At 41.1% G+C, this 72,089-nt stretch overlaps 3 protein-coding genes across 3 annotated transcripts; all 3 read right to left on the minus strand.

Annotated features, from left to right (window-relative positions):
* Positions 1-31,878: 31,878 nt before the first annotated feature.
* Positions 31,879-32,593, minus strand: LOC111911555 (uncharacterized). Its single transcript, XM_023907312.3, has one exon. The coding sequence runs from the start codon at positions 32,534-32,536 to the stop codon at positions 32,072-32,074; it is 465 nt and encodes a 154-aa protein (XP_023763080.1). The 5' UTR covers positions 32,537-32,593; the 3' UTR covers positions 31,879-32,071.
* A 3,454-nt stretch (positions 32,594-36,047) lies between these two features.
* LOC111911557 (uncharacterized) lies at positions 36,048-36,835 on the minus strand. Its single transcript, XM_023907314.3, has one exon. The coding sequence runs from the start codon at positions 36,802-36,804 to the stop codon at positions 36,235-36,237; it is 570 nt and encodes a 189-aa protein (XP_023763082.1). The 5' UTR covers positions 36,805-36,835; the 3' UTR covers positions 36,048-36,234.
* Positions 36,048-40,993, minus strand: LOC111911556 (exocyst complex component SEC15B). Its single transcript, XM_023907313.3, has 2 exons — positions 38,382-40,993; positions 36,048-38,192 (listed from the first exon to the last, which is right to left on the minus strand). Exon 1 carries the CDS (start codon positions 40,837-40,839, stop codon positions 38,419-38,421), a length of 2,421 nt encoding a protein of 806 aa, XP_023763081.1. The 5' UTR covers positions 40,840-40,993; the 3' UTR covers positions 36,048-38,192; positions 38,382-38,418.
* Positions 40,994-72,089: the final 31,096 nt, after the last annotated feature.

Below are 72,089 nucleotides of genomic sequence, written 5' to 3' on the forward strand. Positions count from 1 at the left end.
CACTGGTGACTCCGCCATTGGAGCGGATTCGGGAGGCCCAACAGGAGGCCATGAAGGAGGAAAATTGGAAGAGTGAGCGCATAGTGGGTCAGGTTTCCTCCTTCGATTATGATAGCCGAGGATTATTAACACTACACCGTAGGGTGTGGGTGCCGTATCTCGGAGGTGTGCGCCAGGTCTTGATGGAGGAGTCGTACAAATCCCGATTCTCCATTCATCCCGGGGCAACGAAGATGTATAAGGATCTTTGTCTAGACTATTGGTGGCCCTGCATGAAACAGGATGTGGCTTGGTATGTTGAGTGGTGTTTGACCTGCAGGAAGGTCAAGGCCGAGCATCATAGACCACACGGAAAGATGCAGCCGTTGGATATTCCGTTGTGGAAATGGGAAGATATTACGATGGATTTTATCACGAAGCTTCCCAGGACCGCGCGAGGGGTGGATTCGATATGGGTCATCATGGATCGATTGACCAAAAGCGCCCATTTTATTCCGATTCAGGAGAGCATCTCGGCCAAAAAGTTGGCCGACATCTATATCAGGGAGATAGTGGCGCGACACGGGGTTCCAGTATCAGTGATTTCAGACAGGGATGTGTGTTTTATTTCCAAGTTTTGGAAGAAGTTTCACAATGAGTTGGGCACTCGTCTGCATTTTAGCACCGCCTTTCACCCGCAGACAGATGGTTAGAGTGAGCGGACCATCCAGACTCTTAAGGATATGTTGCGGGCATGCGTGCTAGGCTTCGGTGGTAGTTGGGATACCTATCTTCCTCTAGCTGAGTTTTCATACAACAACAGCTACGACGCGAGTATTGACCGTCCTCCCTTTGAGATGTTGTACGGGCGGAGGTACAGGACTCCGATATGTTGGGGTGAAGTTGGCCAGAGGGTCATGGGGAGCACCGAAGTGGTGCTCAAGACGACCGAGAAGATTCAGCAGGCTCGGAGCAGGCTTCAGACTGGACAGAGTCGGCAGAAAAGTTATGCCGATAAGCGTCGTTCAGACTTGGAATTCCAAGTCGGGGATATGGTTCTTCTGAAGGTGTCGCCATGGAAAGGCGTCATCCGATTCAGAAAGCGAGGCTAGTTGGGCCCAAGGTACATCGGGCCATTCAGGGTTGTAGCCCGGGTAGGCAAGGTAGCGTATAGGTTGGATCTGCCAGCCGAACTCAGCCAGATCCATAGCACTTTCCATCTCTCTTAGTTACGGAAGTGTCTGGTGGACGACTCGGCCATGGTGCCTTTGGAGGATATTCAGGTCGACGACAACTTGAATTACATTGAGAGGCCAGTAGCAGTCCTCGACCGAAAGTCGAAGGATTTGAGGAACAAGAGAGTGGAACTCATGAAGGTGCAATGGCGGCACCGGAAGGGATCGAGTGGACTTGGGAGCCGATGGAAGAGATGATGGAGCACTACCCTGAGCTATTTCAGGGACGAGCAGCAGACTTCGAGGACGAAGTCTAAAATAAGTGGGGCAGACTTGTAGCACCTGGTTCCTGGTACGTACTCCTTGTGATTAATATTTTTAAGATAATGCATTTTGCCTTGGACTCGGCGAGTTAAAGGACCAACTCGTTGAGTAGGAGCGGGATAAGATGCGGGGTCTGAGCTTTGGACTCGGCGAGTCGATTCCCGGACTCGGCGAGTAGACCCTGTTTGGGCAAAAACCCTAACCCCGGGTGTTTGCACCCTATTTAAACGCTCTAACTTGGCCTCCTTTGTCCCTAACACTTCCAGAGAGCTGTAGAGTGAAACCCTAGACCCCATATTATTCTTGTGAGTGATTTTGGCTTTGTGAAGGAGGTTTGGAGCTTACAAGAAGAAGGAGGAGGTCGAAGAGTGCAAGGAGGGGAGGTAGATCCGGAATCTACACTATGAGAAGCTTTCTTTCAGGTAGAAAAGTTCTTACCTTGATCACTAATTCATTAGATCCCCTTTTTGTCCCAAATTGGTGGTTTTCAAGCCCTAAAACCTCAAACTCCATGTGTTTATGCTCTATGTTCTGAAAGGACTTCAGATCTTGACCTTATGGGCATCTTAGAAGTATAAAGTCTCTGTGGTTGAAGTGATTGAGGTCCCGATTGAGTGTATGACCTCATAAAGAGCTTGGATTTGCCTTTTGGAGCTTATAGGGCCATGCATGCACGTAAATTTTGCAACTTTACATGATTAGCATGCCCTAGGAGCATAGATCTATGGTTTGGAAGCGTTGCATGTCTCAAATTTGGTCTGTATGGGAAATGGGTCGAAGGGACTCGATGAGTCCCAAAGTGGAACTCGGCGAGTTCTATGAAGATGGTGTTAGACTCGGCGAGTTGGATGAACAACTCGGCGAGTCCTATGAAGATTGCCTGGAACTCGACGAGTTGTTCTTAAAACTCGGCGAGTCATATGAACTGTTACTGAGTAAGAGGGGTTTAAGTGTTGAAGGTCCAACCCTTCGTATCTGCACGTGGAATTAGCAATTTAACGTGTAGCAATAGTCCCAGAAACCCAAATCCTCATAAAGGATGCTCTGGTGAGGATTTGGAAGCGAGTAGGAGATCTGCTTGTGGGGACTCGACGAGTTGTTCTTGGACTCGGCGAGTCGGATCGCGAGTCGGTTCAATCGTCCCAAGTAGCGAGTTAAGGGTGACTCAGTGAGTGGGAAGAGGGACTTATCGAGTAGGACCGGGTTAGTAGGAGAAGGACTCGGCGAGTCTGTGCCATGATTCGGCGAGTCCAGTCAACTGGAAGTTGACTTTGACCTAGGAGTTGACCTTGGACTAGGGGTGGGTCAGTCATTTGACCTAAGGGTATTTATGAGTGGCTAATCTATGTTTATGGATTTATAGCCAGAGGATTACCGGTGCAGCAGTCAGACGTCTAGCAGTCAGACTTTCGGTAGCTACTTTTCGAGGTGAGTTTCCTTCTTGTAGGAACGGGTCTAAGGCACCAAGGCCGGCCCATATAGACGATATGTTAGTGTCGGGGTGTGGGCAGAGCCCGTATCTGTCACCATCAGGAATTTTTGTGCCTTGTAACTACAATACTTAAGTCAAATTATGAATTCAAAAACAATAGAGCATGTGTGATGCTTATTCTATGACAACAAAATTGCAATCAAATACACCATACAAGCATTACAAATAGTCAACAAACAATTGGAAACCCTAGAAGTTCTTGTTTAGGTCCATTTTGGACTAGGACTTCCTTATTGGGCCCAATGGACCAATAAGCTTCCAATTTGACCATCTTGGGCTTAGAACTCATAAATGGGCTCTAATTGGACCCACTTCCATTTATTTCAACATTTTGGGCCATATTGGGCCTAGAATGAAATAAATTAATTATATGAACCATTTTGGGCCATATTTAATCTAATGTAGCACTAATAGGTCATAAGAATCATATTTATGGTTATTTGGACCAAACACCACTTAACATAATCATGAAAAAGGCTTAAGCATACAAGGCCCAAATTCTTTTCTCTTCCTCCCTAATTCTCGGCCCAAGCCCATGTAAAAAGGGAGAGTTGACTTCTCATGGCCACCTCATTTTTACATTATGGTTTTCCATGCAACTTATCTCATGTTTCCATGCACATATCACTTCAAGATATATCTCTTTCCCTCTCTCTTGCATTTGGCCGACTCCAAACAAACACACACACACAATTCTCCCACAAATCACTCAAGAAAACTCCCTCCACTCTTCATCAAGGTCTCGAATTTTAGAAGGTTTTTCAAGAAGATATTTCCACAAATTCTTCATCTAAGGTAAGATTATGCTTGGATCTATGATCTAGATTCCTTGTTTTATCAAAAATCTCTTTCTAATCCATGCAAAAATCATGATCACTCTCTTAGAAACTCCCTAAGTTCGAAATCAACAAGGGAAGACTTGTTAGAGCCGAAAACAACATCAAACTTCTTCCAATCTTCTCCAAAACCGAAACCCAACTCAAGGTGAGCTTCATACCCCCTATTTTTTGGTTTTTATAAGTTTTGTGGGGGGAGAATACAAGCAAATGTGTATATCTATGAGTATATGTATGCTTTGTGTGATTTCTATGCTTATATATATGTTCTTATGTGATTGTGGTGTTGGATCTAGTCAAAAAGAGTTTAGAAACCGAGATCTATAATATGTTGAATGAAATAAGTACAACTTATATTATTTCATAAAATCAATTCTAGAAAAATAACCAAGTTGGTTAATATGAACGTCTTTGGGCTTAAAACCCATTTTTAGGCTCAAAATGACAAAATACGGATTCTGAGGGTTGAGATGAGTCAAAACAGTTTCAAAATTGTATTTTCTGAAAATTTACTCTTTTGAAGGATTAAAATGTGAAATTTTAAACATAATGGGCCAAAAATGAACTTTTCGGCCCAATAAATCCCAAATTGCGAGATTTTTAAATTAGAGGGACTGAAATTGCACTTTTCTGTAAAACAGGGGACTACTAGTGTACCAAGTCCATTTCAAGGGTTAAAAATACTTTTCAAATTTAAAAGGGACCAAAGATGCAAAAATTTTCCATTTTGGGTCAAAATTGTAAAAACTGCGAAAATAGAGGTTTCAACCGAGAAAACTTCATTTTGAGGGACTAAAACTATTTTTCAAGTAAATTTGAGCTGAAAAATACCTTTTCAACAAGTTTTGATACTAAAGTGTCAAGAAAGATGGTTTAAGGACTAAAATGGAAATTCTTTTATATAAAGGGTTAAAAGTGTAAATTTATCCAAGAAAGGGCTTCAAAAAGAAAAATTCTAATGTTTTAAACAATAAATCCTTTATGATAAAATACTAGTACCACGACTACCGGCGAAATATAATACACCTTCAACACCAAAATCGTTATCAAACGAATTGATTCGGTCTCGAATCAATAACGAATCAAAAATCAATACACGACGATACTTCAATACACACGCGGAAATTACGGGAAGTCAATACACACGTGGGAATTCACCAGATGTCGATACACCATCTTTGGGCCCGAAAGTTTCAAATCGTGCTTGTTGGGCCTAGCTAGCCCAATGACATGATCTTTAGGCCCGAAGGAAACGCGCTTACATGTTATTGGGTCTTATACGACCTAATACCGTGTAAAAGGACTTTCAATAGCTTTTGTGTTGTTGGGCCCCAAGGGTCCTTTGGCACTGCTAGTAACGTCGAGTAGTCAAATGCGAGTCGAGCCAAGTGCCTTTAGCATTCACGATAGCCTTGAACGACTCATGGAATTAACGGGGGCTTCGCACCCTCTATTCTTCCTAGGTGGTGGGGCTATGGAAAGTCAAGGTGGTTGGATTAGGTGAGTAGCACAGACGACGCTTAAGGGTTCGTTTGTACAGTTGTAAGCTAGTCATTTCATTAATGCGTGATTATAACAACTCACCACCCATACTTAATCCAATGTCACCTGGAATCATCGAATACACACGTCGCAACGGTATAACAAAATATAAAACGCGTAATTAAAAGTATTAGGAAAACATCGGGTTTTCCTAGGGATTTCAACACATACACCTACGAGATGCATACCAAGTCTAACAATTTTTCACATTTATAGAAACAAACAAGCATACTTACGGATCTTCACACTTTTTCGTACTTACAATAATCTTTTCAGAAAATATCGGATTTTCTGGTGGTGTTTCAAAATAATACAAAACATTATGTTTCAAACATTACTTATGAACTCACCAACATTTCATATGTTGACGTTTTTCAAAATACTTGTATTCTCAGGTAACAGGTAAATCGAAGGGAAAAATGTACTCAGTGATGTCTTGTAGTTTGTTTAACTAGTATCAAACAATCTACTTTTTGGGAATGTAATGTTTTGAAATAATGTACTAAATGTAAACACTACCAGTTGTAATATTTCAATGCATGGTGATGAATGATGTTATGTTTCATGTATATTCACTGTGATGGTATTCAATTGAGTCACAACAGCCCTCGGACGTTTCCGCCGTCTGGTTCGGGGGTGTGACAGTATCTCATAGTTGAGTTTGATTATGATATATGTGAGTATGATGTAAATTTTTATACTCGTTGTCTGTTGATACTTGTATGTTATGGGTGAGTAGCTGAGTGTGGGCGAGGCCCGTATCTCTCTGATAGTGGAGTGTGGGTGAGGCCCGTATCTCCCTGATAGCGGAGTGTGGGCGAGGCTCGTATCTCTCAGATAGCGGAGTGTGGGTGAGGCCCGTATCTCCCAGCTAGCGGAGTGTGGGCGAGGCCCGTATCTCCATGAGTGTGGGCGAGGCCCGTATCTCCTAGTTGTTCATTGTATGATTGCATGGTATGGGGTATTATGAGGGAACTCACTAAGCTTCGTGTTTATAGTTTATAGTTTTGGTTTCAGGTACCTCTTCAGCGAAGGGGAAGGAGCTGGCACGGTAGCGGCACATCATACACACATCTCGTTTTCCGCACTACGAGATTATTCTGGGATTTGTACTCTAACACTATGGTTGATTTCATGTTTTGGTTTTTAGACACGTAATATGTTTTAAGAAATGATATGATCGAATGTTGTTTATTTTCAAACGTTTCGCAAAGTGTTTAATTAAAAAATGAAAATTTTGGACTTGAAAATTGGGTCGTTACAATATATATATATATATATATATATATATATATATATATATATATATATATATATATATATATATATATATATATATATGTATATGTATCAGTGTTGTAGAAAACGCTAGACGTTGGCTAGGCGGTTGACTAGGGTCTAGGGATTAATCGGGGACCATTAATTATTAAAAAAATAATTTATAAATTTATAAATCTAACTTTAATACTAATAATATAAGTAAATAAGTATAAAAGTTTAATAATAACTTAATAAGTTTAACAATCGCAACCTTTTATCATCCAAAATATGCATAAAGTTTAATAATAAGTTTAACAATCACACAAAATCATCATCCAACAAGTCCATAAAAGTTAAAAATAAGTTTAACAAGCATAATAATTTTCTTCTAATCTTCTCCACATACTTCCATTATTTGAACCCCATCCGACTCATATTTGTCTTCTTCTAACACTTGCTCCTCACTCTCGGACTCAAAATCTTCATCGAAAAGTTCCCTTGTTTTTGGACTTTCTCGGGGTGCTTGACTAACATCGGTTGCAAGAGCTTCATCAACCGTTTTGGGGTCTACTTCATCTACATCACAATCATCGCAATAAACAATCCATTCTTGAGCGGAGAGAGAATGATTTGATAATAGCACTTCCATGTTTCTATTTTTTCTCTTTTTGTTTTTCTCCATTAAATTAGCATTGAATTGAACATAAACAAGATTGTTCAATTTTCTTGTCTCCAATCTATTTGGTTTCTTTGTATGTACTTACAGATTTTAACATAACAAAGAGTTTAAACACGATTAATATTTTTATTTTATAAAATATAAATTTAATGCTTTATATTACTAACCCCTTCAAACGTGCTCCAATTCCTTTCACAAACCGATGAACTACTAGTTAAAGAAAGAATCCTCATTGCAATCTTTGTCAAATGAGGAGTTGTGCCACCAAATAGTCTCCACCAACTAGCTATGATTTTGAAACAAAAACACATTATTAATCGATAAATATCAAAATTTTATAAAATAGATAAATAGATAACTTAAAGGAAAACGAATTATCCGGATCAAAGTTAGCATCATTCACCTTACAATGTTTAATTGCAAGATCGGAACCAAATCTATCAACTTTTTTCTTGTACTTTGGCAAGTCAATAGTTACGACTTGCCTTTGCTTCTCTAAATCTCCAAGAAATAATGTATCAAAAAAAATCAAGAACCACATCCATTACATCGGGATCAAATTGGAGTTGTGCATCATTATAATGGTAATACGGATTCAAAAGATAAGATGTTAAATGTAAAATTGAATCTAGTCGACCTTTCATCTTTGTGTTTATGATATCTATAATAGGCTTGTAGTGTTTCTCGTTACCACCCAAACATTTGATAATTTCTTCTATTGCACCTTTAATCTCCCCGTAAACAAAACCCATTGAGGGCTTCCAATCCGCATCAACCATTCGAAGGAATTTCACCAAAGGAGAGAACACTTTTAAACATTGTGTCACACCGGACCAAAATTGGACACTTGTCACCGTTTTATACGAGGCAATCCTTTAGGCTTGCCGGAAAATTTACATTCCTCGCATTCGTTGCTAGAGAAAATATGTCTTAGTTGCTCCTTTTTTTCGGACAAACTTTGTAATGTTAGAAAGGCGGAAGCAAATCTCGTGACTCCTGGTCGGATAATTTTCCTTTTGTTGGTGTAACTTCTCATCATCGCCAAGGTTTTGTGGTGAGCGTAAATGAATATGGTTAGTTTCTTTGCTTTATCTAGGATTTTATTAAATCTTGGGAGTGCTCTGATACCTTGAAAAATAAACACGATTAAATAACAAATTATAGTATATAATTAATCATTTTTAAACTACATAAAGTACTAAACAAATAAAATAATAAATACAATAAATAAATAAAATAATGTAAATACCTTCAAGCATAAGGTTAATGGTATGTGTTGCATATGATGTCGAAAAAATAGATGGTCTTTTCTCTTTTAGCAACTTCACCGCCCCCATGTTATTCGTGGCATTATTGGTCACAACTTGAACAACGTTTTCGGGACCAACTTGTTGAATGCAAGATTCCACATACTCATATATGTGTTGGCTTGTATGTGCTTCACCGGAACATTCTTTTGAAGATATAAAAACCGTACCCATCTTCGAATTAACACATAAATTCATAATGTTTCTCCTATTTCGATCGAACCAAGCATCCATCATAATCAAGCATCCACCCTCTTTCCATTCTTTTTCGTTTTTTTTCAACAAATTCTTTGTTCTTTCAACTTCAAGCTTTAGAAGTGGGTCACTCAAAGCATATCTAGTAGGACATGGAAGCCCAGTTCCAAATTGGCCAATAACCTCCAACATCATTTTGAAGCTATCCCTTTCAAAGACATGAAAATGAATCGCACTCTCATATGCCCACCTACTAATAAATTTATGGACCGCTAATATTCTTTCTTTCCGGACAATATTGTTAAGATCAACATTTTTGCCCTTTCCCGCCTTCACAACTTCTTCGGGGTTTATTATGTTTGCGAAGTTATCCATGGGGCCTATAACATTTGGTGCCTTCGACCCCAAAGAATTTTCTACTTCATCCACGATATCATGCAATTCTTGTCTTGCCTCTACCCTTAAGTCTTCAATATGTACTTTTTTAGCTTTCTTTTTCAACTTCCCTTCGTTAAGATAATTTAGATTTCAATTGATCATCTTTTGTAGACTTTGGACATGAAGATACATTCCCTGTCACATGAGCAATATGTTGTTTCATCCTAAAAATCCCCCCACCAAAAACTTTTCCACACAAGGTACATTTCAATCTATCCATGTTGTTTTTATTCGGGATGACACGATATTCCCAACCAACATCATCTGAATTACGTTTATGTGCACCAGTCGCGGTTGATCCAATAGATGTAGTCGATGCATTAGATCCATTGATTGTCAACTGTTATAAAAAAAAATACATTAACACATTAAAAATGCTCACTAAATCAACAAACTTTGTATCATATCCGTTTATCATCACTCCATCTAATATTGATTATTGAGTATATCATGATTATCATCACATTAACACATTAAAAATAGTTTAATACTCACATATCTTTAAAAAAATCACATTAACAATAACACCGTATTCATACTAGAGGCTCTGTAAACAAGTTCTGTAAACTGACTAAACTCAATCACATTTCCAAACTCGCTGCTAATGAATTTTTAGCAAAAATAACATGTTTTGTAAACTCAATCTCAGCTCTATATGAAGCAATGGTACTGGAAATAAGTAAACTCAATCACATTAACAGGTACGAATGTTACCCAACTTTCATATTCAACAGGTAATAAAGATCAAAGAATCGGGCCAAAATACTGGAAACAAGTTATAAAGATTAATGATTAGTTGATTACAGACTTCAGTTTAACAGTTTAACAAAATCGATTTGTGAATAGACTTGTGTCTTCCATGTTTAACAAAAAAATTGAGCATATACTTCATCATTAGTCCATCAGAAATCAGTTGATTAACACCTTAAACCGAGGACAATAGATAAAATCGAAATTTGATAGCAAAAATCGAGTTTGATAAACTAACTTGTGTCGATTATGAAGACTGATGCCGAACACCGAAGACAAATGTGGCCCTAACAGCGGCTCTAACAGCAAAGATGGCGGATTTCACAGATTGCGATTGTAACAGGCGATGGCGAGGGCGAGATTATCTTCTTCGATTTCAGCTTTTAGTTGAGAGAGAAACCACAAAAAACTTTTTCACAGCGACGGGACTGAGCGAAGTGGGAACGAGCCCTAGAAAAAGTTTTCAGTTTTTACGATTTTCCCCCTAATCTTCTTTGAAAATCCGTTGACCGATGTTGACCAATTAAACACCTAGATCTGATTAGCTCCGATTATATCCGATTAGCTCCGAGTTTGAGCGACTTTGACCAGCCCCGATTACCTTGAGCGATTACACATAAACGTGGTCGGTTGCAGTCTGCCTAGCGCCTAGGCGCCGATTAATCGGCCGCCTAGGCCGATTTTTACAACACTGATATATATATATATATATATATATATATATATATATATATATATATATATATATATATATATATATATATATAAACTGAATTCATTACATATTTATTTCTTAATTACAACTTTTTTTTCATGTCTCATATATATATATATATATATATATATATATATATATATATATATATATATATATGAGACATGAAAAAAAAAGTTGTAATTAAGAAATAAATATGTAATGAATTCAGTTTATATATATATATATATATATATATATATATATATATATATATATATATATATATATAAAGATACAAATTTTTTATTTTGTGGCGAGCCGGATCAAATTTGTTTTGAATTTTTTTTTTAAGGATGATTATATTATATTTTTATCTTTTTCAAGTTTTTTTATTTAATTAAATAGTTTTTTGATTAAAAGAACAAAAAAATGACAATTACAGAAATGGTCCATGTGGTTTGTTGATTTATTTTGATAAGGTCAAAAAAATGTTTATTAGAAAAAAAAAAGTCTTTATTTGGTTTTTTAGTTGTGGTTTTAGTCTCATATGCTGATAATTGTTATTATTGGTATATTTATTATGGTGAGATGACCACTTTGCCATTTGCTTTATATTGTCAGTTGATTTTATTTTTTTATATATTTATATTTATATTATATAATGGACCCCATTTTTACAAAAAAAAACACCTTTAATGATCACCATTTTCTATAGAAACATTCGGGTAGCCTCCGCATTCTTCTCCGGGCATCCCCTTAACTCTTCTTCGGTGAAACCACTATTTTTTAAGAATTATTGTATAATTCGTACAAACCATATGCAATTTTGTTGGATGCCAATGATAACAATTAGTGGCGGAGTCAGGGTCAAACTTAAGGGGTATCCAAAAAAAATTGTGTAATATACAATAAGGAAAAAAAATAAAAACCTACAATTTCATTAGATATAAAGTTCAACTTCCATAACAAAATTACATTTTAAAGTTCACATCTTCGATCTTTCATTTTACGAAAGGGAGTAATTACATTTTCAGTCTTAACATTCTCTAGTGCTTCCTTTTCTACACTACAAATCAAAGCACCATTCATAAAATCGTCACCTATTCTATTACGCAAATCGGTCTTCAAGAACTTCATTGCAGAAAAACACCGTTCAACGGTTGCGGTTGCGACGGGCAAAACCAAAGCTAGTTTTAATAATCGTCACCTATTTTATTAACGTCCAAGGAGGCCTTATTCCAAAAGGTTCTTAAGCTGCTTAGGGCCTAAGTCATCCAATTAGGGTTTTCACTGAAACCCTAGCATCACAGCTATTTAAGGGACCCCAGGGCTTCAGTTTCAGCTACACCAAGAAACTCTAGAGTTACTATAGCCGAAATTGTGATTCTCCTCCTCTCTTCTAGATCATCTTCTTGCTTGTGGTGTTTGTGAGCCATTAGAGGTGTTACACTTGTGACACTAAGCTTCTTGAAGATCAAAGAGTCTTGCAACTATTGAAAGGTATCATCTAAACTAGTTTTATTGTAGATCTCGTTTTAATAATATGCTAAATTAGGGTTTCAAGCTTTGGATAAATTTGCATGTACAATAGAGAAACCTAGATCCAAAGCTTTAGGGTTTTGCATGTTCGCATAGGATGTTCTTTTGCTCAAAACCCATCAGGATCCGTCCTTCTTCTGGACGAACAAGACCGGAGCTCCCCAGGGTGAGCAACTCGGCCTGATGAATCCTTTATCTAAGAGTTCTCTCAATTGGCTAGATAAGTCCTGCATTTCGGCGGGAGATAACCTTTAGGGTGATTTGGCAATTGATGTTGCTCCCGACATAATTTTTCTTGTGCAGGAATTTGTGTGCCTTGATGCACGAGATAAGATGGAGATTGGCGCCAGGCTTATCACCGTAGATTATTAGGGTTTCGTGGTTGGGGAGGTGAAGGCGAACGACCTTCTCATGGCACATAATGTCGACGTGATGGGGGCTTAACCAATCCATGCCTATAATCACATCAAAAGTTCTAATATCTACTGGCATCAAATTTATTTGAAACGAGTGATTATTTAGCGTTAGAGTGCACCTTATGAATATATCTGTAACATCTCGGAATTTCAAAAGGCAAAAGTGCAAGTTCAAAGGAGGGACTCGATGAGTAGGCACACTTACTCGCTGAGTCGGAGCGAGATTTTGTCACGAATTAAGTGACCAACTCGCCGAGTTGGAAGCTTGGACTCGACGAGTTGGTGCTGAAGGGAGAAAACCCTAATCACAGGGGTTGTGCCCTATATAGAGTGTGTTATGTCCCTTCCTCTGCCTCCATATCATCCTTGAGAGCCTGCAAACCCTAGAAATCGAGTGGAACTCCATTGATAGAGAAATTGGAACTTTGGAGGGGAAATCTTGAAAAGGGAACTTGAAGACCAAGGGGATTACAACAGGGGAGTGGTATAGATCCGAGATCTATTTCAGTGGGAGCTTTCATTTGAGGTAATAATCTGTTGATTGGGATATTGTGCTTCTAGATTTATTGTTATTGGAGATTTAGGACATTTTTGGGGATGAATAAGACCTATTTCGAGTTTGGAGTTAGATCTGAGGTTGCTACCTCAGATCTAGGCATGTAATGGTCCAGAATATCATAAAGTTTGCAACTTTACATGTGAGGCATGCTCTAGGAAAGTGGACCTACAGTTTGGAGCCCTTGCATGGCTCGAAAAGCCTATGAATGGATTGAGAACTGGAGATACTCGGCGAGTCACATGGTTGTACTCGACGAGTTGTATGAATATGTGCATGGACTCGGCGAGTTGGAAGAACAACTCGGCGAGTCTGTTGAAGATTGCCTTGGACTCGGCGAGTCTGGTCGCAGAACCCCAACCTCTTTTGGGTTAAGCCTTGAATCAGTGAGTCGGGAGGTGACTCTGCGAGTTGAGATGGATGGGACCCAGAGACCGTTGGACTCGACGAGTTTCGGGGTGACTCGGCAAGTTGAGTCGTGTTCTAAAAGTTTTCAAGGCATAAGGACTCGATGATTCGACGGGTCGACTCGGCGAGTAAAGTCAATCAGGTAGTTGACTTTAGCCTGGACTTTGACTTTGACTTTGAGGGTGTTATGCTAATTGGTTATTGATGTCAATGGTCCATGGATGGCGATAGGTGTTGGAGTTTGGAGCAGTTCTTCGGGTGCATGTTTCCGTGGTTTGGTTCTTCATTCAGGTGAGTTATCCTCACTGTACCAAGGGTCTAAGGCACCAAGGTCGGCCCTTTGATTTGTTGTTTAGAGTTGTTTATGTTAATGTGATGAAATGCTTGCTAGTATCCTGGTAGATAGGATAGTGATATTCGGATATGCTTGTTAGCTTATCCCTAGAGAAAGGTACAGTTAAGTGATGGTTAGTTCTGTTGGATCAGCATTCTGGTAGTTGAGTAGTGGTTATGAGTATAAACCGGTATTTTGGTCTTGTCTTATGTGCGCTAGTCGGAGGTTACCGCCTGGTTATGTATGTTAAGAAATAGCAGAGGGTATTCCATCCCGGCAGGATGATAGGGCCCTAGTATGTTGGTTCTGTAGAATGTTATGTGGTTTCCTGTTATGTGTATATGTTTGCTAGAGTAATTGGCATTCCAACCCGATGGTTGTGGGCCATGAGTATTCCATCCCGGTAGGATGATTTGACTCATAATAGGTTGACATTCCAACCCAATGGTTGAGGGGCCTGGGGTATTCCATCTTGTGAGATGATTGGACCCATAGTAGTTATTGTTATGTGTATAGGAGGGTAGGCATTCCAACCTGAGGGTTGTGGGCCAGGATTATTCCATCCCGGTAGGATGATTGAACTCGTAGTATGTTGGCATTCCAACCCGATGGTTGAGGGGCCTGGGGTATTCCATCTTGCGAGATGATTGGACCCATAGTATTTATTGTTGTGTGTATAGGAGGGTAGGCATTCCAACCTGATGGTTTTGGGCCGAGAGTATTCCATCCCAGTAGGATGATTGGACTCGTAGTATGTTGGCATTCCAACCCGATGGTTGAGGGGCCTAGGGTATTCCATCCCGAGGGATGATTGGACCCATAGTATGTTGTTCTTTGTTGTATACGTATGTTTATGTGTGTATGGGTACCTTGGGGGAACTCACTAAGCTTTCGGGCTTACAGTTGTGGTTTATTGTTTCAGGTACTTCAGGAGATCGTGGCAAGGCGAAGGCGTGATTGTACCGCTCCTAATGTTTTATGTTTTATGATATGGTTCTGGGAAATACTTTGATGTTTACACTATTTTGAAAACAAGTTGTATTAATGGTGTTTGAATGAAATGAAATGTTTTAAATTGGCTCAAATTTTATGTTCGTTACATATCCTTGGTTGTTTCAGTTTTCCCATTAGCCATCTCCACTATGAAGGTTTTGCTTAGCTTATGGGGTTGTTGGTTTAGTGGGTGTTTGAAGTTATTACTCATAAAACTCCGTTCAGCCCCACTATCAAATAAAATGCATGTGTAAGTGTTGTTGAGGGGAAACGTACTGGTGACAACGGTCGAGTCTTGAATTCCCTCTCCTTGTCCCCAAGTTAGGATCCATCCTGATCCTCCTGCATCCTGAGTGTTGGCTTTGGGGCAGTTTCGCCTAAAATGGCCAGTTCCTCCACATCCATAACAAGTATGACTGGCCCCGGCATTGTTGTTGTTGTTGTTGTTGGTCTGTTGATTTTGTTGGGGTTAAGATATGCAGTACCGGGCGATGTGTGTAATGACCCAATTTTACAAAGAAAATTTTCACTTTTGAGTTAATCAAAACCAATCTCATAAACCATAGATTCCCAAACATATGTTTTCAAATTAACATTCATTACATCTTTGTTTTCCTTTTAAAAACATCAGAGGGTCCCAAATACATTAAAAAGAGAGATAGAGTGTGCCACGTCATCACTCCGGGCCCTTTCCCTTGGGCTCAGAAATACCTGAAACAAATCAATAACCCGTCAGCGAAATGCTTAGTGATTTTCCCAGAGCATACCACACACATTCACATACACAAATCCTGTTAGCTAATTAAAGCTATAAACATGCCATACAAACCATGCAATACGATCCATCAAGAATGTCATGGGCTACCCCACATGGTCTTTACCTAGGACTGCCATGGGCTACCCCATATGGCCCTACATCCAATCTCATGGGCTACCCCACATGGTCTTTACCTAGGAGTTGCTTAACTCACTTCATGGAGTTGCTTAACTCACCATAAGAGGTCCAAAACCAACCAAAAGGGGGGGGGGGGGGGGGTAAACTAGAAAACCCTAGCTAGATCTAAGAATTTAGATGGAAAGGTTCAAGCTTTTTACCTCTAGAAGTCTTGCAAGATGACCACAATACAAATTCTTTAAGCACCAAATTGATCCAAGCTTGACTAGCAACTCCCCTTCTTGAAAGAACTCCAAAATGATCACCAAAACCCTCTTCTTAAGCTCAAACTCTCACTCACACTCTATCTTAGCTGAAAGTAGACGAAATGGGGCTAAGGAGGCTGATAGGGTTTTGTAATGCCCATGTTTCTAGGCTAGGCATTAATATTGACGTTATAGTCTAGGTTAACCTTTGTAACTCATTTTGAAGAAATGAAAAGGAATTATGTGAATATTATGTGAATTATGTGTTTTATGCTTAATTATTAGGGTTTAATTAATTATGAATAAAAATAAGCATCAAAATTAAAGTGTGAGATAAAGCTGATATCTTTACATAAAGTTGTAGTGGTCGAAACAAGGATTATAGGGATATAAAGAATACCAAAATCCGAGTTATAACGACGAAGTTATGACTTGTCGAAGTTTCGCGACAAAACTGGCACGGTGCCGAATGTCGTAAAAAGTGAGTTATTGATAAACTACTTTTTAGCCTTAGTGATCTAAACGAAATTCGTAATGTTCCTTAAACCGAGAATATGTATAAAAAGAACGCCCAAATCTGACTTCGTATGAGGAAGTTATGATTTTTCGAAGTTTCAGCATAGCAGTAGACAGCTAAAAACTCGAATTTTAGATCGAGTGATTTTAGCCGACACGACCTAAACGAGAATTGAAGGTCTCGTAAATAGTAGCACAACGGTAAAAAGTCTGACGAAAACGGACGTCGGATGAAGAAGTTATGAATTTTTAACGAATTTCTTGTCCCGGTCTGTTAAAAATAATAATATAAAAATTAATGTCAAAATTAGCCGACGAAGTCTAAAATAAAGTTGTAGAGCGTAATTTTACCTACGCGTGCATATAAAGAACGTCAAAAACGGAGCTCGTATGCGAAAGTTATGGATTTTAGAAGTTTTGGCGCGAAAATCGAGAAAATTCGCATAGTCACGTTTTGGCCACGTCACCTTCGCTGAAAGAGTGCCACGTGTCCGAAATTGGTGAGTAATGCGAAGCCACGTTTCATCTTCCCTCGCATGAATAGTAGCTGCATGCCGGATTCTGATTCGACCGAAGGGAGGCCCAATCTGAAGCTCGCAGCTGGACCGAGCCTCGCACCGCCTAGCCTCCGAGCCTCGCAGATGGACCAGTAGACCTCGGTCCAATCAGCAACTTCCACTGAGGCCTTCGCACGTGCATCCACCTGCGGACCCTCGCCTGCGGACTCCACCACCAAGCCGACTTCGGACCCCTATAAATACAAGGGGTATGCGAGCCTTCCCGGTTAGATTTGGAATTTTGCCATATTTAGCCCCTTTCTTCATATTTTCTTCATCTTAGCATCCCCTAAAGCCCCGGTATCGATTATAAGCCCCATAATACTCCACGAAGTTCCCGAGAAGCCGGAAAATTTATCTTTTCGGTTTCGAAGCCCAACCTTTGCAGAGCCCGGTTTCTCAATAAAACTCCCGTTTTATTAGAAACGATCATTTTAGGAAACGAATGGATGTCCGATTATCATCAAATCAAGTGAGTGTATAGTCACCTTCATCTTACACCTAGATATGAAGTATTTTATATGAAATACGTGCTACGTGTAATTATATTAATTGTTTAACCAAGGTGACTGTTGAATTGATGTTTTATACAAGTTTTAAACTGTATATGTATTTTTATCTACAAATATGTTGGGTAAAACATGGGTAGATAGTGATGTGTGATAAAATAAAAGTGATGAGAGGCCTCGATGTGATTTGAGATCCAGTCATCTGGCGGATTTTGGATGACGACCACGGACTTTCTAGATAGTCCAGTGGAACACGGGCATGCCCGCAACCTGTAGGTGTAATGAACTAAGAGTGTTCATTCGATGTACTCCATCCCCCTCATGGTTGCCTTTAGGACATGTATGGCTGAGGAAACCCCTTAGCAGTAGTGTCCATCCCGATGATATTCTTTAGGCTAGGTCCCTTGTGATAAGTGTTTAGGGACGTAAAGTGAGGATAACGGGAACGGGTAATCAGGGTTATTGTTGATTGGTGAACTTAATAAGTTTATTATTATTGTGGGTTGAAAACCCTATATGCTCACCAGGCTCCTAAGCCTGACCCACTCAGCTTTTTATGTTACAGGTAGTGGACCCCGAGCATAGTCGGTGGACGATGAGAGATTTTTGGATTATAGGCCAGTAGTTGTAAATAACTGTTGAAAGGCTTATAATGTCTTGTTTATGCTTTTGATTTGTATCGGAACATGACATCCCGAGGTTTTGATATAAAATGAAACTATACATTTCTTAAATAAGGTTTTGATAAACTTTTATCATGTTTTGTTTTGGGGACCAATTCCACAACATCTTTTAAAAAGATTTCTCTGATTTTATTTTAAAAAGCATAAATTAAATCAGTCTTTTCTGGCCGAGAAATTAGGGGATGTCATAGGTTTGGTCCAAGAGGCCAAAAGATGTTTAAATAGGGATTCAAGTCCAGATTTAGGGTTTTGGCCTTCTCTTGTGTACGCCCGGCGTACCCTTACATACCCCCCGCGTGCGCAAAATTCCCCCGCAGTCATTCATGCAGAGTATGCTTAGCGTACTCATAGGTACGCCCAGCGTACTCCAAGGGACCATTTATGACATAATTGGAATTCTTCGAGGGTTTGCAAGCCATACTTGATTTAGGGCATTACAGTGTGACCCTTGCGGTTGCAGTTGGTACACTGTATTTCTCTGCACTCGCCATTGTGGTGGTAGTTGCATTTGTTACATTTTGGTAAGGTTCCTGCGTAAGGCTTGGTAGTAGTTTGCGAGGATGAGGTTGGAGCAGCTGGGGCTGGTGCAACTTCAGCGGTAGCAGCGTGGACTGCTACGGTTTGCTGCTTTTTAGAGGATCCCTGGTTCTTTCGCCCCTTTTGTTTATTGTCCCCATTCTTCTTGTTATTCCCTTCCTTCTTGGCCTCAGTCTCAGCAGTTTTGGTACTTTTCTTGTTGTCGTGATCATAAAGGTTCTAAGCTAGCCGTTTTGCACTGTCAAAAGTCTCAGGGTTTGCTGCAATTACGTTTCCTTGAATTGGAGGCGTTAACCCCCCAAATGAATCGTTCGATCTTCTTCCCCTCTGAAGTGATCATACCCAGGCACAACAGTGCTAACTCACGGAATCTAGAAATATAAGCCTCGATATCTGAGTTTTGCACTGTGAGGTTTCATAACTCTGGTTCTAGTTTCTCTACTTCCCCACAGGGACAGTACTCTGCCATTAACATCTCTTTAAGTTCTCCCCAAGGCATAGCGTTTGCGACCGGAAAAATCATGGCCTTCACATGACCATTCCACCAGCATAGGGCTTGGTCAAAAATGTGTAGGCTGCGAACTTCACCTTGCTTTCTTCCGGACATTCGCAAATTTCAAAGACAGATTCGGTCTTTTCAATCCAATGCTTCAAGGCTATCACGCCACCAGTTTCGTTGAATGTTCGAGGTTTGGCATTTGAGAAATCTTTGTAGGTGCAGACTTTTGTAGGCCCTTGGTTCATTCCTTAGTTTGAGCTTCTAGTTCCTTGACCATTTCTGCCGCCATTTTTTCCATATGAATATGAGCCAATGCTGCGGTGACCGCAACCGATACTGCTACCTGGAATGCAGCAGAGTTTACCTCCGGTGGAGGCGGTGGTGGTGGTGCAGTGTTGTTGTTTCTACATATCGATCTTTGAGGCATCTTTTGTCATGAAACAGAAAGATGGTGAGTACATAACAGTTTGTGGTTTCGAGTTCCTTTGGCATATAGCGGTCGGTGGTTCGGTTGTGCATATGAGTGAATTCATACAATATCATGAAATAAGGGAAATATAACACATAGTAGATGACAACATCACAAATAAAACATGGAATCATTTCATTAATGATAAAATTTGTAGTACAATGCATGAAAATTTTCCTTTGTAAGGCGTACAATACATAGAGAAAATAAAATCAGTCAGCATAACGGCTCTATGAGTAATGTAGTCACTTAATCATAGAGTCTATCCTACATAAAATAGTACATGAAAAGAAAGAGGGTCCTATCGATAGGGATGGTGATACTCAGATGCCGAAGTGACGCACTTGAAGCTTGGCCAAATCACTCATCTCACGAGTGATCTCATCCTACTTTTGCTCTGCCCGAACTGCCCAAGCTTCAGCCGCAAAGAGTCGTTGCTTCAGGTTGGCTACTTCTTCCTCTAGAGAGTGTATATGGTCAGTAGTGCTCCCCTGTACTGCATGTTGGTTTGGTATGATTCCCGAAGGGTAGAGTTCACTAGGGGGTTTCCTTAATGTCTTCTCCTTTCTCTGACTCCTCGTCAGATTCATTATCCTCATAGTCCAACTCCATATACTCTTCGGGTCTCACTTCTGGATTTTCTTCTTGAACCATTTCTGGTTCTCCTTCAACCCATCCATTGGCCACTAAGGCCTGGTAGTAGAGGTCGCCTTATGGAAGTTCAGCCATGGTGCCTGTACTAACATAGAGGCGTGAGAAGCGTGTAGAAAGTGTATGTGCGACGGTTATATGATATCCCAAAATGCTCCTATAGTATTTTAATTGTTTACGTTTGAGTTCCTTAAAACTTTTTGGATACGAGGTTGGTAAGTTTCTAGATTCATTGCCCACCATGATCACTCCCAAACACATGTTGGTCTTATTTTGAATAAGTATAGTTAATCAGGCTATATTTACCCCCAATACGACTACATAATTGTCCGCGTTTAACCACGATGTTCAATTCCTCCAAAGACTTTTACTGTTTCTTATCGTGACAGTACCCTAAAATGCACACATAGGTATGTATTTTATTTTTGTTCAGAGTATTTTAGTCACAATGTATTTATAGTTGCATATCTTGTATGATTATATATGTCAGTTCACTATAACATTGTTCTGATACCAATCTGTCACACCCCCGAACTAGACAGTGGAAACGTCTGGGGGCGGGTGACTTCATCTTGTAATATCATCACAGTGTATATAATTGAACCAAAGACAACATCATCATCACACATGGAATATAACAATCATCATAGTTTAAATAAGTGTGTTGGTTTACGAATTACACTCCAAATGTTAAATGTATGATGATAACAAAATACAACAAAAATCCACGTGTTCTTTATGACCAACCTGCTTAACGAGTCCCTGAGAATACAAATTATTTTGAAAACGTCAACATATATAATGTTGGTGAGTTCATAAGCATGTTTGTATAAAAAGTTTTGTATCATTTGTAAACACCAGAAAATCCGATATTTTCCGTAAAAAAATGGTTTGAGAGTTTTGTTTCAAATCTTGTATTTAGCATGTGTGTTCATATTTTTGAAAATGTATAAAGAGAGAGTTCCAGAAAATCCTATATTTTATGTTGTAAGTAAAATGTAATGTATAATGTTTTGTTTCCCAGAAAATCCGATATTTTCTGTCTGTAGAAGAGTTGTAGTCTTTAAACCGTAAGACCCGGGTGTTATAGAAATGAATAGCTCGTAAGTGTATCAAAAGTATAGTATATGTATTTATGTCACACCCCCAAACCAAAATGGCGGAAACATTCGGGGGTGGAGGATGTCATGTATAGTTTCACAACAATTGCATCATAGTAATCAAAGTAAACACAACCATTACATTGAGTATATATAAGGTATTTACATCAGTTTGATACATAATTTGTATACATCAAAAGTATAAAAGAATATAAAATATGTGACCCTATACACTCCGTTTTCTCAAGAATGTGAAGCTTGAAGTGATCTTCTTGAGCTAACACACACACATACACACACAAACTCACAAAATTTGATGGAATGAATGGAGGAGTTTTCTTGTGCTAGAGAGGGAGAGTGTTTGATGGAGTTTGAAGTGAAGATGGTGGTGGGGAGCTGACTTCGGCCGATCTTAAAAGAAGAGAGAAGAGAGAGAGTAATGTGGTTCGTGCTTAGTGGTTAATCTTCTAATTATCTAGATGTTTGTTGGGAAAAATGTATGGATTACCACCATGCAAAACTTAGGTTTCATCAATTTTAAATTAAATCAAATTTTTTTTTTATCTAAAATCGAGAATAGAATGGGGATGAAAGAAAAGAGTATTGGGCTTGGCTTAAGATGCAACCAAAAACACATTGGCCCAATAGAGGTTTTTCGGTCCATTGGGCCCACGCACAAGTCTACGACCCAAAATGGTAAAAGAAATGGGTTTTCGGCCCATGTAATTAAAGAAGATGGTTTTCGGCCTAATAAGGTCCATGATGAGTCTTATGGCCCAAAATGCTATTGCTTATTGAATGTGGGTCCAACTAGGGCGCAAATGAGGTTTCTTAGCCCAAAAGAATCAAGTTAAGGGTTTATTGGTCCATTAGCCCAATAAGAGGATCTTATTCCAACAATAGGTTTGAATCGGGAAGTTAGGGTTTCAAGCCCAAAGTTGAGTGAATGTAGTGCATTGAGTTAGGTTTAGAGCTTCACAAGTAAGTTTTGATTCGAATAGTTGTTTTTTAATGAATAACATGTATAACATCATACTTAGGGTTACAAGATATATCGAAAGGTAGTTACACATGAACATAATTTCTTAGCCCTAAAATGCTAGTTATGACAGATCGAAGCTACTTTGAGCGAATTCCTAATTGTTGTGCTTGGGATCATGTCCAATAGTGTTGTACCACAAGTTCATCGCAACATCCTCATTTCAGCTACCTCCACCTTCCTTTCGTGCTCCTTCTTAATCGACCAACATTTCAAATCCATACAACAAAGCAAGTTTTATAGTCATCCTATAAAATTTTCTCTTTAGTTTCAATGAGACCTTGTGAGTTGTCACATAAAACTCATGTGGTCACTCTCTATTTTTAACCATCGATTCTTTAAACATGTACTTATAAATGAAATTTTATTTAATTTAAGTTTTTTTACAAAAAAATGGTTTTATAAATAAATATAATATCACCTAAAATGTAACACCGTAAATTTCAAAACAATTTTTCGCATTTTATAAAAACATAATTCATTTAATATTCATAAAAACATCATTGTTTGAAACTCAATCCATGCCATATAAAAATCCCAAGATCTCATAATATAAAAATCATGTGTGTGTACTGATCAAGCCGACGCCTTCCCACGGTCATCACTAGTACCTGAAACAATAACACCAAACACTGTAAGCACAAAGCTTAGTGAGTTCCCCAAAATACCACACATAGCACATATTAGCCACTCGAGGCTATAGCTCTGTGGGTCCGTGGACCCCACTCTGTGAACCCTCTGGTTCTAACTCTGTGAACCTTCCGGTCCCAACTCTATAAGCATGCACATCATAAATCACATAGAAATAATGCAGTACAACACATAACATACATATAGCATACAAGTACTCTGTCACATAACTCTGATTACCTACTCAAGGTAAAGTATAGTGAGAAGACTCACCTCGCGTATCTCGATAACTCGCAAATCCCTGAAATCACTCGTGCTCGATCCCCCGAGCTATAATCCTCCTATAATACAATATATCTCTAATTAACACTTTCACAACTAAGGTTGACTAACCCTATCAAGTCAACACTTGTCAACGGTCAACGGTCAACTTTGACCGGACTCGGCGAGTGCACCAGAGCGACTCGGCGAGTCTATACGTGTTCACTGACTCCCTCGGATCCTCTCTTGACACGTCGAGTACTTCCCTAACTCGACGAGTTCCACCTGGCATGAATCGCGGAGCCACCACGACTCAACTCGTCGAGTCTCAAGAACAACTCGGTGAGTTCCGGCTTGACTCCCCCCCCCCTTTGACTCTCCCTAACTCACTGGGTCATCCCCCAACCCGGTGAGTCTACTAGCTGAACAATTTACGTGAAACCCAAATCCCACTCGCCGAGTCTCAAGAACAACTCGGCGAGTTCGTGCCATGCACAAACTCTATTGACCTCCTGAGGTCAGATCTATTTCCCCAAACCATAGATTTGGCCTTCCCAAGCATGAATGTCACGTAAAGTTCGAAACTTGATGCTTGTACAACCACAACAAGGCATCAAAAGGAGATTTGGTCCCAAAAATGACAACCTAAGTCCAATAGCCCCATACTAACCCATAAAGCTCCAAGGGGTAAGGTCTCTGGACCTCTTTGAGTCCAGATCCAAGGCACAAACTCGAAGAGGGACCATTTGCTTCTCATAATCACTCTCCAAAGGGGTTAGAAAACCATAACTCTAAAGATCAACCCTAAAACTGAAGGAGATTCGAACTATTACCTCAAAATGAAACCTCTGGACTCTGGATCGACTTGAATCTCACCTTCTCCTTGCTCTTGTCACCCTCTTCTTGCTAAACAACGGATATAAAGATCCAAAAGTGACTTCTTCTCTCTCAAAGCGATTTAGCTCTCTTAGGGTTCTCTCAAGGGACTGGTAGCCGCAATGGGAGGCTATAAGTGCCCTTAAATAGGCTCCAAACCCGGGGAATTAGGGTTTCATTAAACAGCATGGACTCGCGGAGTCCACTTTTTGGACTCGCCGAGTCCAGACGCGAACCCGCGTCCAAAACCGCGATCCTACTCGGCGAGTTTGGGCTCCAACTCGCCGAGTCTCCTCACAAATTACCAAAAATACAAGAATAAATAATACCTGTGAATCCGGGGTGTTACAATTCTCCCCCACTAGAACTAGACTTCGCCCTCGAAGTCTGGCTCTGCAAATAACTTCGGATGCTGCTCACGCATCTCACGCTCTGGCTCCCAAGTCATCTCGGACCCCTTCCGATGCTGCCACTGAACCAAAACCAAGGGTACCTCCTTGTTCTTCAAAACCTTGATTTTCCGATCTCTGATTGCCACCGATCTCTCAGCATAATTCAGGCTCGCATCCACCTGAATATCATCTAATGGTAGAACTGCCGACTCATCGACTATACACTTCCGCAATTGCGACACATGGAAAGTGTCATGAATCTGCCCCAACTCTGCTGGCAACTCCAAACGATAGGCTACCCTACCTACCCTCGCGACCACCCCGAATGGACCAATATATCGGGGCCCCAACTTGCCCCTCTTCCTAAATCGTATCACTCCTTTCCAAGGAGAGACTTTCAGGAGGACAAAGTCGCCGACCTGAAACTCAAGCTCGGACCGGCATCTATCCGCATAACTCTTCTGATGACTCTGAGCGGTCAACAACCTCTGTCTGACCTGCTGGATTTGCTCTGTCGTCTGAAACACGATCTCAGTACTGCCCATAACACACTGTCCGACCTCTCCCCAGCAAATGGGGGTTCGACACCTCCTCCCATACAACAGCTCAAAGGGTGGCATAACAATGCTCGAATGATGGTTGTTGTTGTAGCAAAACTCTGCCAAGGGAAAATACGTATCCCAACTCCCTCCGAAATCCAACACAAATGCCCGAAGCATGTCCTCGAGCGTCTGAATCGTCTGCTCACTCTATCCGTCTGTCTGGGGGTGATATGCGGTACTAAAATGCAGCCTAGTACCCAACTCCTCGTGAAACTTCTTCCAGAATCTGAAAGTGAAACGTACATCCCGATCTGAAACAATCGAGATCGGCACCCCATGCCGAGATACTACTTCCCTCACGTACATCTCTGCTAACTTCTCTACGGAGGAGCTCTCACTGATAGCAAGGAAGTGGGCGCTCTTTGTCAATCTATCCACAATCTCCCAAATTGCATCGACTCCCCTAGCAGTCCTTGGCAATTTGGTGATAAAATCCATGGTAATCTGTTCCCACTTCCATTCGGGAACCTCCAACGGCTGCAACTTACCATGCGGTCTCTGGTGCTCGGCCTTAACTCTACGGCGGGTTAAGCACCTCTCAACAAACCACGCAACATCCCTCTTCATACAGGGTCACCAATACTCTTTCCGCAGGTCCAAATACATCTTAGTGGCCCCAGGATGGATCGAGAATTTCGATCGATGAGCCTCTTCCATCAAAATGGTACGCGTCCCTCCCACAAACGGTACCCATATACGCCCCTGAAATGTCATAAGCCCCCGACCATCGGTAACGAACTCCGATACCAACCCAACAACTCGCTCTCTCTTCAGGTTCTCCGATCTCACTGCCTCAGCCTATGCTCCACGAATGGTGTCCAACACCGGAGCCATCACGGTCAATCGCAAACATACATCTCGCAATGGGGCGCTCTCCACCCTGTGACTCAGGGCGTCGGCTACCACATTAGCCTTGCCCGGATGGTACAGGATCTCATAATCATAATCCTTAACCACATCCAACCATCTCCTCTGCCGCATATTTAGGTTGGGCTGATCCATCAAATACTTCAGGCTCTTATGGTTCGTGTATATCGTACACCGAACCCCATACAGATAGTGACGCCAAATTTTGAGGGCGAACACCACTGCCCCCAACTCTAGATTATGGGTGGGATACCTCGTCTCATGAGGCTTCAGCTGCCTCAATGCGTATGCTATCACATGCCCTCTCTACATCAGCACCGCTCCCAACCCCAAGATCGATGCATCACAGTATACCACAAAGTCCTCCATCCCCTCTGGGAGGGCTAACACCGTGGCTTCGCATAACCTTTGGCGAAGCATCTCAAAGGAGGCCTGCTGCTCGGGGCCCCATGAAAAAGCGACACCCTTCCGGGTCAATCTGGTGAGTAGCACTACAATCTTAGAGAAATCCTTGATAAATCTACGATAATAACCTGCCAACTCTAAGAAACTCCTGATCTCGGAGGGTGACCTTGGCACCTCCCAACTCATCACCGCCTCAACTTAGGCCGGGTCGACCAATATCCCTTTCTGGTTAACGAGATGCCCTAGGAACTGGACCTCTCGCAACCAGAAATCACACTTGGAGAATTTAGCATAAAGCCTCTCCGATCTCAGAACTCCGATGATCTCCCTCAAATGCTCCTCATGCTGCTCTCTAGATCTCGAATATACCAAAATGTCGTCGATGAATACAATCACCGACCGATCCAACATCAGACTGCACACTCGGTTCATGAGATCCATGAACACTGTTGGGGCATTGGTGAGCCCGAAAGGCATCACCACAAACTCGTAATGCCCATAACGCGTCCTGAACGTTGTCTTCTGGATGTCCTCATCTTGCACCCTCACCTGATGATATCCAGACCTCAAATCGATCTTGGAGAACCAAGATGCTCCCTGTAACTGATCGAACAAATCGTCGATCCTCGGCAACGGGTAACGGTTCTTGACCGTCAGCTTGTTCAACTCCCGGTAATCAATGCACATCCGGTGTGAACCATACTTCTTCTTGACAAAAAGGATAGGCGCTCCCCACGGCGAGCTGCTTGGCTGAATAAATCCCTTTCCCAGCAGCTCTTGAAGCTGCGAGGATAACTCTTGCATCTCTGGAGGTGCAAGGCGATAAGGCACCTTGGCAATAGGCGCGGCCCCCGGAACCAAATCGATGCTGAACTCCACTTGCCTCACGGGAGGCACACCCGGCAACTCCTCTGGAAATACATCCGGAAACTCACGCACTATCGGAACCTCCTCAACTGATCTTGGCCTCTCTGAATCAACCCGCGTATCCATCACATACGCCACAAAACCCTTACAGCCCTACTGTAGACACTGCCTCACCCTAGCGGCCGAACAAAACGCTGACCCAGAACGTGTACCCTCGCCGTACACCGTAAGAACTCCCCCACTAGGGTCTCGTATGATCACCAGTTGTCGTTCGCAGTCGATAACCGCACCGAATCTGCTCAACCAGTCCATGCCCACAATGACACAGACATCACCCATCGCAATAGGAACCAAATCAATCGGAAACTCAACACCAAAATCTCGAATACGCACCCACAGATCACCTCCGTGGCATAAATCACCCTCTCATCAGCTATGGAAACTCTCAGAGGCCGACTCAACGCCTCACGACTAGCACTAATATGCTGACTAAAAGCTAAGGATACAAAAGACCGACTCGCACCCGAGTCAAATAACACCAAGGCAGGTACAGAATTCACAAGAAAAGTACCTACGCATAACATAATATAAGCATAATATCTCAACATCAAAATAAATACACGAAAGAATACATACCAGCCACGACATCGGGCGTTGCGCGGACCTCCTCCGCGGTCAACTGAAAGGCTCTCCCGCGTACCCTCGGCGTCTCGGCCTTCACTGGCCGACTCTCGGTAGCTCTTATGGCGGCAGGGACAAATCCCTGAGGTGCTCCCTGAGCTGATCCCCGCAACTGCGGACACTCTGCCTTCCGGTGTCCGGTCTGGTTGCAGTAAAAACACACTGCAAACCCCTTGGGGCAGTCCTTGGCCATATGCCCCTCCTTGCCACACTTGTAGCAAGATCCAGCTCTGCAAAATCCATCATGACCCTTGCCACACTTTCCACAAGTGCGGCCCTTCTGGCTCCCTGATTTGGGATCAGTGGGCTTGGCCCGCTTGGTTGTCGGCTGAGACTGTGCCGGTCGCCAATCCCTCCCCTGAGACTCTGCCTCCTTCCTAGCCTGAGTCTCTAGCTCGATCTCCCTCTTTCGGGCATTTGCCTGAAGCTCAGCAAATGTCCGGTACGAGGAGTTCACCATGAACTCCCGAATGTCTCTCCTCAAGATACTCAAATATCGACTCATACGTGCCTGCTCAGTAGACACGTGCTCAGGGCAGAACATCGCCCTCTCGTGGAACATCCTGGTAATCACCGTCACAGACTCAGTACCCTACTTGAGGGTCAGAAACTCCTGGGCCAAATGCTCCCTCTCCACTTGGGGAACGTACTCATCTCGGAACATGGCAATGAACCTCTCCCAGGTCACTGCCGCAAGCTCAGCAGGCGTAAAGTGCGTCCTCACAAACTTCCACCAGTCCTTCGCTCCCAAGCGAAGCTGGTTCAGCACGAACCGGACTCTCAAATGCTCAGGAGATGAGCAAGTAAAGAAACACCCCTCTATGTCTGAAATCCATCTCATAGCCGCCACCGGGTCCTGGGTCCCATCAAACTCTGGCGGTTTTGTGTTGCTGAACTCTCTGAACAGCAACGCATCACCACCCTATGGCCTCGCAGCAGCAACAGCTGTGGTGGCCGCTGCAACAACAGCCTCAGAAAGAGTAGCATAACGCTCGTCGAAAGTCTCAATCAGCGTGGTCTTAATAGACCCGAACATCTCTGGTATCTCTACCCTGATGGCCGCAGCCACCTCCTCGTGGATGATCCGGCGGATCTCCTCATCACTAGCCCCACTGCTCTCTGGCATAAGACGTGTCCTCACCATGATCTACCTCTAAAATACAATATACGATAAATTAGAACCCATTCGAGCATACTCACACTCGACAACTCATCCCTCCTTGATCCTTGGCATTCCGAAGATTCTTACTTGAACTGTACACCGCCCCGGTGCTTTCAGTAGTACGGGCCCAATACTACTGTCTGCACTGTTTCAGTATACACCCCAAATCCTCCTCTTTGGATCCCAAGTTCCAAGTACTCTATTATGCATAATCCACTCTCTAACAAATCTCTCATAAGCTCCTCGCTGCTACCTATTCACTCTCAAGCATCTCATAGCAGCTCACCTCTCCCTAGGCTAAGGCATCACAAATCAGGGCACTCTAGTCCTAATAGGAATACCTAGCCCACTCTAGCAAGAAAATACATCATATCAATCTCATAAACATATAATATAAGGGTATTTTGGGAAATCACCGTTCGGGCGCTGACTGATCGTACACACGTTTCTGCTCTGAGTTTCTCTAAAAATCTTTTACTTCTTTTAGAAAATTTGGTTCTCTTTTGAAAATACTTTCCAAATCCTCATTTTGAGTTCAAATACTCCTGAAGGTGTACCCGAATCCCTCAAACCAAGGCTCTGATACCAACTTGTAACACCGTAAATTTCAAAACAATTTTTCGCATTTTATAAAAACATAATTCATTTAATATTCAGAAAAACATCATTGTTTGAAACTCAATCCATGCCATATAAAAATCCCAAGATCTCATAATATAAAAATCATGTGTGTGTACTGATCAAGCCGACGCCTTCCCACGGTCATCACTAGTACCTGAAACAATAACACCAAACACTGTAAGCACAAAGCTTAGTGAGTTCCCCAAAATACCACACATAGAACATATTAGCCACTCGAGGCTATAGCTCTGTGGGTCCGTGGACCCCACTCTGTGAACCCTCTGGTTCTAACTTTGTGAACCTTCCGGTCCCAACTCTATAAGCATGCACATCATAAATCACATAGAAATAATGCAGTACACCACATAACATACATATAGCATACAAGTACTCTGTCACATAACTCTGATTACCTACTCAAGGTAAAGTATAGTGAGAAGACTCACCTCGCGTATCTCGATAACTCGCAAATCCCTGAAATCACTCGTGCTCGATCCCCCGAGCTATAATCCTCCTATAATACAATATATCTCTAATTAACACTTTCACAACTAAGGTTGACTAACCCTATCAAGTCAACACTTGTCAACGGTCAACGGTCAACTTTGACCGGACTCGGCGAGTGCACCAGAGCGACTCGGCGAGTCTATACGTGTTCACTGACTCCCTCGGATCCTCTCTTGACACGTCGAGTACTTCCCTAACTCGACGAGTTCCACCTGGCATGAATCGCGGAGCCACCACGACTCAACTCGTCGAGTCTCAAGAACAACTCGGTGAGTTCCGGCTTGACTCCCCCCCCCCTTTGACTCTCCCTAACTCACTGGGTCATCCCCCAACCCGGTGAGTCTACTAGCTGAACAATTTACGTGAAACCCAAATCCCACTCGCCGAGTCTCAAGAACAACTCGGCGAGTTCGTGCCATGCACAAACTCTATTGACCTCCTGAGGTCAGATCTATTTCCCCAAACCATAGATTTGGCCTTCCCAAGCATGAATGTCACGTAAAGTTCGAAACTTGATGCTTGTACAACCACAACAAGGCATCAAAAGGAGATTTGGTCCCAAAAATGACAACCTAAGTCCAATAGCCCCATACTAACCCATAAAGCTCCAAGGGGTAAGGTCTCTGGACCTCTTTGAGTCCAGATCCAAGGCACAAACTCGAAAAGGGACCATTTGCTTCTCATAATCACTCTCCAAAGGGGTTAGAAAACCATAACTCTAAAGATCAACCCTAAAACTGAAGGAGATTCGAACTATTACCTCAAAATGAAACCTCTGGACTCTGGATCGACTTGAATCTCACCTTCTCCTTGCTCTTGTCACCCTCTTCTTGCTAAACAACGGATATAAAGATCCAAAAGTGACTTCTTCTCTCTCAAAGCGATTTAGCTCTCTTAGGGTTCTCTCAAGGGACTGGTAGCCGCAATGGGAGGCTATAAGTGCCCTTAAATAGGCTCCAAACCCGGGGAATTAGAGTTTCATTAAACAGCATGGACTCGCTGAGTCCACTTTTTGGACTCGCCGAGTCCAGACGCGAACCCGCGTCCAAAACCGCGATCCTACTCGGCGAGTTTGGGCTCCAACTCGCCGAGTCTCCTCACAAATTACCAAAAATACAAGAATAAATAATACCTGAGAATTCAGGGTGTTACATAAAATCTTATAAGTTTACTGTTTTGTATTAAAATATTTACAAAGATTATCATATTCGGCCTTAAAAATAAAAATGGTGAGTAAAAAATATAAAATTAAATTAAATAAAATTTTAAAAAAAATTCATGTAAATAGAGGTCGAAAACTAGAGTATATACATTAAATCCGAAATTTTTTTTAGAAAAGATTGACATCAAAATAAAATCACTTATTTTGTAAAAAAAAAAAAAAAAAAAACATAACTGGTTATTATTTATATTATGTTTTTTTGAAAAAATCCCCACATGTACATAGTCAAAAACTCAAAACCTTACATTTATTTTTAACCCTCTCCATGCACCCTTAATTCTTGAGCGTTTACACTTTACAGCAACAAATCCAAAAGATTCGTCGGCAATTTCAATATTTCATATTCATCTTCTCACCATTAATTACTTTCTAAACTATCGCAATCAAACCCACAACCACACTCCGGCGACTCCTCAAATTGATCAACGTCGAATCCAGCTGACAATATTCCGACGGAGAAATCCAGGTCATCGCTATCTCGAGTAACCTCCACTATATCCACCCATATAATAATTACTTTTACACTAACCCCTTTCAACTTCGTCAGTTTGTCTTTACTGATCACTCCACTGATCGTTGATTTGTATTTCAGATCGTAGCCGGAGACGGAGAATTCACATGTATCTCTAAGTTTGACCTCGAATTCTCCGGTGTCTTTGTTCAGGGTGTATGATGTTACGCCTGTCGGAAGCAGACCTACCGGAAAATCGTAATCTTGCAGAGCCTCGTACACGGTGGGTGTCTCGGCGACTGCAAGGGCGGTGGAGGTGATAAGGAGAAGGGAGAGGAGGAGAAAAGGGAGTATTGACGCCGGAGAAGACATTTGAGAGTTGGAGAATGGGAGATATGATGATGTTTAATTCTGCAGACTTGCATGGAGTAATGGAGGTTGGTTGCTTTTTGTAGAATAATATTTGTAATCCAACACGCGAAAAAGGAGAAAAAAACGTGGTACAAAATGGAATATAACAACTATTACGAAAGTTTTATTCAAAAGTCTTGTTTTTCTATTTTTTTGCATGTAAATCCTTTAAAATATTTTGCATGATTAATTATCCATTTGCTTTGAACTATGGAATATTTATACTCTTGAACCCTAGATGGAATTTTTTATTACTTTTTTTAGATAGAATTTACGAGTTACTAAAAACTTTATTGTTTGGTTTATAGATTATACATCGTTAGCGTATCCATAATGCATTGAACTCCATAAAATCCAATAGATTGTCATATTATTTTTCTATAATTCATACAACTCTATCATTTTTTTTCCTATAATACATTGAAGTCAACAAAATTCAATAAAATGTTACAAAATATAATTTATAGTAAATTTTTAAGAATTAAAAACTTTCATTTTTCCTATTGAAGAGTTCAATGGTCATTGAATTTCAAATCTATTAAATGTCAAAATGACATCTCACAATGGTGGAGTTTCATCTATTGAATGGCACATAGACTTGTTACCTCATTCAACCCTCCCATTGAACTCTCATTGTGGATGTTCTTAGATTTGATACGTTGCATATACGTTTTACTCTTGATTACTTGAGGCTTAGTATTCTATACCATTTTGGTTGCTATCTCTTACTTAAAATTAGTCAGCCTCATGTATTTTCATTAGACAATTTAATTGTCTAACTTATTTTGACTTGTATTCAGGTTGAAGATTTAGGAATTACTTAGAAGATAACGAGAATATTTTGAAGGCCTCGATTTGTGAAGTTGCATTTGAATTTGTGATAAATTGATTATTATCTCAAGATTTTAGCCAAAGCTCTATATTTTGGTACATACAGATCTAATTCCGCCCAAAAATATACTAGTATTAAAGTATTTTTAAAACTTATTTTTAAACTATGAGCCTATGATTTTCAGCAATTAAAACTTTCAATTGGTTTTACTAAAAATCAAATGGTTTTAAATTGTATTTCAAACTATCCTAGCAAGGGTGTTTCAATTACCATAATCCCCTTCCTTTTTCAATTAAAGAGCACTCACAACAATCATCATCGGCTTCATTTCTTCGATGGAACACATCTTCTACAAAATGTGGTCATGATTGCATCTCCTTATATGGATTCTTTCTTTATGTCTTGATTCAAGACTGGTTCCTCATTTTTTTAATATCTTTTCTTTGATTTCTCTCCCTGATAGTGATATTCAGGGCAGGGCAAACTGGACCACTGCCCAGGGCATCACTATAGGATAGGGCATCACATTTTTTTCAACTCTTACTGGTATATGTAATTTGGACCAAAGTTTTGCCCACAAAAGTAGTCCAGTAAGAATGGCGCGATCTGAAATGTGAAATTAGCAATGTTTTAAAAACCGGTTTTTTAGTTGAACCGGTATGGTGACCGATTCCCGGTTCAACCGATTTTACTGGTTCGACCGTCGGGTGAACCGGTTTCTATATTTTTAATGTTTTTTTTTCTATTTTCCTACACATACATACATATAGAAATTATGAATTTGATATTTACATGTTCAGATATTAATAATACACATAAAAATAAGTTGTAGATGAATCCAAATACATTAAAATAACACATAACCATAAGTTTTAGTGTTTTACATCAATCCATATATGTCAAAAAGAAAATAAAATATAATACCGAAACGAAATATAGTTTTTGATGAATACAAACACATCAAATGAATTTATAACATTTATCATAAGTTTTTATTTAGAGAAAACTAAATAGATTTGAAAAAAATCACCAAAGTTTATTATGTAAATGGTTCTTTTTCATGTGTTTTTATTCGGTTTAACCGGTTCAACCGGTTTATTTTGACCGGTTCAATCGGGTTTTTCTAAAAATCGGCCGGTTCAATCCGGTTCAGAAATCAATGTAAAACCGGTGATAGTTGAACCGCTCCCTCTCCCGGTTCCCGGTCCAACTGGTTCGACCGGCAGGTTCAAACCGGTTTTTAAAACATTGGAAATTAGAAAGAAGACGACAATAACGGCTAAAAAAGCGCACACCTTAGAAGACGAGGAGACCGGCCGACTGGGAGAATTACGGAGGAGTCCCTGAGAGTTAGTTTTTCTTATTCTATCTTATATATATCAAGGAATCGGGTACTGAGTATTTCGTTTCAAGCAAAAAACATGAACACTATTTCCGATTCTTTCTTTCATATCGAAGTGCACTGTCTGAGGTTTTCTGTTTCTATCGTTTATAATGAGGGGCAAGAACCGAGTTCCGTTTTTTGTTATTTCCTTTCAAACAACACTGAAAATCGCCTCTTTCTTTCTTTGCTTAAGTTTTCTTATTGATATATGTGTTTCTTTTTAAAGTTATAAGTTTTCTTCGGTAACACTTTTGTGAAGAGCACCAGAGAATGGTCAAGGTTTCCTTCTTGTCTTGAAAATTGAACTTTGAGCCTCCGAAGTTCTTAAACCTGCAGTTGGGTTTTTTGCCCCTTGGCTTGAAAGTTGAATTTACCTAAGAGGAAAATGACCTAAGTTGTTCTTTAACTTAAAACACGAATCTGCCCTTTTGCAAGTTAGTTAATCCTTTTTTTTCTCTCTTTATATATATCACCCTTCCTATGTTTAAGGGTGTGGTTGTACTATTAATGGCTTTTTGATTATCTAATTCATAGTTCTAGTAATTATTTTTACCAAAAAGATTAGTAAACAAACTTAAAGTTGGAGTTATGTTTTGTTTTCAAAAAACATTGCATTTGTATTTGTTTAATTTCATAAATGCATGTTAGAATTATCTTTTTGACTCGAGTCGATTTGATTATAAATGATTGAGCTATAACTTTGAAATTGAATTATTGTTTCTAAATTGAAGCCTCTTCTTATTGTTATTTGGTGTTTCTTGTTATGGATTTTTTTTTTCATAAATATATGCATTTTGAATATATTTATGAGTAATTCATATCATTATATATATATATATATATATATATATATATTAGTTGTTAAACATAGGGCATCATTAAGCTGTTTTGCCCGGGGCATTAAAAACCTTTGGACCGGCCTTGTTGACATTGTATGTGTGGATATGGTGTTGGAAAACCTTTCTTTCATGCTATGTTCTTGATTATGGCGTGTGGAGTTCTTGGATGTCATTAGCAAAAGGTATGGCTCCATGGTCAAGATTTCTCACAGTTTACTCACACACACATGCACTCACATGTTTTATTTTTTTTCCTATTCTCTTAACATTTCATGGTTTTTTTTTTATCTTTCTAAATAATATTCCTTCACCCACACAATTTATCCTCTTTTGAGTCCTACTCACATAGTCAATGTGCATTAACTCAGTTTCTTAAAAGATCAAAAACTATGCCTCAACAAATTATTCACAGGAGACTTAATCAATTGAAATTTCTGGATTTAGAAGCCAATTCATCGGTTTCCACGACAATTTGTTCAATTTGACACAATTATTTGGGAAACATGTAATCAAATACAATTTACGATTATCAATTCATGATGCAAACTTGGTCCTTGGAATTATTTGCGCAGTTGCCATCACAGCCATGGACAAACTCAGATCACTAAGAAGACATCAAAAACTTGTGATCCGAACCCGAAACCATACCATTACAATCAAATCCACAACCACACTGTGGTGATTCCAGAAAATTACTCACCTCAAATCCGGCCGCTAGGATTCCGACTGAGAAATTGATTTGATCGCCGACATGAGTCACCTCCACGATGTTCAACCACACCACCAGTATTTTGACGTTTATCCCCTTAAGATTTTTCAGCTTCCCTTTCTCTATCACGCCGCTAATCGTTGACTTGTACTTGATATCGTAGCCCTGAATTTTGAAAGAACAGGTCTCTTTCATGTATGCCTTGAACTCTCCGGTCTCTTTGTTCAGATCGTAGCCTGTGACGCCTTTCGGAAGAAGGCCAACCGGAAAATCGTACTCCAATAGCTCATCGTATGCTGTAGGCGTATCGGAGGCAGCGGAGGAAATTAAGTGGAGAAGCAGGAAGAACGATGATAGAAGAAGAAAGCGAGTTGGCGGAGGAGATGAACTGGTAATCCGCCAGAGAAGATCTGACCTCATCTTCGTCTCATCAACTCCTTGCGTTTCTGTCTCGACTTCATCCATATAGTTAGAGTTACTTCTGTCCTGTATTCATCTTATTTCTTTTTTTTTTTTAGTTAAATAACATTGTACTCAATTATTATTATTTCATTAAATCATTAGATATATGATTTTCTGTGACAAACATTTTATTTTCTTTTATCTAAATGCTTATAGATAACAAGGGCGTGTTTGGATAGGAAAAAAAAGATGTGTTTATTGCTTATTCCACAATAAGCTAATTTGAGTGTTTGGATAAAATCCAGTTTATTAAGCTAAATAAGCTAATTTTAATAAGCATCTCTCCTCATTCTTATTATTTATTCCCACCACAAATAAACTATAAACAATAAGCTAAAAAGCTAATCCAAACACCCCGTGTTTGTACCAATAACACTTTTGACTTATTTATCCACAAAATGTAGTTAAATTATTTTGTACATGCATTTTGTGTTTGAAAGTATGTTATTTAATGTGATGAAATGACAACCAATAATCTAGGTTGTTTTTTCAAGTCATTTATCTTTTAATACTAGTATTCAACATGTCAACAAGCTTTTTTTAGGTTCTTTACATCATTAGAGTAGATTTTTAAGGATACAATTTTGTCATAGTTGATGTCACAATAGACCCCATGTCATCTTGAGATAGACATACGTGAACAATTTATGTCATATTAAATGCTACATCGAACGACACAGAATTATATATCAGTTTATTCAGTTGAAATTCATTCCAATGGTATAATTAGAACCCCAAAAAAAATTGTTTATTGGTCTGTTGAGTATTAACAAAACCTTGGTGACCCAAAGAGTATAAATTTACAAAGTAACATAAAACATAAATGATAAAAGTTTTCAAAAACTATTTTAATTATGTCATGGGTCATGTCAGTTTCCCTGAATTAATTTTGTTGTTTAATTAGAATGTACTGGATTGAGAGACACTAGAAGCATAATTTGTCAATAATCATATATAATTGTTATAAAGTTGTCTCCTCAAACAGCTAGACATTGATTAACTTATCTGGAAGCACAAGGCATATCCTTTGGAGCATCTTTGTAATCGTAAAAGCATATCTGGTGGGCAATTTGTCGGATTCTAAGTTGCACATTTTTTGTTAACAAAGTAGTTATAGGCAAAACATGTAATTAGCTTAACTTTAACAGACAAGTAACTCGTGATATTAGTTCATTACTAATGATACGCATATAAGAATAAAGAATTTGACACAAATCTGTTTTTTTTTTTTTTAACTTTACTTACAACCTATTAATGAGCGCATTTTTATACTGGGACTAGTCCAAGAAACAAAATTAATCACACAACCACAACCACAACCAACAAATATGAATTGCTCCAAACCATCTTTTGCACTAACACCACTCCTTTGAGATCTCTTCAAGTGACACCTGAGTTCATGATACACATCTATAACAGTTAGAAGCCTGCAACTCATCTAGCTAAAAATCTAGAAGTTTTCTCCATAGCATACAGAACAAGAATCAGGTATCTAAGGACATGTTCAAGCAACTAGTAAGAAAAGCTAAAGTTCCAAAAAAAATGTAAACTATATGAAATAAAGGCAAAGAGAAAGATACCTGGGAATTTTGAAGAAAGTAGAGTAGACACAGGGTGTTAGTTGACATCCTTGAGCCTCTTAATTAAAGAGTCTAGGGATTTTTTCTTTGGATTTTGCTTGTAGCCTCTTGATCCAAAAGTTCCAAAAAGTCGCTCAGAAGGATCCTTTAGTTTCTCTGAAATGATCCCTACTTTTCTGTAATCCAAAGCATTATAGCTCCTCTCCCTGATTACCGGATTCAAAAAATTCTCTGGGTTATTACTGAGAAGCAAGTTAACTAATTGCCTTGACTCAACAAGTGCTTTCTTCAGCTGATTAGCATCTTCTTCAGATACAAGAGAAGCTTGGTTTTCAGCAAATGATTCCAACAATTTGATATCTAGATCAATCCCCATCACAGCATTCAAACTGAACCTTTTCACAGATTCACCAACTAAAAAGTTAACAATTGTTTCCGAGATGTGGGAAAGAACATCTTGTAACACTCGTTTCAGAACCTGACCAGGTAATATCTGTTGTGCAGTGGAAAGAAGTGTCTCCAGAAAGATGATCACCTCATTCACATATTCGTTTTCACTCTGAGGTGACTCATCAACCATCCAATTCACGTTCTCGATCAATGTCATGAAACCATCAACTTTCTTTTTAAGCAAACTGCACAGCATTTCTTCAGCTGCATCGCGTGCTTTCGTCAGGGGAAACTGCCGCCTACTTCTTTCCACCATCCTAAGAGGGATCCCAGAAAGCTTTGCAGCATGGCGGAAGAAGAAATCACAGGCTCGTTCAAGAACAGCCATGTTAGCTGCAACAACCATGGCTTGATTCACCCCACTGATTGAACTGCCAATAAGCTTTAGAAGAGCATCATCCAGGACTTCAGTCAGAAGCCGATCTAAGTATTTCTTCACAACATCATAGAAATCAAGCTGTCCACCATGAGACATGAAACTAACAGAATCTTCGATGAAGGACCTCACGATTCGACAACAATCAGGCACAGTGGAAGAAAATGGAGCAATGTAAGGAAATGCTGGTACAATGTCAGAAGTTTGTATCTGGAAAGAAAGAACGTTCATGGAATACTCGTACTCTTTGTTCATCCACATCTGTTCAAACTTATCTGCAGCAACAGCTTCAGCAATTTGTTTCCGACAATCTGATAACAATAACTCATGGTACTTATCCCTGTGCTTGTTTAACACATCAAGCAAGGCATCAACTGAGTATCCATACCTCCGCAGAGTGACACCAAGCAAACTCACATAATCCTTGATCAGTAACAAATGATTGGCTGTTCGCATCCTAGAAAATTGATCTTCTAACACAGAACACATTTTGCTAACAGCAGTGTCCCACAGATTTTCTACTTCCATTTTCGTTATCAATCCACCCCCGGTCCTTAAAACGCGATCTTCAACTATGAAAAATCCGGCTATCTGAGCGAAAAACGTCTGGTGAGATTCTAAAAAAGGTGTCATGGAAGATACCTGGAAATCCGAAGTTAATTGAAGTTTCCGGTTTTCGAAGTAATACTTTTTGAATCCATCCTCAAGCCCAAGAGTTTGATGGATATGGTAGGATCTATACAATGAAGTCAGATCAAAACCTAGAGCGACATTAACATTACCGCCGTTCCCATAAACATCGTTGCCTTCGTTTCCTATAGAGTAACCGTCGTCGTCTTCTTCTTCGAGAGCATAAACAGTGTCCCTCACGCTGAGGCGACTCTGCTCCTCGGCTTGCCGTTGCCTGATCCGTAATTCTTCTTCTCTCTGTCTACCGGCCGACGCTTGTCCGATAGCAACTTGCCCCAAGTTCCGGCTCACCGTACGGATCTCAACAAGCCAATCTCCAAACTCTTTGCTGATTCTCCGTTCGATGTGTGCTCGGATCGCAGGGATGTTCTTCTCGAGCATCCTCCGGAGCGTGGACGACGGCGTCTTTTGTATAAAGTCTCTCTCGATCGAGTCAATACACTTCAACGCCATGTAAAAGTTATTCTTCGATAGATGAAAATTCACCCGCGAGCAAAGCTCCATTAATCGGACACAAATTCGAAGAGATTCGATCGCAAGGGATATGTTTTGGCACTTATTTCTCGCTTCTATGAAAGAATCGAGAGATGTTAAGAGAGGGCCGGCAACAGACTGTAACTGGTAGTTTGAATTGGAGATGGATGATTTAAGCGATTCGACGCCGGAAAGAAGAGAACGGAGGTCATCGACAGCCATTATGAAGTCCTGATAATGAACCTTGCAGACTTCTTCGATCTCAGCCTCTTTGGATCTGCAGAAATGACGGAGGTGGTGGAGTAGGGTTTCGGGCTTACCCGAGGCGAAGGTTTTGCGGATGAAAGGGGATAAGTCTTCTCCGTTGGATATGGCGGAGGATAGGAGGAGCTGGTCGAGCTTGTCGCCAGAGTCCCCATTCTCCGCCGAGGCTACGACGACTTTCCGGCGCGTTTTGGATGAGTTCATCGACTTTCGTTGCGGTTTCTTTTCTCCGACAATAGAGTTACCGTCAGTGAATGATTAACGGAGACGTTAGACACGGATTATATTTAGGAGAGAGAAATATAGGAGCGCTGGCAGCCTGTGATGTAGGTGACCAGATCCGGATGTAACAACGCCGGGTGATAGTAAACTGGTATGGTAATCACTAATCAATGAATTATCATAGAATTTAGACAAAATTACAAAAATGGTCCCATGGTTGGTTTTTGTCCAAAAAGGTTTGGTGGTGCGTGAGTGGTTCAATTCCGGATTTTTTAGTAATTTTGGTCCATGTACACTTAAAAAGACATTTTTGCCTTTATAATTAACTTTTTCCTTTTTTATTATTAACTTGAAACAAAAAAAAAAAAAAAAAAAAAAAAAAAAAACCAATAAACCACTTCCCCCCTCCCGTTTTCATTTTTATCGGGAACAGAGAAGCCATTCATCAATCTCCACCCTTCAGCGAACCCTCTGTCTGGAACAGCAACCGGCAGCCGCATAACTCATCAGGAAACAACTGATGTCATCGCTATCTGATCTTTCACCCTATTCTATCCTTCATGTGCTTCGCCCCGATCACATTTGCCATAGATTTTGTTGTCGGTGGAGCTAGGGTTTACAAACCCTAAACCACAGAACTGGTGGTCAAGTTAGAGTACCTTGTGACCATCATCAGCGCCTCCAAACTCGAATTTCAGTCCACAATTTTCGAGTACTCTTCTGCCCAAGCCTTAGGTTCTAGTTTATGAGGAAATCGATCTACCTTTCATTGCCAGTTGTGTTGTTATCTGAAGGAGATGATGATGATGTGTGAAGATGGTGGATAATCATGTTGGTGTTGGATCTCGACTGATCAGATGGTGGAGCAAGGTTGATGATGGTGGTGCAATCGTGGATTTTAGGGTTAATGTGATGTGGATTTAGGGGCAACGAATCTCATCAACCACCACTGCCACCATTGCTATGAGAAACCACCACCGCTCATCTGGTTCTCCATTCGAAATAAACCTACCACTGGAACCAATCATGTTCATCCAAACACCGATTAACCCACCTCTATTCCCTCCCCATTTATCCCTTCCTCCAATTTCGACGGATAATTTGATTTATAGAACCATTTTCGATTTTTGGATCTTGATGTGATGTCGGTGGCTGTTAGTGGTGGTATAATGGTGGTTTATGGAGGTTCCAGTGAAGGTGATATAATAGATGTTGAAAGAGAATGACGGTGTTCCAGTGAAGAGGTCAGCGGTTCGACGGTGGTGGTGACCGGATGGTGGTTCCAAATATTAAAAAGAAATTAGGAGGGGTGGGGTGGGTAAGGGGTTTTTTTTGGTTTTTTAATTAAATAATAATAAAGTAAATAAAAGAAATTTTAAATTATATATATTTAGGGGCATTTTTGTCATTTAAAGTAGGATATGGACTAAAACCACAAAAAATGACAACCATAGGGACCAAAAACATACGAGGTATCCAAAATTGGACCACTAATGCACCACCAAACTTTTTTAGACCAAAGTTACAGATTTTTGACAACCACAGAGACCAATTTCGCAATTTTGTCTAGAATTTACTAGGAACTTCTCTAACATATTGAATGGATGATTACAAAATTGACAATATGTCAACTAATAGATAAATTTGCAAAAATGGTCGATATAGTATGTCAAAATTTTGGATTTTGGTTCAAAAAAAAAATTTAGAGTTGTTCTACTGTATAAAAATAAAAATAAAAAATTTATCGGTTCAATTTGCTTTGAAAATATTTAAATTGACAAATTTACTTTTTTATTTTGTTTTTTATTTTTCTTTTAATACAACAATTAAAAAAACAAAAAGAAAAAATAAACACCATCTCAACCAACATCTCTCACTCTCTCTCTCTCTTGATTCATCTGAAATCGCCGTTATCGCCAGAAACCACCATCGCTATTGTCGGAAACCACCGTCTTTGTCGTCGCCATCGTCAGAATTCAGAAACCACCACTAGGTGACGTCCAAACATCTTTACGGGTAGCAGTCTTCTCCGCAGTTCAGATATGTAGCTCAACGACTCGTCGGAAAGGAAAGAGACAGATCAACATTCAGACCACCACCATTGGCAACGATGTAGATCTACGTCGTCCTTCAGAGGGTTTCTTGTTCACCAGAAAAAAAAATCTCGGTTTCTAGCAAACCCGACTCGATTCGTCCCTTTTCTCAGTCCATCCTTCGTCGATCGCCCCTTTTCTCAGATCTACGTCGCCAGAAACATTAGGATCGTCGGGGTACAAAATCGACAGGTACGTCGTAGGATCGTTGCCATGTTCGTGGAGCAGCAGTGGTTTCGAGTTGCTAGGGTTTACAGTAGCACCAGATCTTGAATGTTGACAAATCTATGGATATGTCGTGCTCTTTCCCACATGACATTCTAACATGGTTAGGGTTTCTATTGGTGGCGAGCTACAGTAGTGGCAACGAAAACGAAGTAGATCAGAAAACCGACGGCAACGTTGAACTCGACTTCGTCGACGACGAGGGTTTTCGGATTGAAACTCTCAGTCGCCGGAACTCTCTTCATCGAAAGCCTCCATCGTCGGTGGTGGTGAAGGAGATGAGCAGATGTTGGAAAATAGAGGGGGTGAGGTTGAGGTGGTGTTTATTTTTTCTTTTTATATTTTTTTAATTGTTGTATTAAAAGAAAATTTTAAAATAAAGAGTAAATTACACTAATGGTCCCTATGGCTTAGGATATTTTGCATGTTTGGTCCCTAACTTATTTTTTTATCTCGAAAGGTCCATGTTGTTTGTTTTTGTTACGCACTTGGTCCCTGTCTTACCTAAAAAGATTATTTTTCTCTTGATTTTTTTAATTTATTTAAATAAACACATCCCTAACCCCACCCTCTTCACTTACCTTACATACCCCATCATTTTTCCCTATTTAAATAATAGTCTTTTTAGGTAATATAGGGACCAAACGTGTAATAAAAACAATCAGTAAGGACCAAGCACGTAACAAAAACAAATAGTAAAGACCTTTCGAGTTAAAAACATAAGTTAAAGACCAAACAAGCAAATTACCCCAAACCATAGGGACCATTCGTGTAATTTACTCTAAAATAAGATAAGAAGGGTAAAACTCGCAAATTAGACAAAAAAATATTTTTAACCAATGGTGCAACTCCAAAACTTTTTGGATCAAAGTCCTAATTTTTGACATACTACGGAGATCATTTTTACAATTTTGTCAAACTAATACTTAATTTTATATCATATATTTCTATTTTTTAGATTTTACCGATATGGTCATGTATTTTGAAAGGGGCATAAAAAGAGAGGAAATTGAGTAATCTGAAATGGATATGTAAACTAATACTTAATTTTGTATGCTATATTTCTATCTTTTTTGATTTTTTTCATAATATGTAACATTCCGTTTAAAAATAAATAAAATAAAATAAATAAGTAAATAAATAAATAATAAACTTTAAAACCCCAAGATGTATTTTATATTTTATATTTTATTTTAGCCCTAAATTAATTACCAATGTTAGTCATAGGAGTTAAAAGTTATATTTTCTTGGTGTTGAGGGTTAAATGGTAACCTTTGGACTTGTATTGAATAGCTTTTTCGAAGCAGGAGGCTAAAGAGTAAAATATGGGCTTAGTTTGAAAAGAAAATGTAGAGGCAGGGACCATTCTCGTTAAAATGTGACCCAAGTTTGGTAAGACACGGGACTTGAACCCATGTTCGTTACCCTCTCTTCCCTCGTGTCTTTTATACACGAAACCCTAACCTTACATCATTCCCAGCCACCACCTTATCACCCCTCATCCATAGCTACCGTTGTCAAACACGTCGTCGTCGGATACCGTTGTTGCACCGCTAACGTCAAATCCGGAAGCCACCAAATAAAGGTTCGCCATTGTTGTTCTCGTTGTTGTTGAGGACAATGAACCACAACAGACGTCGTGGTCACTACTGTGGTCAGTGACGGACGCAACCGCCTCTCTGTCGCAAACGCTATCCTCCCCCCCCCCCCCCCCCCATCCGCTTTCGTTCAGGTCGATGCTAGCCATCGCCGCCGCTGTGACATCCCCATTTTCACGGCCATAAAAGACCGATTTTTTTTATGCTTTGTAAAAATAAGAGTACTTCTTTTCATAAAAATGTTACGGAATTTGTTCCCAGAAAAACATGTTAAATACGTTATCAAAACATTTTCGAAGAAACGTATTTTATTCATTTTAAAACATTTGAGATTTCATCGTCAATACAAAAACATAAGCATAAACAGAACTTACATTTATTTACACTAGTGATCTACATCTCTTTAATCTCTCAGTGTAATGTGACTTCATAACAACACTTGTGATATAGATAAACTGAGTGGGTCAGGTTGGGAAACTTGGTGAGTACATAGGGTTTTCAACCCACAATAATATTATTATTATGTTCAATCATCAAACAATTAACCCAATTACCCATCCCCATTATCTTCTTTATTCCTAAGTACCCTCCCTAAGGATTTATCCTAAGGGTCGTCTCCTACATCATATTTTACCTCTCATATCCTTACATCGCCTCTCCTTTCATGTTCGTTCCTAAGGACTTTCCCTAAGGATCATCGCCTACATTGCCTAGACAGTATTGATTCAGGGATTACTCCCTCAATACGTGCCCACCAAGGGTTAGGGTATCATTGCATGAATACGTAGTTACAACATCGCCTGAACTCGTAATTCATAGTAAGGGGGTTAGAGTATCATCGCATGAATACGTAGTTACAACATCGCCTGAACTCGTAATTCATCACCTACAAGTTATGAGCCTGCTGGTGTTTCCACGGGGTTGTCTATAATAGTCTGTGGTCGCCATCTATACTCTGGTAGATGACTACATCTCCAAATTGTCGGACAAGGTTGTAGTATCCTACATCACCGATTCATCATCACCTATCTATCCTTACCTAATTATCATCACCTATCTCTCATTATTTTATTTCATCACACACCAACTATTTCATCTACCCATGTTTTATCCCAACATATTTGTAGATATAAAATAAATATACAGTTTAAATCATTTAAAACATGTATAAAATCATTCATCCAACATAGACAACAAGTATTCAGATAATATGCACACATAGCACGTAATTTATGTAAAATACTTCATATCTATGTGTAAGATGAAAGTAACTATGCACTCACTTGAAAGGTGGTGACTCAGCACTCGGACAGCGCTTCGATACTCTCAAAACAATTTCCTTTGATAAAACCTAGTATCAATACCACTAGGGTTTAGTCTAACGATAACCGTGACAAATTAATAGTCTGACTATTATTATTATTATATAAGCGTTAAATAACACTCAATATAACTCATAATAATAGCCTAAATGTGACATCCCCATTTTCACGGTCAGAAAAGACCGATTTTGTTTATGCTTTATAAAAATCAGAGTACTTCTTTTCATAGTAATGTTGCTGAATTTGTTCCCAGAAAAACATGAGAAGTACGTTATAAAAACATTTTCGAAGAAACGTATTTTATTTATTTTAAAACGTTTGGGATGTCATCGTCAATACATAAACATAAGCATAAACAGAACTTACTAGTGATCTACATCTCTTTAATCTCTCAGTGTAATGTGACTTCATAACAACACCTGTGACATAAATAAACTGAGTGGGTCAGGTTGGGAAACCTGGTGAGTACATAAGGTTTTCAACCCACAATAATATAATTATTATGTTTAATTAATCAAACAATCAACCCAATTACCCATCCCCATTATCTTCTTTAGTCTTAAGGATCTACCCTAAGAATCAGCTATTCCTCGTTTATTTATTACTAAGGATCATCCTAAGGAATCGACACGAAGTCCATCGTTACCAAGGCTTATAGACTATATCTGGTGAACACGTAGTCCAAAGCATCTGGTAAACACTTAGTTCAAAAGTAACTAGTAAACACACTTAGTTCAAAATACTTAGTGAACACACTCAGTTCAAAAATACCTAATGAACACACTCAGTTCAAAAATACCTAATGAGAACCTAGTTCAAAAACACCTACAGGTTACGAGCCTGCTAGCATTCCACTGGACTGTCTAGTATCGTTCATGGTCGTCATCTCTACTCCACTAAATGACTGGATCACTGTCAACATTGATGTCTTTCATCGTATTATCACACAATAATTATTTCATCTACCTATGTTTTACCCAACACATTTTGTAGATATAAAATACATATACAGTTTAAATTATTTAAAACATGTATAAAAATCTTTCACCCAGCATAGACAGCAAGTATTCAGACAATATGCACACATAGCACGTAATTAAAATACTTCATATCTATGTGTAAGATGAAAGGGACTATGCACTCACCTGATTAGGTGGTGACTCAGCACTCGGACAGCGCTTCGTTACTCTCAAAACAATTTTCCTTCGGTAAAACAACGGATTTTAAAGAAAACCGGGTTTTGCTCGGAGCAGCGTTTCGAAACCGAAAGACCCTTTTTCTCGGGACTCCGGGTGTAACGACCCAAAAATCACAACTAAAAATTTCTTTTAAAGCATTACTAAAACCATATATATAAAAACCGTATCATAAGTCATAATAAATTTTATGAGTATTAATTCAAAACATAGTCTCGTCATCAGAGTAATACATCTCAGGTTGTCTAACTATGGTGTGTGCACTGCAATCTCTCCGAGCTCCTCTTTTGAAAACTGAGTACCTGAAACCAAAAACTGAAACCGTAAGCACGAAGCTTAGTGAGCTCCTCCAAACTACCACATACTACACAATAACATATAAAGCACATACTAGGCCTTGCCCACTGCATCGGGCCGAGGTCCGGACTAACTGCATCGGACCAAAGTCTGGAACTAACCAGGGCCTTACCATCTGCATCGAACCGAAGTCCGGAACTGACTGGGACCTTGTCCCCTGCATCGGACCGAAGTCCGGAAACCGACTAAGCATAACATAGCATATCATAAACATATCAACTAGCATGAACACATATACTGCATACTGCATCGGGCCGTAGCCCGGAACACATAACACATAAATCCTGTATGAGCCACGAAGGCATCAAACATATTAACTACTACATCGGACCGAAGTCCGGAAACTACTGCTAACTAGACAGGTCGGCATTGTGGCCTTAGACCCGTTCCTACTAGAAGGAAACTCACCTGAACTGTTGAGCTCTGCTGATAACCCTCCGACTGCTAACCGACAACCCTCTGAGGCGCTGCTCCTCTAGCTCTCCGTGCTACCAATATCAATATAATGCTTAGTATGACAGTCCTCTAAAAGTCAACTAAGTCAACCCTTGTCAAAGTCAAAGTCCTGGTCAAAGTCAACCTTCCAGGTTGACCCTACTCGCCGAGTTCATAAGCTCGGAAACCCCTTTCATCGCGACTCAACTCGCCGAGTCAGACCATGACTCGCCGAGTCTACTGATTTCTGAGTCCTGACCTGTCCAACTCATTGGGTCCCCACTCAATTCACTGATCCGAGTCTTTACTCGAAGGGGTTGGGGTTTCACAACTTGACTCGCCGAGTCCAAGAACAGACTCGCCGAGTCCAAGGCAATCTTCAACAGACTCGTCGAGTTGTTCTTCCAACTCGTCGAGTTGCTGCCTAACTTCATCCAACTCGCCGAGTCCACCCATGTGACTCGCCAAGTTCCTACGCGACTTTAAGTTTGATATCTAGCCCGACTCGCCGAGTCATCTCTCAGACTCGCCGATTCCATACGTGCATTCCTATAATCTTGAGTTACAGAGCTACTCCTTTGCTCCAAACCAAAGATCTGGGTTTCTAGCATCCATTAGCAACATAAAGTTGCTACCTTTACGTGCTTCTTGTCCCCTAATGCCAAAAACCAAGCTAGAAAGGAACTTAACTCATGGGGAATGGCTTTTGCATAACAACTAACAGGGCTTTCTACATCTATGATCCAAATAGAGCTCAGATCTGGAGTTTCAACTCCAGATCTAACTTGTGCACCAATTTCTCATCACATACTCTCAAAGAAACCCTAAAACTCCATGAAAGATGGATCTAGAAAGGGGAAAGCCAAGGATAATGATTCATTACCTCCAAAACGTCCTCCTACTGAAAAAGGAATCTGAATCTCCACGAACCTCCTTAATCCAAGCTTCTTGATCTTCAAGATTTCTTCACAAAACACTTAAAAATGCCCCAATTTGCTTCCAATGGCTCTCACTCACAATTCTAGGGCTTCTGGATCTCAAAGAGGAGTAAAGAGGCTGGGGAATGGGTGTAATGTTCCTTAAATAGGGTGCAAATCCCCGGATTAGGGTTTTTCTCGTTCAGACCAGACTCACCGAGTCGGTCACTTATTCTACACCCGAATCCCGCTCTGACTCATCGAGTTCCTCCCTGGACTCGACGAGTCGACCCTTTAACTTATGGTTTTCCTTTCCTTTCTTGGTCTTTCTGATTTCGGGTGTTGCAACTCTCCCCCACTTAAACTAAACTTCGTCCTCGAAGTTCACTATGGCCAACTGACTTGCCATCCGTCTCCAACACCATGCCTGGTGACTTTAACTCTATTGACCTTCTGCCCGGTCATCCTAGATGGAATAATCCTTGCAGATAAATCCCCGAGTACAATCTAATCCTCCACCTTCCTAAGAACACCTTCTGCTCAACTGGAAATCCTTTTGGTACTCCCTGAGTACTTATGCTAAACATTCTTGGGGTTTACTCTCTTTTCCTCATGCTTTCTCTGGCCTTCCCAAGGCTGCCTTCTATAGCTATTCACCTCCTTTGTCACTGTGAAGATCATACCCTTCACGATGTCCATCACTCCAGCCACTCTCAGTGCTGGTCACTACTGCTGGTACATACTAAATGCTTCTTATTTCCATAGTTTAATGCTGAGCACCCGTCCCAACGAATGGATTAGATAATCCTTCGAGTGAAAGGTTCATACCTGCAACGGTTAAGACTCATACGAGAGTTGCACAACAAGGTCAAGCCCTCCCCTCTGAGATTATCCAACCCTGCTGTGAGAGGCGTAGCACCCTCTGCCAACTTGTTGCCTCATACCATACTTCCCTTATCGTTACTACCTCTAACTGAAAATTCTGTTGCCCCTCATCCGCCTACCGGATGCACTGAGACCACCCTGGTCCAACTAATCTGCCGATATCTGGGTTACCGGACCCAAACCGGTCACTACACCCCCTCGCAATCTCCTGGCCGCTTCCAGTGACTTCTGAAGATACTTCGACTATCTATAACTGTTCTATCCCTTCTGCCACTCATACTGAATCGATTCTGCTAGAAACAGCCTGCTTATCTCCCATCTGACTACTCAACTTCCACTAACTCGAGCCTTCCATCCTGCAAGAAAGGCTACCTACCTAATTATCCTTGCAGATCACTTATACTTGGCAGAGGACTCAACTGATCCTGCTGAGAGGGACTTGCCATTTCCAAATCAACCAACTATACCGTCAGCACTTGCATTCCAACACACATACTAATACTGTCCATAACACTGAAACTATCTGAAACACTGAACTGCATGCAACACTGAACTGCCCGAAACACTAAACTGACTGAAGCACTGAACTGGCTGAAACACTGAACTGGCTGAAGCACTGAACTAACTGAAGCACTGAACTGGCTGAAACACTGAACTGACTGAAGCACTGAACTGCTATATGGTTGCTTCCCAAAACATCTCAAGACCTTCCTGGTCTCCAATCCTTCGTCGGTTATCTACAACACCGAGTTCCAACTCAACTGTAGAGCCCAAGGACTCCTTACTTAGTCGCTCCCACGACTTTTGAATGAAATCTTTCTCTGGAACTAGTTTCCACTAGTCATCCTGTCACTGTGGCTCTAACAACCTCCCGATCCAACCGACCAGGTCCATACATCGGATCCTAACATCATCATATCCAAGACTAAAAATGATGCCCCCAGACTAACGGTAGCCCTTAACATACACGAACCCAAGCGGTCCACTGTTTCCCTGATCTCATAACTGATGTGACGATCTACTGACAAATCGCCGACTTAACCATAACTGAACATTTGGGAAATCCAAAATCTAACCCGTGGATTCCCATATCCTCACTGCTGCACCCGAACTGGTGGGTACTACTACTTCCCCCACGTCTAACAACGCGCTCATGCTGCCTACCAACCTGATAAAGGCCATGGCTACACCCGCGGACTTACGACTCTCTAATACTATCTGGCTGCTAGTGAATGCGACGGCTACCTCCGTAGACTTACAACACTCTACTACTATCTGACTGCTAGTGAATGCTACGGCTACCCCTGTAGACTTACAACACTACTACTATCTGACTGCTAGTGAATGCTACGGCTACCCCCGTAGACTTACAACAGTACTACTATCTGACTGCTTTACTAACTACCATTCCGAGGACATCCTGTCTATCCCTAGTCCTGCTAGCGGTTCCTCATTCTGATTTCTCAAAACCAGCCCTCAGTCATCGAATGTTGCATCAACCTCGACATCTTATATCCTTGATACACTTAGCGTTCCGTCGAGGAATTCTTCGGCTTAGTTTCCAAACCAACCGTCTACTAATCCGGATACATGAAACTATTATTGGGAAGTTTCCAAATGTCACACCCCCGAACCAGACGGCGGAAACGTCCGGGGGCTGTCGTGACTCAATTGCATACCATAACATTGAATATATATGAAACATAACAACATTCGTCACCATTCATTACATAGTACAACCAGTAGTGTTTACATGTCATACATTGTTTAAAACATTACATTCCCAAAAATTAATTTGTTCCATTCATTCAAAAATAAACTGCAACCGTCACTGAATATGATTTCCCTTGATTCACTGGTTCCCTGAGAATACAAGTATTTTGAAAAACGTCAACATATGAAATGTTGGTGAGTTCATAAGTAGTGTTTGAAATCGAATGTTTGTATTGTTTGAGAAACCACCAGAAAATCCGATATTTTCTGAAAAGAAAAGCTTTTGAAAACGTTTGTGAAGATCCATAGGTATGCTTGTTTGTTTCTATACTTGTAAAAAAAATGTTCATTGAAGATGTATGCATTTCAATCTGTATGTATTGAAAACCCTAGGAAAACCCGATGTTCCCCTAGTTCCTTTGGAATCCATTAAGTTGCGTTGAAACCATTACGAAGATAGCAGTGTCAGTCCCAGGCGACGTTGGAAGGTTCTCGAGCAGGATTATTTACTACAAACCCGCGTTACGCAAACGCCCAGTTGGTAGATATACTAACGATTCCCGAAGGCGTCGTCAGTACTAATCGCGTTATCCAATCGCCCTGACTAGGTGTAGTCCCACATCCGAAGAGTAAGAGGACACGAAGGCCTCGATGACTCTATTAATCGGTTGGGGATAATATGCGTGCGAGGGGTCCCCGACCCGCCTCGTAAAATATGCAGACTCTTCTAGCAATACCAAGGACCCTTGGGGACCAGTGGTACAAGCCATTGAAAGTCACTCTACGTTGTGCCAAGTCGGTGAAACTCAACACCTCGTAGAAAAATATGCGTCTTCGGGCCTTAAGATCAGGTCATTGGGCTAGCTAGGCCCAACAAGCAAGATTTTACACTTTTGGGGCCCGAAGATGGTGCGTAGACGTCTGTGCACACTCGTATGTAAGCTAAGTTCCCAAACGTTATTTATATGAATCGTAGTGTCGTAGTGTTAGTAGTTGTAGGTTTCTATTGGCTCGAGACCGAGCCAATTCGTTTAACAACGACTTTTGGTATTGTAATGAGTTGTATTTCGTCGATAGTCGCGGTGCCATTATTTGATCAAATTGTACATATTGAATTAGCCTTGAAATATTTCTGTTTTTCAGCCCCTCATTGTTTGTAAAATTTACATTTTCAACCCTTTTATTAAATACTTCCCGGTTTGGTCCTTAAACTATTTTTCTTGACATTTTAACACCAAAAATTATTGAAATTAATATTTTTCAGCATATTTTTCATATAAAACAGTTTAAGTCCCTGAAAATGCAGTTTTCTCGGTTTTAACCCTTCTTTTCGCAATTTTGACAATTTTGGCCCAAATTGGAAAATTTTTGCAACTTTGGTCCTTTTTAAATTTAAAAAGCATTTTAAACCTTTGAAAAGGATTTGGGACACTTATAGTCCACTGTTTTACAGAAAATTACAGTTTTGGCCCTCCAAACCAGAAAAATTCGCATAATGGGCCTCATTGGGCCGAAATTTTCATTTTTAGCCCATTAAGCTTGAAATTTATGTTTTTAATCCTCTAATTGAGTATAATTCCAGAAATAATCTTATGGAAACTGTTTTGGCACACTTCATCCATCAGAATCTGTGAAATGTCAATTTGGGCCCTTAATTTTGTATTTTTCACATTTTTGGCCCAAAATTTGTGTTTTTAACCCAAAGAAAATTATTACTAAACCACTTAGCCATTTTTCTTGAAACACTTTGTGTGTAGAAATATATTTGAAGCTAAGATCATAAAACATAAGTTATATCTCGGTTTGAGGGGTTTTAAGGCTAGATCCAACATAAAAACACATAAAAGCATACATATAAGCATGGAAATCATACAAGGCATACAAAACACATATAGATCTACACTTTCACTTGTATTCCCCCCCCCCCACAAAACTCATAAAAACAGAAAATAGGGGGTATGAAGCTCACCTTGGGTGTTGATTCGGTTTTTGAAGAAAGATTGGAAGAAATGAAGTGATTTTTGGCCTTTGCACTCCTTGATGAACTTTTCGAGATTATGGGGGTTTCTAGAGTGCAAGATCATGATTTTTGCATGGATTAGGAAGAGATGTTTGATAAATAAGGAATACAAGTCATAGATCCAAGCAAAACCTTACCTTAGATGATGATTTTTGTGGAAGAACCTTCTTGAATGCTTCCTAATTTTCGAGATTTTGGATGGAGAATAAGGGAGTGTTCTTGAGAGAGTTGAGAGATTTTTGTGAGTTTGTGTGTGTGAGTATGGCCGAGAGTGAGAGAGGAGAGAAGGAAGAAGTGATTTTGAAGTGATGTTGCATGGATACATGGACTATATTGCATGGATACCCTATGGACAATAATGAGGTGGCACACTTAAGTCAACTCTTCCTTATCTTCTTGGGTTTGTGCCTTTGGGCCGAGAATGGTGGGGAAAAAAAAGATTTTTGGGCCTTTTGGCCCTTAAGCCCAATATTTGAGGTAGTTTGGGTGATCATTGGCCTTATAAAATAAAATTGTGATTTTTATGCTTTATTAGGCTAGGTTAGGTTAAATTATGGATCAAAGCTTGTGATTTATTTCATTCTAGGTCCAACATGGTCCAAAATGTTGAAATAAATAAGTGTGGGTCCAATTAAAGCCCAATTAGGGTTCTAAGCCCATGATAGTCTAATTGGAAGCTTATTGGCCCATTTGGATCCAATAAGGAAGTTCTAGTCTAAAATAGACTTAACAAGAACTTCTAGGGTCTCCAATTGTTTGATGACTGTTTGTAGTACTAGCATGTTGTGTTTGATTGAAGTTTTTGATTCACATTAACTTGAATGTATAGATTACATGGCTCAAAATTTACAGTTGTGACATCATCCCCCCGTTAGAGGGAATTTCGTCCCGAAATTTTGTTTGAAAGCTAGATTTAAGAATGCTAGAATAGGTGAGGGTACTTCTGCTTCCTTTGATCTTCGCGTTCCCACGTGAATTCTGGCCCACGCTTTGCGTTCCACCGTACCTTCACGATCGGGATGCGACTTTGCTTAGTACGCTTCACCTCCCTGTCCATGATTTCGATTGGTTCTTCGACGAACAGGAGATTCTCATTGATTTCGATTTCGTCAAGAGGAATGACAAGGGTTTCATCTGATAGACACTTATTCAGATTAGAGACATGAAACACGGGGTGTACACCGTTTAGCTTCGCGGGTAGTTGTAGTCTGTAGGCTACCGGACCTATTCGGGCGACGATTTCGAAAGGTCCAATGTATCGCGGGTTCAGCTTTCCCCGCTTTCCGAAACGTATAACCCCTTTCCAGGGTGAGACTTTCAACAATACTCGATCACCGACCTGGAATTCTAAGGGCTTTCGTCGTTTGTCGGCGTAGCTCTTTTGTCGGTCACGCGATGCTTGTAATCGAGCTTTGATCTGAACAATCTTTTCTGTGGTCTCGCGAATGATTTTCGGTCCCGTTAATGCCCGGTTTGACGTATGTGTTCTTGCTAGCTGGGTGTCACCTACTTCAGCCCAACATAACGGTGATCTACATTTACGCCCGTACAGTGCTTCGAACGGGGCCACCTTGATGCTCGAATGATAACTATTGTTATATGAGAATTCGATCAACGGCAGGTGGGTATCCCAAGACTTTCCAAAGTCTATCACACAAGCACGAAGCATGTCCTCGAGCATCTGGATGGTTCGTTCACTTTGACCGTCCGTTTGTGGGTGATACGCGGTGCTCATATCGAGATGAGTTCCCATTGCCTTGTGGAGTGATTGCCAAAATCGTGACGTGAACCTACTGTCCCTATCCGAGATGATAGATTTTGGCACTCCATGGAGTCTTACGATTTCTCGTAGGTACAAACGCGTCAGTCTCTCCATCTTGTAGGACTCTTTGATTGGTAAGAAATGGGCAGATTTCGTCAGTCGGTCGATTATTACCCATATGGTGTCCAATCCGTCTGACGTCTTGGGCAGCTTGGTCACGAAATCCATAGAGATTCCTTCCCATTTCCACTCCGGGATTGCCGGTTGTTGTAACAATCCAGAAGGTTTCTGGTACTCCACTTTCACTTTGGCGCACGTAAGGCACTTACCAACATAGGTCACGATTTCCGCCTTCATGTTAGGCCACCAATAGTGTTGCTTAATGTCCAAATACATCTTGTCCGAACCGGGATGAATGGAGTATCGTGTCTTGTGGGCTTCCTTCATAACGGTCTCCCTAAATCCTCCGATTTTTGGGACCCAAATACGGTTCATGAAGTAGTATACCCCATTCTCCTTGACTTCTAGGTTCTTCTCCATTCCGCGTAATGCCTCGCTAGTTCTATTTTCCGCTTTCATAGCCTCTGCCTGGACTGATGCAATTTGAGCGGCCAAATGAGACTGAATGGTTATCGAGTGCGTTTTCGTACGGCGATTGGAGTACTCCTTCCGACTTAAGGCATCGGCTACTACGTTGGCCTTGCCTGGATGGTACTTGATCTCGCATTCGTAGTCGTTTAACAATTCCACCCATCTTCGTTGTCTCATGTTCAGCTCTTTCTGATTCAAGATGTGCTGGAGGCTCTTGTGGTCCGTAAAGATGGTGCACTTTGTACCGTACAGGTAGTGCCTCCAAATTTTCAAAGCGAAGACCACGGCTCCCAGTTCTAGGTCATGGGTTGTGTAATTTACTTCGTGCGTCTTTAGTTGACGGGACGCATATGCTATCACTCTTCGACGTTGCATGAGAACGCAACCTAAGCCTTGATTTGACGCGTCACAGTAAACTACAAAATCTTCCGTTCCTTCAGGTAGAGATAGTACAGGAGCGCTACAAAGAGCTTGCTTCAAGGTTCGAAACGCAATCTCTTGTCGGTCTGTCCACTTGAATGGCACGCTCTTTTGCGTAAGCAAGGTAAGTGGCTTGGCGATTTTAGAGAAGTTTTGGATGAATCTCCTATAGTAGCCTGCTAGGCCTAAGAACTGACGAATTTCTGTGGGCGTAGTCGGGGTTGCCCATCCCTCCACAGCCTTGACCTTAGAGGGGTCCACATGAATTCCGTCTTGGCTAACCACGTGGCCTAGGAAATTCACACTCCGAAGCCAGAACTCACACTTGGAGAGTTTGGCGTAAAGTTTTTCCGATCGCAGCGTCTCTAGGACTTGCCGGAGATGTTGGCCATGCTCCTCTTTGCTTCGAGAATAGACGAGGATGTCATCGATAAACACAATGACGAAGTTGTCCAAGAACGGTCGACAGATTCGATTCATTAGGTCCATAAATGCGGCAGGTGCATTTGTTAGACCGAAGGGCATTACAACGAATTCATAATGTCCGTAGCGGGTTCGAAAAGCGGTTTTAGGAATATCTTCTTCTCGGACTTTGAGTTGGTGATATCTAGACCGTAAATCTATTTTAGAAAAATAGCTAGCTCCTTGGAGCTGGTCGAATAGATCATCGATTCTCGGGAGTGGGTAGCGGTTTTTAACAGTTAGTTTATTCAACTCTCTGTAATCGATGCACATTCTGAAAGATCCGTCCTTCTTTTTGACAAAGAGCACCGGAGCTCCCCACGATGAGTAGCTAGGTCGGATAAATCCCTTGTCCAGAAGCTCACTGAGTTGGCTGGATAATTCCTGCATTTCAGCAGGTGCCAACCGATATGGTGATTTAGCGAGAGGAGTTGCTCCTGGAACGAGGTCGATTCGGAACTCAACCTGTCTCTCTGGGGGTACTCCTGGAAGATCTTCGGGAAACACTTCCGGAAATTCACACGCTACTGGAATGTCTTGGATGTTAGTTTCTTCTTTGGTCCTGTCCACTATGTGAGCCAGGAACGCCAAATTGTTCTTTCGCAGATGTTTTTGTGCTTTGATGCACGAGATAAGACGAAGATTCGTGCTAGGTTTGTCTCCGTAAATTACTAGGGTTTCGTGATTCGGGAGACGAAGGCGAACGGCCTTCTCATGGCACATAATCTCAGCATGGTGGGGGCTTAACCAATCCATGCCGACAATCACATCGAAACTCCTAATTGATACTGGCATCAGATCTATTCGTAAGATGTGTTGGTTGAGGGTTAGGGTACATCCGATGTAGATTTCCCTAGTGGGTTCGGTTTTCCCATTGGCCATTTCCACCGTATAGGTTTCATTTAGCTTCTGGGGTTGTTGTTTTAGTAAATGTTTAAACTTCTCGCTTACGAAACTTCGCTCAGCTCCGGTATCAAATAAGATGCATGCATAAGTGTGGTTTAGGAGGAACGTACCGGTCACAACTGCGGGGTCCTGAACTGCATCACTCTGACCCATAGTCAGCATTCTTCCTGCTCCTCTGTTTCCTGAGTTGTTGTTGTTAGGGCAATCTCGACGGAAATGCCCCGTCCTTCCACACCCGAAACAGGTGTGGCTAGGCCCTGCGTTGTTGCCGCCGGCATTGGTGTTGTTGGTATTGCGGTGGTTGTTGTTGTTGTTCTGGTTGTTTCCCTGACTCTGGTTCTGAGAAGGATAAGTCCTGCAGAACCTTGCAGTGTGTCCCCTTCGGTTGCAACTGGTGCAATGGAACTCCTTGCATTCTCCATGGTGATGGAAACTGCACTTATTGCACTTGGGAGCATTACCGGAATAGGGTCTTGAAGCATTTGAAGCAGCTGAGGCTGGAGCATGTGAGGTGACTGGAACCGGCGCAGTAACAGCATTAACTGCCACTGTTTGCTGCTTTTTAGAGGTCTCGGGGCCCTGACGCCCCTTTCTCTTGTGGTTCCATCCTTTCTTACCATCACCCTCCTTCTTCTTCTCAGTCTCCACTGGTTTTTCGCCCTTTTTGTTGTTATGATCATATAGTCTCTTTGCCAATCTCTTTGCACTGTCAAACGTTTCAGGGTTTGCAGCTATCACATTCCCTTGAATGGGGGATGTCAATCCCCAGATGAATCGTTCGATCTTCTTTCCTTCTGATGTGATCATACCCGGGCACAACAAAGATAGTTCGCTGAATCTCGATATGTAAGCATCGATGTTCCCATTCTGCACCGTGAGATTCCATAGTTCCTGTTCCATCTTCTGTATTTCGCCTCGGGGGCAGTACTCAGCCGTTAACATCTCTTTCATTTCTACCCAGGGTATAGAGTCGGCTACAGGGAGCGTCATAGCTTCTACGTGGCCATTCCACCAAGTGAGCGCTTGGTCCACGAAAGTGCAGGCCGCGAACTTCACCTTCATCTGCTCGGGGCACTCGCATATCTCGAATACCGACTCTACCTTCTCGATCCATCGTTTCAGCGCGATCACTCCTCCAGTGCCGTTGAAAGTTCGGGGTTTGGCGTTCGCAAAATCCTTGTAGGTGCACGTTTTAGTGAGTCCTTGGTTCGTCCCGTTGTTCGAACTTCCGGAGCCTTGACCATTACCTCCTCCATTGTTTCCTCGGTGAAGTTGTGCCATAGCTGCTGTGACCGCAGCAGACACGGCTGCCTGGAAAGCAGTGGAGTCAACTTCGGGCGGGATTGGTTCAGGATTTCCGCGAGTAGCTGGGCGAGGCATCTTTCTGTCATGAAACAGAAAGATGTTGAGTGTACGTGGTTTCTGTGAGGTTGTGATCCTACTAACTAGGTGTATGGTGCGAACCTAAACATTACTACTATCGGGCATACAATCATAATATCTCAACACATAACAACTGGTAATATCATAACAAAACACACAAAAGTTTATTAATATTATCCGCATTTAGTACAAGAAAATTTGCTCGTAAGAGCATACATATGTAACACTAATCCGACAGCATAACGGCTCCATGAGTAGTGTAGTCACTTAAACATAGAGCCGGAGTACATAACATAGTTCCTAATGATCTACTATGATAAGTCTATCCCTAACCGCGATGAGCTGCGTCAGGAGGTGGTGCCGAGGATGTGGATGCTCCCTGAAGACGAGCCACCAAGCGTTCTGCGTCTTGAAGTCGAGACTCCCACCTTACCTGCCTCATGTGAAACTCCCGGAGGACGTCACGCGTCTCCTGTTCCGCCCGCTCGACCCTAGTCCACAAATGGCGTACTTGATCAACAGTGCCCTGAGCAAGGTCGCCGGTGTCACGTAATCGCCTCACCATGACTGGTAGGGCTCGGTCGGCCGGTCCTCCGTCCCTCAAGTCAAAGAACTCACGTGACATGCCAAACGGGGGTCGCTGTCCCTGATGTCTGCTCCATCTCCAAAGATCAATGCCCCAAGGAGGGGTAGGTCCAGTGGGTCCCACACGATAAGCAGGCACCCTGATCGGGTAAGGGGGATCGATGACCTCGGACTCTGCGTCCGAATCACCCCCTTCGCTGTCATCGAGCTCCTCTCCGAAAGGTTCTTCGTCTTCTTCGGGTTCGGCAGGCTCGCCCTCGACTTCTGCCTCCGGTTCCCCATCAGATTCCTCTTCGGGGTCCTCCTCAGGTTATTCTTCAGGCTCTTCCTCAAGTTCCTCCTCCTCTAGCCACCCGTTGTTTCCCTGATTAGGGAAGTAGGGGTCTCCAGGGTGATGAAAACCAGCCATGCTGTCTGCGCGAGTACGTAAATATGCTACATTATCCTAGGATGCTACGACTATTGTACAGACTAAGCAAACATTCTCTTTTTGGGTGATAAAGGGTATAGTTTTAGGTTACCTAGTCATCCCAATCTCATCAAGACATGTGTTAGTTTTACTTTGGAGAGAATGTAGTTGATCAGGCTACATTCGCCCCTTGGCATCACTAAGAACAGTCCCGAATTAACCGAGATACCAGTGTTATTGTGTTTGATTCAGCGTTAGGTCCTTATTCCTAATGCAAGCAAGTGTATTTTATTTACTTGTTTTGTTCAGAGTTATGTTAGTCCCTCTTTTTGGTTTATAGTTGCATATCAATGTATGGCTCGACATGCTAGTTCACTATAAACAAAGCTCTGATACCAACCTGTCACACCCCCGAACCAGACGGCGGAAACGTCCGGGGGCTGTCGTGACTCAATTGCATACCATAACATTGAATATATATGAAACATAATAACATTCGTCACCATTCATTACATAGTACAACCAGTAGTGTTTACATGTCATACATTTTTTAAAACATTACATTCCCAAAAATTAATTTGTTCCATTCATTCAAAAATAAACTGCAACCGTCACTGAATATGATTTCCCTTGATTCACTGGTTCCCTGAGAATACAAGTATTTTGAAAAACGTCAACATATGAAATGTTGGTGAGTTCATAAGTAGTGTTTGAAATCGAATGTTTGTATTGTTTGAGAAACCACCAGAAAATCCGATATTTTCTGAAAAGAAAAGCTTTTGAAAACGTTTGTGAAGATCCATAGGTATGCTTGTTTGTTTCTATACTTGTAAAAAAAATGTTCATTGAAGATGTATGCATTTCAATCTGTATGTATTGAAAACCCTAGGAAAACCCGATGTTCCCCTAGTTCCTTTGGAATCCATTAAGTTGCGTTGAAACCATTACGAAGATAGCAGTGTCAGTCCCAGGCGACGTTGGAAGGTTCTCGAGCAGGATTATTTACTACAAACCCGCGTTACGCAAACGCCCAGTTGGTAGATATACTAACGATTCCCGAAGGCGTCGTCAGTACTAATCGCGTTATCCAATCGCCCTGACTAGGTGTAGTCCCACATCCGAAGAGTAAGAGGACACGAAGGCCTCGATGACTCTATTAATCGGTTGGGGATAATATGCGTGCGAGGGGTCCCCGACCCGCCTCGTAAAATATGCAGACTCTTCTAGCAATACCAAGGACCCTTGGGGACCAGTGGTACAAGCCATTGAAAGTCACTCTACGTTGTGCCAAGTCGGTGAAACTCAACACCTCGTAGAAAAATATGCGTCTTCGGGCCTTAAGATCAGGTCATTGGGCTAGCTAGGCCCAACAAGCAAGATTTTACACTTTTGGGGCCCGAAGATGGTGCGTAGACGTCTGTGCACACTCGTATGTAAGCTAAGTTCCCAAACGTTATTTATATGAATCGTAGTGTCGTAGTGTTAGTAGTTGTAGGTTTCTATTGGCTCGAGACCGAGCCAATTCGTTTAACAACGACTTTTGGTATTGTAATGAGTTGTATTTCGTCGATAGTCGCGGTGCCATTATTTGATCAAATTGTACATATTGAATTAGCCTTGAAATATTTCTGTTTTTCAGCCCCTCATTGTTTGTAAAATTTACATTTTCAACCCTTTTATTAAATACTTCCCGGTTTGGTCCTTAAACTATTTTTCTTGACATTTTAACACCAAAAATTATTGAAATTAATATTTTTCAGCATATTTTTCATATAAAACAGTTTAAGTCCCTGAAAATGCAGTTTTCTCGGTTTTAACCCTTCTTTTCGCAATTTTGACAATTTTGGCCCAAATTGGAAAATTTTTGCAACTTTGGTCCTTTTTAAATTTAAAAAGCATTTTAAACCTTTGAAAAGGATTTGGGACACTTATAGTCCACTGTTTTACAGAAAATTACAGTTTTGGCCCTCCAAACCAGAAAAATTCGCATAATGGGCCTCATTGGGCCGAAATTTTCATTTTTAGCCCATTAAGCTTGAAATTTATGTTTTTAATCCTCTAATTGAGTATAATTCCAGAAATAATCTTATGGAAACTGTTTTGGCACACTTCATCCATCAGAATCTGTGAAATGTCAATTTGGGCCCTTAATTTTGTATTTTTCACATTTTTGGCCCAAAATTTGTGTTTTTAACCCAAAGAAAATTATTACTAAACCACTTAGCCATTTTTCTTGAAACACTTTGTGTGTAGAAATATATTTGAAGCTAAGATCATAAAACATAAGTTATATCTCGGTTTGAGGGGTTTTAAGGCTAGATCCAACATAAAAACACATAAAAGCATACATATAAGCATGGAAATCATACAAGGCATACAAAACACATATAGATCTACACTTTCACTTGTATTCCCCCCCCCCCCCCCCCACAAGACTCATAAAAACAGAAAATAGGGGGTATGAAGCTCACCTTGGGTGTTGATTCGGTTTTTGAAAAAAGATTGGAAGAAATGAAGTGATTTTTGGCCTTTGCACTCCTTGATGAACTTTTCGAGATTATGGGGGTTTCTAGAGTGCAAGATCATGATTTTTGCATGGATTAGGAAGAGATGTTTGATAAATAAGGAATACAAGTCATAGATCCAAGCAAAACCTTACCTTAGATGATGATTTTTGTGGAAGAACCTTCTTGAATGCTTCCTAATTTTCGAGATTTTGGATGGAGAATAAGGGAGTGTTCTTGAGAGAGTTGAGAGATTTTTGTGAGTTTGTGTGTGTGAGTATGGCCGAGAGTGAGAGAGGAGAGAAGGAAGAAGTGATTTTGAAGTGATGTTGCATGGATACATGGACTATATTGCATGGATACCCTATGGACAATAATGAGGTGGCACACTTAAGTCAACTCTTCCTTATCTTCTTGGGTTTGTGCCTTTGGGCCGAGAATGGTGGGGAAAAAAAAGATTTTTGGGCCTTTTGGCCCTTAAGCCCAATATTTGAGGTAGTTTGGGTGATCATTGGCCTTATAAAATAAAATTGTGATTTTTATGCTTTATTAGGCTAGGTTAGGTTAAATTATGGATCAAAGCTTGTGATTTATTTCATTCTAGGTCCAACATGGTCCAAAATGTTGAAATAAATAAGTGTGGGTCCAATTCGAGCCCAATTAGGGTTCTAAGCCCATGATAGTCTAATTGGAAGCTTATTGGCCCATTTGGATCCAATAAGGAAGTTCTAGTCTAAAATAGACTTAACAAGAACTTCTAGGGTCTCCAATTGTTTGATGACTGTTTGTAGTACTAGCATGTTGTGTTTGATTGAAGTTTTTGATTCACATTAACTTGAATGTATAGATTACATGGCTCAAAATTTACAGTTGTGACACCAAACTCCCAACTCCTGAATCTACACAACCATGCATGCTGTCTCTGCCACTGGCTACTAACACGAAAGCATCTCTTGCTAACCGTTCTCAAGATCCTCATTCCGACTCACTAGAGTCCTACAGGTGGTCCTCCAATCCTGGATTCCCATCCAGCTACTAACCATCTCGATTACATGAACTAACTATTGGGAAGTTCCTTAAACTCCCAATCCTGAACTCCTCAATCCATTAATCGATGCGCTACTACCTTTTCTTCTCAGAGATCGCGTACTCATTCTGGGTCTGCATGCTCTTACCCTTGTATACTCGGAGGATTCTCCCCCACTTAGATCTGACTAACTCCTTACTGCTCACTGGTCGAAATGATTCCCCAACCTTCCTTCCATGAAAAGGGCGATCTGCTATCCGCCAACGTTTACCTCTGTTGGCGCTCCAACTAACTTTTACCAGATTCGAACCATTCTTGCTAACTAACCGAGCACCCTTCAATCCTTAACTGCACTTGTTTTAATGACTGCATCCCGAGAGCCTGCGTTTAGGGTGAACATCTCTAACCCACTTCCTTACCGACCGCTAGCTACTCCACTAGAAGCTCTGGATTGTCACTACTGAGAATATATAACTGATCATTACCCGACTAACAGCTTCCGCAAGTAGTGAGGCACTACTGAATCTTACACATACATGCTACAGTTACTGTATCCGAAGTAACATGCCCTAGAGGGGAGGACCTCCAGCTATCATTCTAACATCCAAGGTATGCAAACTCGGAAAGTGGGCCTTCTTGTGGCCCCTCTGACTGCAATGGGAACATATCGGGTCAAGTCCCTAGGCGATGGTAACAATACAATTTCTGCTAAAATGGCCAATCCGGCCGTACTTGAAACATCCATCATCGCCACCACTTCTATGCCTGCACGCACCCTCGTGCATCCTACCACACTTCCCGCATCGACTGCGGCTCTGATAGTCCCTCGATCTCAAATCCGACCCCTTGGGCCTCTTGACCGAACCTGCGGCTACCTAAGTCTCATCCGTTTTCCTCTTCCTTTTCGACTCACTGCCCGTCTCTCGCTCATGCTTTACCTCATCGACCCCATCCATCGTCTGAACAACCGTTGTCCGGTCCTGGAGCTTCACGGTCAACCTATCAGTGACCCTCACAACAATGTCGGGCAGCTCCTCGCGAATGGCTCGCGAAGCCTCCCTGAATATCTAATCATGTAGAGGTCTCTCCTGGAGACAGGGTGCCCCACTCACTCTTGTCCCCTGATGGTAAGAGCTAAAAATGGGAACTCACTCCCTGATGGATCCCTAAACTCCATAAGCATCGGGCTCTAGATGAGCCCCAATCTATCCTGAAACTAACCCGGCCCTAAAGGCCTCAAGACGACTGTCCAAAAGCTCCACGATGGCCTCTCTAACTGAACCGAAAATCACTGGAGTCTGATCAATGATGTTGTGCACAATCTCTGCGGAAATGAAATCCCTCATCTGATCATCAAGCTGCCCGGCTGTGGAACCTGAGCCAGATTCCTCCCTGGTACCTGAACTGCTAACTGGTATCTCGCGCAACATCACCATACTGGAAACATAACTCATTACTGATCAATACACACCGTTGCTGAGGGATCTCTCACACACTCTACTAGTTCCCTGGTTTTGCCTCAGCCCCTCTTGAATCGAGTACGGATCCTATGCTTTCAGTAGTACGGGCCCATACTACCTTCCACATCTATCTGTACTTTCCTCAAGAGTTACCTCAACTCCACCAAGTACTTTTTCTCTACTACTGATCTCTGCTACTCTCATCCCTAGGGGAATCTTTAACTCTACCCAAACCAGTCCTCAGCTGTTGAAGGCCCCCTTGTAATGCCAATTAGCCATCACCTAAATACCATCACATGTAACGAGGCTCAGATAATCCTTCGAGTAAGGGACTCATCCCTACAACGGTTAGACTCAGACGAGAGTTGCGCAGTAGGGCCAAATCCATCCCTCTGAGATTATTCAACCCTGACCACATGTGACATGACGTATTCACCTAACGGCTAACTCCCATTACTCAGAGTCCCACGAAGCACAAAGCAAGCAGCATTCGGATAAAGGAAACATACTCATGCGAACTATTCTCATAACAAGAAACTGCACTAGCATACAATGCTGAACTTATACTATCAGGCATAACCTAAACAAGCTATCCTACTGCTGTCTACTCAATACTAGCATGCAATTCTCATAAGTCTGAAACACATACAACAGGCACATAAGGCATCCTCCTAGATCCTTAGTCCTATACTAGCATGCTGTTCTATTGAAACTGAAACTGGAACTGGAACTAAACTGAAACTGAAAGTGATAATCATAAACTTGCATGAGTAATTTGGGAGTACTTACTTGACCTCGGCTGATTGCATGCACCACACCCTTTTTCTCTTTTCAAGGTTGTTTTCTTTCTAAATATTCTTTTTGCTTTTTCTAAAACTCTTTTCTTTTCTCAAACTCCTTTTTACAAAATTCCTTTTCGAAAATGTTTTTCTTTTGAAAACCTTCTTACCGATCCCTTAGTTTGAGTTCAGACACGCCCGAGGGTATGTCCGAATCCCTCAAACCAAGGCTCTGATACAAACTTGTAACGACCCAAAAATCACGACTAAAAATTTCGTTTAAATCATTACTAAAACCATATTTATAAAAACCGTATCATAAGTCATAATAAAATTTATGAGTATTAATTTAAAACATAATCTCGTCATCATAGTAAAACATCCCAGGTTGTCTAACTATGGTGTGTGCACTGCAATCTCTCCAAGCTCCTCTTTTGAAAACTGAGTACCTGAAACCAAAAACTGAAACGTAAGCACGAAGCTTAGTTAGCTCCCCCAAACTACCACATACCACACAATAACATATAAAGCACATATTGGGCCTTTCCCACTGCATCGGGCCGAAGTCCGGACTAACTGCATCAGACCAAAGTCCGAAACTAACCAGGGTCTTGCCCTCTGCATCGGACCGAAGTCCGGAAACTGCATCGGACCAAAGTCCGGAACTGACTGGGACCTTGTCCCCTGCATCGGACCGAAGTCCAGAAACTGACTGAGCATAACATAGCATATCATAAGCATATAACCTAGTATGAAAACATATACTGCATACTGCATCGGGCCGTAGCCCGGAACACATAACACATAAATCCTGTCTGAGCCACGAAGGCATCAAACATACTAACTACTGCATCAGACCGAAGTCTGGAAACTACTGCTAACTAGACGGACCGACATTGTGGCCTTACACCCGTTTCTACTGGAAGGAAACTCACCTGAACTGCTGAGCTCTGCTGATAACCCTCCGGCTGCTAACCGACAACCCTTTGAGGCGCTGCTCCTCTAGCTCTCCGTGCTACCAATATCAATATAACGCTTAGTCTGACAGTCCTCCAAAAGTCAACTAAGTCAACCATTGTCAAAGTCAAAGTCCTGGTCAAAGTCAACCTTCCAGGTTGACCCTACTCGCCGAGTCAGCATACTGACTCGCCGAGTTCATAAGCTCAGAAACCCCTTTCATCGCGACTCGACTCGCCGAGTCAAACCATGACTCGCGAGTCTACTGATTTCCGAGTCCTGACCTGTCCAACTCACTGGGTCCCCACTCAACTCACTGATCCGAGTCTCAACTCGAAGGGGTTGGGGTTTCATGACTTGACTCGCCGAGTCCAAGAACAGATTCGACGAGTCCAAGGCAATCTTCAACAGACTCACCGAGTTGTTCTTCCAACTCGTCGAGTTGCTGCCTAACTTCATCCAACTCGCCGAGTCCACCCATGTGAATCGCCGAGTTCCTACGCGACTTCAATTCTGATATCTAGCCCGACTCGCCGAGTCATCTCCCAGACTCGCCGAGTCCATACATGCATTCCCATAATCTTGAGTTACAAAGCTACTCCTTTGCTCCAAACCAAAGATCTGGCCTTCTAGAGTCCATTAGCAACATAAAGTTTCTACCTTTACGTGCTTCTTGTCCCCTAATGCCAAAAAACAAGCTATAAAGGAACTTAACTCATGGGGAATGGCTTTTGCATAGCAACTAACAAGGATTTCTGCATCTATGATCCAAATAGAGCTCAGATCTGGAGTTTCAACTCCAGATCTAACTTGTGCACCAATTTCTCATCACATACTCTCAAAGAAACCCTAAAACTCCATGAAAGATGGATCTAGAAAGGGGAAATCCAAGGATAATGATTCATTAACTCCAAAACGTCCTCCTACTGAAAAGGAATCTGAATCTCCACGAACCTCCTTGATCCAAGCTTCTTGATCTTCAAGATTTCTTCACAAAACACTTAACAATGCCCCAATTTGCTTCCAATGGCTCTCACTCACGATTCTAGGGCTTCTGGATCTCAAAGAGGAATAAAGAGGATGGGGAATGGGTGTAATGTTCCTTAAATAGGGTGTAAACCCCCGGATTAGGGTTTTTCTCGTTCAGACCAAACTCGCCGAGTCCACTCGCCGACTCGCCGAGTTGGTCACTTATTCTACACCGGATCCCGCTCTGACTCGTCGAGTTCCTCCCTGGACTCGACAAGTCGACCCTTTAACTTATGGTTTTCCTTTCCTTTCTTGGTCTTTCTAATTTTGAGTGTTACACCAGGAGCCTCGGGGCTTCCTTTGGATGCTAGGGGGTTTACCTAGGCTTAGGAGGGGGTTAGGGGTAGTGAGAGAAAGTAAAAGGATTTGGTGTGAGAGAAGTGGCTGCCCTAAGCCTCCTTTTATAGGCGAGGCTTCAGACTTACGCTGGGTGTACCGAAGTCTTACGCTGGGCATAAGTTCGGATAAGGAGACCAGGTGGCGAAGGCTCGGTGGTGCAACATGGCTTCTCCTGGACCGAGGAAGGCTAGAACGCGGAGCGTTGGGACTTCGCACGCGAGGCGTACTCGGACGCTGGGCATCTTCGGATTACGCGGGGCGTATGCGAGGACAGGTGTCACCCATCCGAAGCGAGGCGTGCTCAGCAAGCGATGGCTGAGATTTGGCCACGTGATCGCATCTAGCAACAGCTTCGCAAATTCGAGTTTAAACTTTAAAAATTCGTAACTTTTGCATACGAGTTCCGTTTTCGACATTCTTTATATCCACGCGAAGGCGAGAAAGTACTCTACAACTTTCGTTTAGACTCTGTCGGCTAATTTTGAATCAGTTTTAAATTTTATATTATTAACAGGCCGGGACATGATTGGTCCGTTAAATTCTCATAACTTCTTCATCCAACGTCCATTTTCGCCCATCTTTTTCTCGTTACGCTACTCTTAACGAGATCTTCGATTCTCATTTAGGTCATGTTGGCTAAAAATCACACGATCTAATATTCGAATTTCGGGCTGTACACCGCTAATCCGAAACTTCGAAAAATCATAACTTCTTCATACGAAGTCAGATTTGGGCGTTCTTTTTATCGATGTTCTTAGTTTAACATACTCTACGATTTTCATTTATTTCACTAAGGCTAAAACTCGCTCTATCATAAATTCATTATTTACGCTTCCCTATGCCGTGATGGTTCCGTTGCGAAACTTCGACGGGTCATAACTTCTTCGTTATAACTCGGATTTCGGCGTTCTTTATATGTACGAAAACCTTGTGACATATACTACAACTTGGTTCAAATTATTTATTCTAAATAATCTTTTGTCGAAAAGTCGACACTTATTGCCTCTAATTTGACTAGCCCGAATCTACGGGCGTTACACTAAATAATTATTTTAAGGACCTAATAACATTACTATAATTATTTGGAAGTTATTTTAAAAATTGAGTAAGCGTAGATCACTTATAGCGGATTTTAAAGAAAACTGGGCTTTGCTGGAGCAGCGTTCCCGAGCCGAAAGGCTCTGTTCTCGGGGCTTCGGGAGCCTCGGGGCTTCCTTCGGGTGCTAGGGGGTTTACCTAGGCTTTTAGGGGGGTTAGGGGGATAGAGAGAGAGTCTAGAGAGAGAAAGAATAGTTTGGGAAGGTGTGAAGAAGGAGGGAACCTGACACCTCTATTTATAGGCTGAATTCCTGATGGACTCGCCGATTAGGAGGACCTACTCGCCGAGTTGGGGCATGTGGCAGCCTTCTGGTGGTGCCACGTGTCCAATTCTAATGGTGCCATGTCACCCCTATCGCGTATCAGCCTTCAAACTTAGAAAAATCATAACTCTCGCATACAAACTCCGTTTTCGACGTTCTTTTTTTCAACGCGTAGGTAAAATCAAGATCTACAACTTTCATTTAGACTCCGTCAGCTAATTCTCGACCGATCTCAAATTTAACAGTAGGAGGCGTTTAGACTGTTAAATGACCGCGAAGAATTCGTAACTCCTTCATACGGACTTCGTTTTCGTCTATCTTTTTACCGTTGAGTTCCTATTAATGAGATATTCAACTCTCATTTGGGTCGCGTAAGCCAAAAACCGCTCAAACTTAAATTCGAGTTTCGGGTCGTGCACTGCTAAGCCGAATCTTAGAAAAATCATAACTTCCTCATACGAAGTCAGATTTGGGTGTTCTTTTTATGGATGTTCTAGGTTTAACGTATACTAAAACTTTGGTTTAGATCACTAAGGCTAAAAAGTTCTCTATCTTAAATTCACTATTTACGTCTCCCGGTGTCGTGTCGGTTTTGTCGTAAAACTTCGACGGGCCATAACTTCTTCGTTATAACTCGGATTTCGACGTTCTTTATATGTACGGAAACCTTGTGAAATATTCTAAAACTTGGTTAAGATTATTTATTCTAAACAGTATTTTGTCGAAAAGTCGTTTTCGACCCTTATTGCCTCTAAATTGACTAGCCCGGATCTGCGGGCGTTGCAATTATCTCCCCCTTAGGATGATTACGTCCCAGAATCATCAAGGAACAGGGCTTGTATAATGACTCCATACATCATCTCTTCATCCTAAGTAATAATTATAACTTATATATTCCTTCAAGTCTATCTCTTAGACTTATTGACTGTAACCAGTAATCGATCGTGCACCTGCTCTCTACCTCAGGCTAGACTCCAAATTATGACCTTCAAGTCACAATCTCGATCCTCACTGGATACAAACTTGAGATAAGTTCTTTTATTACTACTATGGATTGATGTGTCATATTCTAATGACCTATCATCGTATGTTGCAACGCTTAGACTTAGGTCTCTTAGAGTCAAATTCCGAAATGGAATATGCTTTCCTTCATGGTCTAATGTGATATAATCACATTTTAACATGTAGCATTTCTAGCTACCAACTTCTTTAACAACGAGTGTGATACTTCTATTGATCACTTTGATTTCAATCATTTGGCTTAAGTCGGACGCTACATCAAACTTGGTTCTCTGAACCACGTAACCTACTCACCGTAGTCGGACTTAATGTGACATGATCACTAGGGTCGGAATAACAATCGTCTTCTTAGTCATTTACCGAAACGATGGTAATGACATTCTTGAATAAAACAAAATCATTTATTGGCTTCTTGGTAACCTTGTGACTTTCCCTGATCCAAATGTGAGTCCTGTGCTTCCGGTAGTATAGGCCTCTACTACCTTTCACACCTACTCATACTCGTCCCAAGTATTCTCTCGCAGTTTTCCAAGTTATTATCACAAAAAAAATTTAACACATAAAAATGTGTCCAAACAATCACAAAATTTTCCCTAGACTCTACTACGACTTCTTCCATGCGTATCTTCAATCATCAATTCTGCTTCAGCTCGGTGGAAATGCCATACGATGGGTCAACTTCATGAATTACGCCAATCATTCCATCATCCTGCCAATCGAAGGTGTACTTTGGACGTACCGTACTCTTCTAAATACACTGTTATTTTACCATACGTATGATTGGTTTTAGACATAAGAACTTTACCTATGTGCACATACAACCCTATAGCTTGGATCTAGGTTTCACTAATTGAACATGCAACATATCCAAGACTTTCATGGCTAGATCTAATGTAAACTAACATTCAAAACATATGAAAACAGGTCTAGTATAATACCTTGAGTTACTTGCTTGAAAACCTTCTTCTTCTTAGAGCTTAGAGTCACAAATGTCACTCCTCTAATGGCTTACAAACACCAACTAGCAAGAAGATGATTTGAGAGAGATGAGGAAGAGGGAAATTGGCTCTAGGGTTACTCCAATAGCAAGGTTGGCCGATTTCCTCAACCTATGGGTCTATTTATACTATGAGCTCCTAGGGTTTCACCTTAAAACCCTAATTGGATAACTTAGCCTCAAAGCAATACAAATCCTCTTCTAGATAAGGCCTTGGACGATTTCTAGGTGATCCACATCCCTAAAATCGTCCAACCCATATCCATAAGGATTCTTAGCTCAAAATACAACTTTCACACATTTGACAATTTATGCCCCTTTATTCAATTAATCTCTTTAAGTCACCAAATTAATTCCTAATTAATTTATGACTTATATTAATCAAATAATATTATTATTCTTTTAACATATTATTCTTATAATACATTAATAATAATATCTCTTCTCTCTAAATCACCCTATCAAGTTGCTATGGTGAAG

The sequence above is a fragment of the Lactuca sativa genome, chromosome 8 (genome assembly GCF_002870075.4).
Source record: "Lactuca sativa cultivar Salinas chromosome 8, Lsat_Salinas_v11, whole genome shotgun sequence".
Taxonomy (NCBI): Eukaryota; Viridiplantae; Streptophyta; class Magnoliopsida; order Asterales; family Asteraceae; genus Lactuca; species Lactuca sativa.

Coding starts and splice junctions, on each gene's coding strand:
- LOC111911555 (XM_023907312.3), bottom strand. CDS start 32,536: ATGTCTTCTCCGGCGTCAATACTCCCTTTTCTCCTCCTCTCCCTTCTC.
- LOC111911557 (XM_023907314.3), bottom strand. CDS start 36,804: ATGGATGAAGTCGAGACAGAAACGCAAGGAGTTGATGAGACGAAGATG.
- LOC111911556 (XM_023907313.3), bottom strand. CDS start 40,839: ATGAACTCATCCAAAACGCGCCGGAAAGTCGTCGTAGCCTCGGCGGAG.